This window comes from Fukomys damarensis, unplaced genomic scaffold (genome assembly GCF_012274545.1).
Source record: "Fukomys damarensis isolate Sample0158 unplaced genomic scaffold, DMR_v1.0_HiC HiC_scaffold_4, whole genome shotgun sequence".
Taxonomy (NCBI): Eukaryota; Metazoa; Chordata; class Mammalia; order Rodentia; family Bathyergidae; genus Fukomys; species Fukomys damarensis.
Genome location: NW_022900916.1, coordinates 37,087,556 through 37,159,644, shown reverse-complemented (window position 1 = coordinate 37,159,644; position 72,089 = coordinate 37,087,556). Strand labels below are relative to the sequence as shown.

At 38.9% G+C, this 72,089-nt stretch overlaps 1 protein-coding gene across 2 annotated transcripts; it reads left to right on the top strand.

Annotated features, from left to right (window-relative positions):
• The first annotated feature begins 14,905 nt into the window (after nt 1–14,905).
• Nucleotides 14,906–67,430, top strand: Klhdc10 (kelch domain containing 10). Of its 2 annotated transcripts, XM_010633502.3 has the most exons (10): nt 14,906–15,195; nt 37,032–37,118; nt 52,534–52,755; nt 54,259–54,413; nt 55,892–56,040; nt 57,882–57,966; nt 58,940–59,006; nt 59,608–59,655; nt 61,671–61,810; nt 62,550–67,430. In XM_010633502.3, exons 1-10 carry the CDS (start codon nt 15,030–15,032, stop codon nt 62,757–62,759), a joined length of 1,329 nt encoding a protein of 442 aa, XP_010631804.1. In that variant the 5' UTR covers nt 14,906–15,029; the 3' UTR covers nt 62,760–67,430. The 2 variants fall into 2 exon arrangements, with proteins under 2 accessions (XP_010631804.1, XP_010631805.1); XM_010633503.3 differs by lacking the exon at nt 37,032–37,118 and having other exon boundaries at nt 14,907–15,195.
• The last annotated feature ends 4,659 nt before the right edge of the window (nt 67,431–72,089 follow it).

The window sequence follows — 72,089 nt, the reverse complement described above, 5'->3', positions numbered from 1 at the left end:
AAGGAAATTATCTAAAATGTTGTCAATGGTTAAAATCCATAGCACCATCATTTCTATTTTTTAGTTCTAAAAGTGATAGGTAATCACATTTTAGAACATTCTTAAGGCAAAGATGAAAATTAAAAAATAGTAATTTCACTCTCCACCACAATTAGCATTTTTCATCTTTTCTTTCTTTTAGATTTAGTATTGATTCCATTTAAACAAGGCTATGTGGACTTGTACAGTAGAGTGGGTTCAATAGGGTGCCCAAGTTTTATTTATTTATTTGTCTATCTCTGTTTTTTTGAGACAAGGTCTCACTATGCAGTTCAGGCTGTCCTTGAACTCGCTATGTAGCCCAGGCTGGTCTTGAACTTGAGGCAATCCTCCTGCCTGAAATTACAGGTTTGAGCCTCCACACCCAGCTGCTCCCCAAATTTTATACCTGTGTGGAACTTAATAATGTGACTTTACTTGTGAATGGGGTCTTTGCAGATGCAGTTAAATTAAGATAAGGTTATAGTGGATTAGGATGGGCCCTAAATCCAATATGACTTGTGTCCTTAAAAGAAGAGGTAATTTGAATACAGAGACATGCAGGGAATGCACCTCATTGAGTGTTGAAGCTCCATGCCCCGGAATTCCAGGGATTGCCCACAGCCAGCAAGCCAGGAGAGGGACACAAACAGATTCTCTTTTGGGTCCTTCAAAAGAGCCAGCCCTGCTGACAGACTGATCCTGAATTCTAGCCTCTAGAACTGGGAAAGAGTAAGCTCCTATGATTTCAAGCCACCTAGTTTGCAGTCCTTTGTTACAGGAGCCCTAGTTCTGTGACTGAATTTTGTAACCCCCATTTCACATGTGGACATCCTAACCCCAATTACTTGAGAATGTGACAATATTTGGAGAAACAGGTGGTTCCTGACTTACAAGTTTGTCTTACTACTCTTTGAGTTTATGATGGTGCAGAAATGATAGGCATTCAGTAGCAACAGCCAGTGTTCTACAGTGTGCTGTGTTGCTAAGCTCTGATGGTGGGGGGCGAGGTACATAAGTGCATTTTTGACTGACAGTATCTTCCACTTTTTTTTTTTTTGAACCAGGGATCAAACTCAGGACCTTGCATTTGCCAGGTAGACATAGTGCAACTGAGTTACATCTCTGATTTGGTTGTAGTTTCCACTTATGGTGGATTCATTGAGTCATAGCCCTGTGGGAGGTCAAGGGGCATTCCCGAGGGCTTCTGGGTAAAATGAGGCTATTGGGATGGAACACAGGAGAGGAGGACCCATGAAGTTGGATGTGTTTGTATGGAGGAAGGTCCATGAGAATACAATATGAACATATTCTTCAAGCCAAAGAAACAGAGTTTGGATCAAATCTTCCTGGCTGGAGTCTTGATTTTGGACCTCTGGCTTCCGGAATTGTGAGGAAATATATTTCTGTGCTTAAGCCATGCAGGCTGTGATATTTTGTTGTGGTAGTCCTAGAAAACACACTAATACACTTTGGAAACAAATGAAGTTGGGGAGGATGCCATTATTAGGAGCAGAAAGAAGATGGGGAAAAAAAAGAACTGAAGGGAAGAAAATGAAAATAGAGTTTTTGCAAAAGGGAAGAGGATCAAGAGTTAGAAAGAGCAGGGAGAGGATAGGGGACCAAAAAAAAAAAAAAAAGAATTAACATGTACTGTGTACATGTACCAACTCCCCATGACAAATGTTATCACTATGTATTGCAAATGTGTACTAATAAAAACACACTATTTTCACAATCCTCTAACTGAAATTTAAGCATTTCCATCAGTTATAAGTGTATGCAACAAACCACAGTCGTATTTATTGTGTGGTGACTTTGTCATCAGTAAAAATGCAGATATTTTTATAGTGGCTGCTAATTCCTTGAAATACTTTTTATTCCCTATTTTAAATTGCAATACCTATTAGACTCCCACTTGACTTGTACTTAATGTGTTGATAAAGAGTCATATTAATTACTATTTCAAAAATTCAGCAGCAAGACCTGGCAAGCACGAGGTCCTGAATTTGATTCCTGGTACACACACAAAAAATTCAATTATTTTAGGGCTGGGAATATAACTCAATGGTAGAGCACTTGCCTAGGATGCTTGAGGCCCTGGATTCATCCCCAGCCCTGCAAACATTTTTTTTTTAATATTTTCAAGTCATAAGATGGTTATAACTATTATTATATTGCATATTATATTCTTATACATCATATTTTGTGATATCCATCCAAACAGAGTCATAGAAACTCAATCCTCCCCTACCTTTAACTAAACATAATGAAATTCTCTAATTTACTTGTCTAATAATAGTAGGTCATAAGACCCTTTTCATTCTAGAGGGGCCCTGCCCATACCCAGGACAAGAAGAATCTAAATAGACAGGTTTTTCTGGGCTTCCCCACCTAGGCTATTGGCAGTGAAGTTTCCATAAAAGCCCAAAAGGAACTGGGCTTTGTGGCAGACACTTGTAGTACTCACACTCTGGGAGGCTGAGGCAGTAGGATGTAAGTTTGAGCCCAATTTGGGCAACTTGGTGAGACTCTTATCTTAAAATTTAAAACAACAACAACAAAAAACTAACATGACTAATCACTTTTGCCCCAAACTACGCCTGGATGGGGCTCAGTGTGAAGGCCCTTGGGTCAATCCCCAGTACAAAACAAAACCAAAAATCAAAAGGGTGGAGTGGTGGCCTATGCCTGTAATTTCAGCTACTAGGGACACTGATGTAGGAAGATCACCAGTCCAAACCCAGCCTGGGCGAATGGGTGAGCCCTTGTCTCTAAAATAAAATGAAAAATCTAGGGATATAGCTCAGCCATCTATTTCAATGCCCAGTGCTGGTCTGGGGGGACCCAAAAGGAGAAGCTTCAGAGAGTCAAGCACAGGGAGCCCCTGGAGGGTGATGAACCTAGAGAGGGCACAGAAGCTCTCTTGTGCATCTCTGTGGTATTCTTTAAAATACACTAATAAATGGAAGTAAATGTTTCCCTGCCTTCTGTGAGCCACTAAGCAAATGAATCATGAGGCTGTGGAAACCATTTATAGCCAAAGGTCAGAAACACAGGTAAAGACACCCAGGTCTTGGAGGCTGAGGCAGAAGGATTAAAAGCTCAAGTCAAATCTGGCAACTTAGCAATTTAGCGAGGTCCTGTCTCAACATTTAAAATAATAATAATAATACTTTCAAAAGGCTGGGGGTATAGCTTAGTGTGAAGGCTGTAGGTTTAATTCCCAGGACTAAACAAAAAAGCAAAAAGACCTGAGCTTGCTACTTGCATCTAAAGTGGGGGAGGGCAGATCCCTGTGAGATCTGATGCTGTGCCCAGGCAGACAGTGCAGAACTGGCTTGGCTTAGAGGACACCCAGCTGGAGTCTGCTGCAGCAGAACTGATTGCCTACTTACTGGTGGGGAGAAGTCTGCACAGCTGGTCTTCTATGTTGATGAACCCGAGACAGCAGAAGAGGAAACAGTTTGGTTTTTCTTGATCTGCTGTTAAAAATTGGTGAAACCAGGGGCTGGGGATTTAGCTTAGTGGCACTGTGCCTGCTTCAAAAGCACAAGGTCCTGAGTTTGATCCCCGATACCAGAAAAAAAATTGGTGAAACCAGTACAATTAGTTTCTTGAAATTCCATACATTTTATTTTATGCATCAAAATGTTATTCTGAAAAAGATTTTGTATTTATAGTAAACCCTTGACTTATGAGCTCGATTGGCTGCCAAGGGCTGGTTGTAACTCAAGTTGGTTTTAAGTCAATATGCTGAGATCTGGATGTTTACCTGGGTACACGCGATAGATAACAAGAGGCACATGCACCTTCCATTAACCTAATCCACCCAAGTTGTTTGCATGTCAGGCTGGTCCTAACATGAGGGTCCACTGTATTTTATAGCGATGCATTGGTTAGGCCAGTATAATTGGTTTCATGTTTAATCCTATACATTTTATTGTATGCAATGAAGCATTATTATTAAAAAGTGCTCGTCAAGTTCACCAGGCTGATGCAGGTTGGAAATTCCCAACTGAAGCGATACTATGTTTAGAGAAAAACCCCAGAACACTGCCCTGCCAATAAATCCCCAAGGGAGAGAAAGGCAGTGAGACACGTTAGCTATTGTGCAGTGGCCAACAGAACAGTTGGACCTTGCACTGGAAGTACTTGGACCTTGCCAGGTTATCCCATTTAGAGAAATCCTATCAAACTCCTCCTTTCTCTTTTTTTTTTTTTCCTTTGATGTTGCGGACTGAAAACAGAGCCTCCTACCTGGTATGCACCTGTACTACCACTGAGTAACAGCCCCTGCCCATGTTTTATATGCTGGAGATAACTCCATCTTTGCTTTTATTTATTTGGAATTCCTGTATTTCTTTTCTTTCTTTTACTTTTTATTTTATTTTACTTTATTTTTTTGGAACTGGAGATAGAACTCAGGACCTTGTGCTTGCCAGGCAGGCAGCAGCACCACTGAACTAAATTCCTGGCCCTCTATTTTTAACTGTTTTGAGACAGGGTCTGCCAATGTTGTAGTTCGGGCTAGCCTTGAATTCACTATGTAAAATAAGCTGGTCTTGAACTCATGGTGATCCTCCTGCCTCAGCCTCCCAAGTTGTGGAATTACAGGTGTGCACCATCATGGCTGGCTCCTTACATTTCTTTTTTTTATTTCTGTTTTCTTTTGTGGTTGTTGTTGTTTTGAGACAGAGTCTTGCTATGTAGTTCAGGCTGGCCTTGAACTCACTGTGGAGCCCTGCTGGACCTTGAACTAAAGGTGATTCTCCTGCCTCAGTTTCAAGTGCTGGTTTACAGGCATACACCACTACCTCAAGCTTCCTTGCATTTTAAAAAACACCTTTTTGTTAGATTTTGCTTGTTTTGTTTTAAACTTCCATTCTAAATTTACAGTGTGCTAATTTTGGGTGGAGAAATTTGGAGATACAGCAGAGTTACCCAGTGCTATGATTTGATTGTTCCCTTTCCCTCATGTGCTAGAAATCGAATCCCCAAAATGATATGCTGATGATATTTGGAGGTGGAGCTTTGGGAGGCATTTTGGGCTAAATGAGGGCATGGGAGGCATGATGGCATTAGTGGCTTTGCGAGAATGGAAAGAGAGACCCCGCTGGCCTGCTTGCTCTGTCTGCTCTGTACCCCTGGCCGGGTCATGTTGCAACAAGAAGGCCCTCACCAGATGCCAGTGCCATGGTCTTAGTCTTCTGAGCCTCCACAATGGTGAGATTAAAAAAAATCCAATTCTATTTATTTATGTATTTGACAGAGTCTCATTTTATAGTTCAGGCTGGCTTTGAACTGACTGGGTAGCTCTGGCTGGCCTTGCAATTGAAGCAATACTCCTGCCTCTGCCTTCTGAGTGCTGAGGTTACAAGTGTGCCAACATGCCTGTCAGAAATTTTATTTATCTCATTTCACTTCTCTTAACTTATTAACTAAAAAGCATTTCTTTTTTGGGAGAAGCAGAACATTTTATTGGTACATTTTACTTTTTTAATAAATTTTGTTTTATTTTATCCCACTCCCACCCTCGAGCCCCCTCCCCTCCCTAAGAACAAAAGATTTGTTTCCATTTCTTCCTTGTCGCTTTCTTCCTTTCTCCCTCCCTCCTCCCTGTTCCCCTTCCCATCTGAGCACTGTCTTCCCATATCCCAACATCCATTATACATCTCAGTCCTTATTTCCACATTCAGTTTCTCACACCAGAGAAACAGTGTGGTATTTAAACATGTATGTCTGATTTATTTCACGTCAGAGTGTGGTCTCAAGGTCCATCCATTTAGCTATAAATGTCTGAACTCATCCTTCTTTATGGCAGAGTAGTACTCCAGTGTATCAAAAAAACCCACATCTTTATCCACTCATCAGTTGATGGGCATCTGGGCTGTTTCCAAGATTTAGCTATTATAAACTGTGCTGCTATAAACATCAATATGCATATATCACTGTGATATGATGCTTTTAATTCTTTCAGGAAGATATCAAGAAGAGGAATAGCAGGGTCGAATAGAACCTGTAGTTTTAGTTTTTTGAGAAATCTCCACACTGATTTCTGCACTGGTTGCACAGTCTACACTTCCAACAGCAGTGGAGAAGGGTTCCTTTTCTCCACAGCCCCGCCAGCATTTGTTATTGGTTGATTTCTTGATAGCAACCATTCTTTCTGGAATGAGATGAAATCTCAGCATTTTAAAAATTTGCATCTCTTAAATGACCAGTGATGTTGAACATTTTTTCATATATTTATTTGCCATTTCTAATTCTTTATCTGGGAAGTATCTTTTTATTTCAGATGCCCATTTTTGCAATGGGTCTTTAAATTTGGGCGAATTGATTTTTTTTGAGTTCTTTATATATTCTAGATAACGGTCCTTTAACTGAATAGCTGGTGCAAAATTTTCCCCACTCTGTGGGTCGTCTCTTCACTCTGTTGGTGATTTTTCTGACTGTGCAAAAGCTTTTTAATAAATTGAGGTCCAAGTTGTTGATTCTTTGTAGTATTTTCCATGAGGTCTGGGTTTTGTTCATGAAGTCTTTGCCTATTCCTATGTCCTCAAGCGTTCTATTTTCTCTTCCAGTAGATTTAAAGTTTTTATTTTAATATTTAGATTTTTGATTCATTTCAACTTTAGGTTAGTGTGTGGTGAAAGATACAAGTCTAGTAAAAAGCATTTCTTACTAATCTAGCTGGGTTGGGGAGACAGCTCAGTGCTAGAGTGCTTGCCCGGCATGTATGAGCCTCTGGATTTGACCCTTAGGATTGAAAAAAACAAAAAAAGACTATGCAGTAAATATTTTCATTGTATGCACCTCACAACTCTAGAGGTAGCATATTGTCTACAATCTTATTGGCTTCAGATAACAAACCCAAATGAGTGTGACTTAAGCAAGAAGCAGAGTTTGGTAGAACAGTGTGTCTTAAACTTAGTAATGGTCATTTTAATTTTTAACTTTTTTCACCTTGTTTTAAAGAAGAAAAAGCCCCTTTCTCAATGTTGACAAGTTATTTTTACCAAAATGTAACATATAAATTACTCATAAGCTCTCTATGGTTATGGTGCTTATACAAATATAACAGAATAAATTAAATAGCCACAATTCCAAACAATTTACATTAATGTCATTAATTTACTCTGATGAATGATGTTGTTTTGCTGAACTATAATCCCCTATGTTGGGAAAAAAAGAAGTAGAAAACATATAGCCCCCATTTAGTTTCTTTATTTAATCTGCTTGTGTAATTTAGTTTCAATATAAACACATAGAGGGAGCCCTTGTGCATGTGTTTGTCACACCAAAACCACAAAATAGCACTCACAATTTCAAAGCTTTATTTTTCAGGACAATTGGGCTTAATAGTTCACAAAAACCTTGCCAGAGAGCATTCCTTCAATGTCAGCTTAATGAGTTGTGGCTTGATAGCTTCATAAAACGGTCTTGTTCCCATTGTAGTTAAGTTTGTGTTGCTGAAATCGGCATTAAATAAGTATCTAAACCAATTATTGCTGGAACCGGGAAAGGAAATAATGTCTGTACTTCAAGTTCAATTATTACAGACGTTGAAAAATGGTCTTGTTTTAGTTTGGAACGTTCTTTTGAGACTGTCCAAGGAAATAAGTAAGTAGTCTCCTTCATATAATTTTAAAAGTATCGGCATTAATTGGTTCTTTCCAAATATTCAGGTTTTTAAAAAATTGTACTTGAAACTTAGGACCACTGTGAAACTTGTATTTACATTGTCCACTGTGAGTCGTGTGGGCTTCATTTGGTCTGAGAGCATATTTACTTGCTACTTGCTACCTTTCTCCTATTAGCCTACAAGAGCTAAAGTAATAAACTGACTCATCACATTTTATCATTTTCACGATGCCAGTTAAAAACACAAAACTTACTAAGAAATTTAAAACATATAACTCTGCTTCAGTTTTTTAGTTATGGAACACTACTACAAAAGCATTGTCTTTACTGTGGTGGTTATAAAATCATGTTACTTTTGCCAGAAATACATTGCATTTTTTTATCGATTCAGTACCAGGGATTGAACATGGGTCTTTGTGCTTGTGAGGCAGGCGATGGAACCACTGAGTTAAATCCCTGGCCCTACATTGCATTTAAATCATATCATAGTCTAAATAGGAACACTAACTTTTAGTTATATTGCTCTCAGGCACACATCACAGTACGATAGAGGTTTAGTGTGACAGGCATAAGGTATTTGGGAGCAGAGGTCTTTTCCTTGAAGTTGCTGTCTACAGTAACTTTACATTTGGTGCTGAGTAGGCTCCAATCTAAATCTGTAACCTAATTCATATAGTGAGAGTGATCTCTGAAAACATCAATCTGATCATGCCACCTCTCTGCTTAAAGCTGTCAATGACTCCTCACCCCATTAGGATTCAATAGACGCTCCTTGATGAGGCTTAACTTTCCAATCTTATCTCAAACAGAACTGTTTAACTCCTTCCCCACTTCAGAAAGAAATCTTCATTTTCACATTCGAATAACAAGGCCCAGGTCTTATTTCCCAAACCTCAAAGGCAAATTCAGGGCAGAAGGGACTAGAAGGAGGTTGGATTATGGGCACCAAAATACAGCTAGACAGGAGGAATAAGTTCTAATGTTCCACAGCACTGCAGGGAGACTGTAGTTCAAAAGTTATTATATATGTTATAAATAACTAGAAGAAGGTCAGAGATGTAGCTTAGTGGTAGAGCACTTACTTGCCTAGCATGGCCAAACCTTAGGTTCAGTCCCCATCACCACAAACAAATAAACAAATAAAAACTAGAAGAGGAGAATTACAAGCATCTCAAGAGAAAGAAATGATAAATGTTTAAGGAGAAAAATGCTCATTTCCCTGATTTGATCCTTACATTATTACACTCTAGCCCGTAAATATATAATATACTTATGTGTTGATTAAAAAAGGCAAATTCAGCTCTTTTATTCTGAATTAGGTAGAGAAACACAGAAACTTTTGAATTAGTTTTTTTGCAGTCGGTAAGGGAGGAACAAGGGCTTGCCTTAAAAAAAAAAATCCAGATCTGGGGTACCAATAAATAAATAAATTAGAAAAAAGGAAAAACCATCCAGAGTTCCCACCTATCCTTTCCCCTCTATGCTCCTCACCCTCCTCCAACAGTATCCTACACTCCTGTGTGGTTCATCACTGTTAGCATTAACATCAATCAACTGACAATGACACACCATCATCCGCCAAAGTTCATAGTCTACATTAGTGTAATCTGCAATTGTTCTTTTAAGAGCTATTTTAAAAAACCTTTTTTATGAAAGAAAAACCCAATTGTTTACAGTAGAAGAGAGAATAATACATTAAGGTCTAGGTACCCCTTCTCTTGCTGCATTTAGCTAAATCCATAGCTACATCAAGAATCAACTCATGGCCAGCCTTGATAAATCTGCACCTCACCCTGCTTTCAGTGCTTTCCTCTTGACTCCCACCTCCTGCCCATCTCTCCATTCCCAAGTATTCTGAAGCACATCCTACATATATCACAGTGTTTTACTTATAACTATTTCAGTGTGCTTCTCTGAAAAATAAGGACTCCTTTTTTAAAAAGACAAAATATCCACAATACCTAGACAAAGGATCCCCTAATGTAATCCAATATCCAGTTAAATTTTCACATTAAAAAAACTGTTAGTGGATGAGGATTTAGCTTAGTGGTTCCACCGCCTGCCTCGAAAGGGCAAGAACCTGAGTTCGATCCCTGGTACCAAACAAAACAAAACAAAACAAAACAAAACACAACTGGTAGATTATTCTAATCAATATACAAACAAGGTCCAGTCATTGCCTTTGGTTCATAAGTTTATTAATCTGCAGGTTCTCATTGCTTCTTTCTTTTCCTTGCAAAGTAATATTAAGGGTTGTTATGGTTTGGGTCTACACATTCCCCCAAAGTCTCATGTGGTGGCTGAAGCTAGAGTCTGTGATGTGTGGATTAAGTGTGTGTGATTACTAAACCAGTACACTGATTGGTTTGGCACCACCCTAATCCCAGTAGTCTGAATAAAATAAAAGGGGCAGAAAGACATAGTTAAATTCCCTTGTTGCTTTTGCTACCATGTGGGTGCCATGAACTGTTTCTCCTCTGTGACGCCCCTCTGCTATTTGCCACCCTGTCACGGAGCCAGCCAATTATGGACTGAAACCTCTGTGAACTGCGAGCTAAAACACCTTTTCCCTTTTAACTTTGGATGTCAGGTATTTCTGTCTCAGCAATGAGAGAAAAGTAACTAACACAAAGGCTGTTTTTCCTAGTTTTCTACATTGTGTTTTTATGCTAAGCATATGCTCTACCACTAAGTCACACCTCCAACCTCTCTCGATCCCTTTTTTTACTGTAAACTGGCAGTCACAGTGAAAGGTCTGATTTTATTCAGATTGGTAAAACTGTATAAACAACTGGGTTACTTTTGTCAGCAGGTGGTAATGTCTAGTTTTTGCTTTTTGTTATGGTAGCATTCATTGATTATCACTGCCTAAATATATTATTTTGTTAGCGGTTTCCCTTTTGCCTCCTGTTTTATTTTTTGTTTTTTGTGGATTTTTTGGGGGGCAACACTGGGGATTAAACCTAGTTGCACTGAGCTACATACCCAGCTTTTAAAATTTTTTTTTTAATTTTTATTTTTGAGACAGGGTATCTCTAAATCACTGCACTGCCGAGGCTGGGCTGGAACTGGTGATCCTTCTGCTTCAGTCTCCCAGAGTGCTGGGATCACAGGTGTGTGCCACCACAGCGGATTTGTATTACTTTATTTTTGTTTTTTACGACATTGCCTTATTGATGAAACCAGGCCATATATTTTGTCCCTCTGGATTTGTTTGTTGTCATTTAACTTCTTCCTTTGTTCCCTGAAATTCCTATAAACTGGATATTAGAGCTTAAATCCTGATCAGATTCAAGGTAACGTTGTTGGCAAGATAATTTGATGGGTGATACCAAGTACTTCTTATTGCAACACGCTGGAGGGCTCATATTACTTGTGTACCCCCCTTTTTTAATCCTGGGGATTGAAAATGCTTGGCAAATGCTCTACCACTGGGCTACATTTTAAAAAATCTACATTTATTTTATTTTATTTTGAGACAGTCTTGCTAAGTTACGTAAGCTGGCCTTAAATTTGTGATCCTCCTGACTCAGTCTACCAAGTAGCTAGAATTACAGTTGTGTACTACCAAGTCCAATTTGTATGCATTAATTTGAAAATCTTTCTATAAATAATTTCAATGGCACTCAAGATGTAACCCAATTAAAAATGCATGCCCATAACCTTGTCAAAGGCTTATAAAATAATAATTTCACATCTTGTTAAGGATAACAAAACTTGGGGGCTGGGGTTGTAGCTCAGGGGTGCTGTGCCTGCCTGGTAAGCACAAGGTCCTGATTTCTGTCCCTGGTACTGAAAAAAAAATTGCAGGGCTAGGGATTTGGCTCAGTGGTGCCGCCACCTGCCTCAGAAGCCCAAGGTCCTGAGTTCGAGCCCTGTTACAAAAAAAGAATAATGAAACTTGTTATTCAATTTGTTTCTAGAATCTAAAATTGATTTCATATATATTAATATATAGGAGATAATTTACAGTTACCTGGTCTTATTTTTTAGTTTTTTTTTTTTGGTTTACTCATTTTTATAGTACTAGGGACTGACTACACTCAAGACTTGTTTACACTAGGCAAGCATGAGCCTTTCTTTAGACAGCTTTTTGTTTTGTTTTGTTCTGTTTTTTATGAGACAGGATCTTGCTAGGTAGTGCAAGCTATCCTTGAACTTGCTATGCAGCCCAGGCTGGCCTCCAGCTCTAGATGATCCTCCTGCCTCAGCCTCTTGAGTGCTGGGATTACAAGCATGTGCCACCATGCCCAGCCCTCCGTAGAGTTTTTATTCTCAAACATTATTCCATTGTATGGACATGTTGCATTTTGTTCATTCATTCATAAGTTCATGAATATTTACACTGTTTCCACTTTCTGGCTATTATGAATAATATTATGTTAATGTACTCATTTTTGTGTGGAAATATATTTAAATGTGTATATATCTATGTATGTGGAATTGCTGGATCCTATTTTATTTGGGAAGTCCTATATTACTTTAAAACAAATAACTTTTTTTTTTTGTACTGGGGATAGAACCCAGGACACTCTACCACTGAGCTACATCCTCAGTATCCCCTTTTTAAATTTTTTTGGTTTTTTGAGACAGGGTCTCACTATGTAGCTGATACTGACCTGGAGCTCACTATGTAGTGCAGGCTGGTCTCGAACTCACGGTGATCCTCCTGCCTCAGCCTCTTGAGTGCTGGGATTACAGGCGTGTGCCACTACGACCAGCCTGAGCCCTTTTTATTTTTCACCTTGAGACACAGTCTCACTACATTGCCCAGGCTGACTTTGAATTTTTTATCTTTTTGCTTCAGACTCCTGTGTAGCTGGGATTATAGGCATGTGCCACCATGCCCGGCTCTGGTGTGCACAATTTTACCCATGTATATTTTAGTATGTATCTCTAAAAGAGAAGGATTCTCTTGTTAACCACTCTAATGTCATACCTAAAGAGTAACAATAATTCTTTACTGTCATAAAATATTCAGTGCTGGAATTTCCAATATTCTCATTAATGTTCTCTCAGTTGGTGTGCTTGCAATTGGTTAAATTTTTTAAGTCGTTGTATTTTTTAACAACTAGATTGAAATTTAATTTACTGATTTTAAGTGAAGCCAGTGTTGTTTCATCTATCTCCCCATCCATTCTTCCTTTCCCATATTATTTAAAATTTATTTACTGAGATATAACTTACTGTACACAACCCCTGTAAAGTACACAACTGAGTGGCTTTTAATTATTTGCAAAATTGTGTCATTATTATTCAATAATTTTTAGTATATTTATTATAATTGTATAACCACAAATTTGTATAATTTGTAGATTTTCCTGTCCAAATCTTTTTCTCCTTTCAATTTATTTTTTGAAGAATTGTTTTTGGGAAAAAAAAAAAGACTGTCAGATGTGGTGCATATACCTGTAATCCTAGCACTCTGGATGTGAAGCTGGAGGATCACATCTTGGAAGCCAGCCTGGCTACAAAGAGCGTTCTAGGCCAACCTGGACTACATAGAAAGACCCTGTCTCGATAAAAGAAAAGAAAACAAAAACAAAGTTGTTTATTTGTCCTGTAGAATTTCTACAGTCAGTGTAGCATCTTTTAACATGTTTCTCTTCCTCTGTATTTCCTATAAATTGCTAGTCGGATATAGATGTCTGATGAGACTCAGGTTTAATCCCCCCCACAGACTACTTCATGGTCCCGTTTATGTTCTGGAGGTGCATACTGTATCATTGTTCATGATGTGATGCTAGCAGTGATTGATACTCAGTGGGCAGTCAGCTCTCCTAATTCATTAGGGGCTGCAAAATGGTGGCATTCCATTATTTCTTGTTTGTTTATTACTTGGAATCCTCTTACAAAGATAATTTTCTATTCAGTTAACTATTTGGTTATCCAGTGATACCGTTTCTTTAGAAAATGACATACATTTATTTCATTTTTCATATTTTAAAGCCCCGAATTTTAAGGTCTCAGACATTTACATAATCAGTGTGTTATAATGCTTAACGGCTAAAGTACCGCTCTTCCTACAGAAACTGGACGTAGGAAAGAAAACAAGGTGGAGATAGTGGCGACCTGAAACTTGGCACGCCAAGATTAAAGGATATTTGTCCCCGCATTTGGCAGTTTCTTTTTTCTCCCTCTTCAACACATAAGGTTCTCCTATATGAAACACCACAGGGGGAAAAAACACACCAGATCTAAGAGCCCGAAAAGTTCCGCTTGCTTGCAGAATTTCTGTGGATTTTTTTTTCCCTACCATGCAACCGCATCAGTGAGAACTATACGGTTTCCCATTTCTCACCGAGTCCCCCAATTTAAAACCACTTTTTTGGTGTGTGCTTAATTTTGGAACAAAGGGAATTTCTGATCAGCACATCAGTATTTTTTAACTTTGATTTTCTATACTTGTTTCTGACACTTCCCTTTCTATACTTGTTTTTTACACTTCCCTTTCATCGTATATTAAGCCCATTAAAATTTTCTACGAGCAAAAAGGGATCGATTGAACAAAAACACTTACATAGCCACCCGTCATCTGCTAGAGAATGTTTTTCTTGGCACTCTACACAGTGCCGGGTGTGTGAAGTAAAATCCTCACGGATATAAGCCAGAAACGGTTTCTCATCGGGAGTTTAGTTTGCATTTCTGTCATTACTGCTATTTTCCATATGTGTTAACCAGGTTTAAAACTGCTCGCTTGGGACACGTCTTATCTGGGGAGAGGTCCTGCCAGTCACACCGAAAGACAAGACAAATGATAAAATCCAGAAATAATCTCGTTTTCACAGAGGCTTTGACTCCGCCTCTGGGTCCCACCCCCACCCTCGTAAGCAAGTCCTTTGTGTCAACAGGGAATGGGGATCTCAGTCAGCAAAGGTAGCAGAAAACAGAACTGCCCCCAGATATGTGCATTATGTACATATCCTGCTTCTGACTGCCACGTTTATGGGGAACAGTTCTTGAGTTCCGACCATGCTTGGAGTACAAACCGTCCCGGGAGTCTTTGGGCAGGCGTGGCCTCTCTCACTCGGGGTTCGATAGGCTCACCTGACTCCCGCAGGAGTCGCTGCGTCGCGGGCTCGCTAAGAGCGATTGATGATCGGCTGCTTCTGTCTTTCTCACCCCCTACTTTTTTTTAGCCATAGCTATGGTTACCACGTCTCTCTCCGCCTCCCTCAACCTACCAAGAAGACGTCTGCTCATTGGTTGTCTCTCACCAAGACGCTTAGTTATTGGTTCCTGGTGAGACCCGGCGCTCCCCCTTTTTCCTGTCTCCCTGGTCTCTTGAGGAGCCCAGGAAGGAGGCTCAGCTGGTGCCGCCGGGTCAGGGTCTGCCAGGATCGGGCTTCGGCAGTCATTAGCGGGTCATGTCGGCCGCCCAGGGCTGGGACAGGAACCGCCGGAGGGGAGGAGGCGCGGCCGGCGGTGGTGGAGGAGGTAGCGGGGCCAGCGGGGGTAGTGGGGGCAGCGGGGGTCGGGGGACTGGCCAACTCAACCGCTTCGTGCAACTCTCCGGGCGGCCGCACCTGCCAGGTGAGTCTTGGGACGGGGTCCTGACAGCTCCTGGGCGCGGCGGGAAGGTGACTGCTCACTTGTCTTTTCTCCGGTTTTCTTGGGAGGAGACGAGGCAAGCCCGCGTATACCAGAGGGACCGGGAATATGAGAAAAGGGAAGGTGTCTTCGAGGTCAGGGAAGGAGTCAGAGCACAACGAGGAAAAAGTATTTTGGATTTGTTGAAAGCACTGTGCAAGAGTGGTGTTTTCCTTTCAAAAGAGAGGCTGCTGTCTCACTGACATTCCCAAATGTTTCGCTCACTTGGTTTTCAGTTCTCTCCCCCTTTCGCAGTTTGATCTTGTGAAAGAAAGACATTGATGCCTAGCTGTGGAAAATTATTTCGAAAAGAGAGCTAAATTAAGGAGAGAAGGCGGAGAAGCATTCCAAAGAGTGATTTTGTAAAAAGCCACCCGAGTGTGTAAGAGGCATCCTGAAAGGAAAGAAAGGAGTAGTGGTGATGTTGGGGGTTGTTAGAGAAAGACCAAGGGGATTAGGGAAAACTCGTTGAATTCTTAATATTTTGGAATGTCCAGCGACAGAATGGATAAAATGGTGTCTATATCTTGGGGCGGGGGAGTGGAGAAATGAAAATCGAGAATATACTTAGTGACAAAATCATGTAGTGTCTACAGAATAAAAACAACTGTGTGAGAACTGGAAAATGTACTCAGGTGCGATAATTTCACGTTTTGACCTACAGTGCCGTATCTTTGAGTCCAGACGCCTTAAAAACAAAACAAAACAAAATTTAGTTGTTGCATGTGTGTAGACAGTTTTAAAGAAGTACAATGTAAGTGAATATTCAGTATAGAAGAAAGGCAGGAATTAATGTACAGAATGCTACATGAAGCAAGCTTATTTTTAGCACGAAGAGAACTGTCAGGAATGACATGTCAGTCGTTTACCATCTTTTTTGTGAATGATGTTGAGGTTGATTAAATCAATGATGTATTTGTTTAGTTGATGAATTTTGAGGACGGGGTTTTATAATTGTGTTTACTACCGTGCTTTGTATACTTCTAAGTGGTCAAAATTTTTTTTATTAATTTGAGGATAACAAAAGGAAAATTTACACCTTCAGGGTAACTTTAATGTTTTGTGATAAGCTTATTGATGTGTGCTAGAAATGTATGCTAATTTATTTATATGTGCCATTAAAACTGAGGAATTTGTAAATTTATATTTATATATAACATATAATATGCCAAATGTATAATCTGCCAGGGTTTGGGTTTGAAATGATATCAGGCTGGGTATCCTAGACTTGCTAAATGTGTGATTATTAACAAAGAAAAAAATGATAAATCTTTTTTCTTATTCCAATTTAATAAGAAAAACATATATTTTGCGTGTTGGCTTAGAAGATAAATCTTTTGTCAAGGACTATTGCCAGTTTGTTGTCTGCTACTCTGATCTTTAGATCTTTGATCATGGATTAATGATTATACCATGGTTCTAATATGGGCATTCCCAGGCTCCTGGAACTGTGTAGTGCACTACCTCACTGCCACCACACGAGGGCAGTGGAAGCCATGATTTCAGTTAAAAGCCTTAGGTGTGGAGCTATTTCTGTATTCCCTTAGCACACAAGGCCAAGAACAGCCATTTGTTGAGAGGTAGATAAAACGTGTCTAAACTGTAAAAATTCGCGAAGTGGGGTCATTTGTCTCCTCTTTCTTCTTCCTTTTTCCCTGGCTGACACTTCATTCCTCCTTCCCCATGTTGGCATTTACTATCCTTTCTCTTATTCTCAAATTGGGAAATATTTGTTATCTTAATATATACTTTTCTTTCATACTAATTCCTTATATAGAGTCTTTATTCCCCCAGTGACTTCATTTTAAGTCTTCTCCCCTTATCTATACATTCTGTTTTGAGAGCTACAAAATGTCTAAGCCTGTTTTATGACTGATCCTGGAGGCACAAGATTTTTTTTAAAGTGAGGCAGGCGGTGGAACCACTGAGCTAGATCCCCGGCCCCCTGCAAGATTTTTTAAATTAAGATGTACTGTAACTGACTGCTTCCGTTTTTTTTCTGTTTCCTTTGATCTCCTGTTTTTTTCATCTTTCGTTCTCCTCTACCAAGATTTTCACACGTCTAGAGAACCCTTTGTCTTCCCTTTTGCATCTGTAGCCTGCGGCAGGCTTCCCATGAAACAGAACAGTCTGGTCCTCTTGGAGTGTTCTTCATTCAGTGAGAGCGTCTTTATCCAGTTGTGCAAACCTGAAATGCTGTTATCTGCCTTATGCTTTTCCTTTCCTTCGCATCTTTGGTGTAATCGATCACCTCGTCCTGTCTCACTTTTGCCGTAACTCCAGCCTGTGCAGGCGTCACCCTTCACTTAGCTGGCTAAGCAGTTTTCCTGCTTCTCCTGATGCCTTCCGGTTCACATAGCACTCTGATCTTTGTGAGCAGAAGTCTCTTCTCACCCCTGCTTATAACCCTTGCCTGACTTGCCATTGCTTCTAGAATAAGGAAAAAAATCCTTAACACGGGCTAAAAAGCACCATGCAGTCTGGCTTCCCTGACTTCCAGTCAGTCCTCCATTACGTACTCTTACACTTGGATCTTGCTCTGCCTCTTTGTATGTGTCATGTGCTCCCTTGCCCTTGGGCCACTGCACATGTTATTCCATCATCCAGAATTCTTACTTACCCCTCATTTCATTCCCTTAACTTCCCTTCCACCATCTCCCAGCTCAGTTACGTTGTTTTTGTCTGTTTCCAAGGAAGACTTGGCTGACTTTTCTGACTTGATCTCTTCTTCCTTTTTACATTATCATAGCATCATGTGATTCTCCAAATATATATTTGGCAAGGCTACTGTATATGTGCATATATACTTACATATGTACACATGTACCACATGCATATACATGGACTTTTTTCAGTTCAGGCTAGACTTGGATTCACTATGTAGCCCAGGCTGGCTTCGAACTCACAGTGATCTTCCTGCGTCTGCTTCCTGAGTGCTGGGATTACAGGCGTGTGCCACCAAGCCCAGCTTATATATACATTTTAACATTCTAAATTAATACATTGAATTATGTGTAAGACATTAATGTCTAGTAAATTTGATTTATCATGATTCACTTTCCTGTAGTCCCAGTGACAAAGGGATAAAATCAATTCTTGTGAAGTAGTGGACTAGACTCTGAATCTGTTTTGATAGCACAAGTGATATTTTATGAAACTTCGAGCACCTTCTTGCCTTTCTGCTCTTTCTAAAAAACAGTCATGATTAAGTGTTTGCCACATAGGTGGCACATAGCATTGTAGTCCTAGGTAATTTATAATTTCTCTACACCCAGAACAGAGAATATGATCAAAGCACATTGTGTATATGAAACCCCAGTTGAGACTAGGAGGGAGGGGGGATGAAGGGAATGATGGGGAGATGGTTAAAGTACGTTATGTACACGTGCAGATCTGCCAAAATGAAACCTATTCATCACCAATATGCACTAATAAAAATGGGGACAAAAAGAAGAGGGAGCAGTGCTTTTTGTAGAATAATGTGCAGAGAAAGCTCCTGGGGTATGGGATCCAAGTTACTGTTGTAACCTTTACTGTTTGAGTGTGATGAAATGAAATGTGTTGGTTGGGAAAACAGTCAATAACATAGGAACTGGAATACTGACAAAACAGAGTAACTGGTGAAGCTAGGTAAAAATAATACTGAAACATAAGTTAACGTGTAAAATTCAAATGATACAGAAGAATTTGTGGTAAAGGCAAGTTTTCCTTTCACCCTTGACCCTAGCTAATTGACTTACTTCCTGGAAGCCATCAAAGGTAGTTTTTTTGTATATTTTCCAGAAGGGATGTGCATGTGTTTGTGTGTATAGAGAGACAGATGCTGAGATCTCTTTGTTTGGATGGGCATTTACAGTGTGTGCAGCGTTGCTAACACAGACTGATACAGTGACTATCCCAGCACCTACAGAATTTTGCACATGAGAGTGAGTCTGTCTTTAGGATAAATTAGTGGAAGTGCTAGGTCAGAACACACATACTATTTGAATTTTGAAAGCTATCAAGTTACACTTTATTGAGGTTATGCCTGTTTGTATTCTGTGGAAGATGGCTGGTAGCTTCCTTGTTTCCTCTTCCTTTGGTAATGGAGTGAATTAGTAAAGCTTTATTTAAATTGCCAGTTTAATTGGAATATTTTTCTTAAGCACCTTTTAAAATATGAGAGCTGTATTTGTTTCCTTTATAGTATTTTGTTCATTTTTCTACTGAGATTTTATATTGTTTATAAAAACTCTTGTGTTGTAAAGGAAATTTGTTTTTAGTCTTTGACATACATTGCAGATATTTTGCACACTTTTTATGTCCTTTGACACGCTCATATACAGTTTATTTTTTCAGAGGAAATTTTAAAAATGCTTTGCAGTTAAAATGACCAGATTCTACAGTTCTGTGTGATAAGAAAGGCCTTCCCTGGCCAATATTATTTCTAGTTAAAATTGAAATGAATATTCTTATGTTTTTTTCTTGGTACTTAAATAACTTTATTTTTAATTTAGATATACTTATCTATATAAATGTAAGTTGAATAAAATATTGGAATAGAAGTACAACATTATTTTTCTTGTGGGTAGCTACTCAGTTACCTCAGTATCCTTTATTAACTAGTCTTTTTTTCTACTGATTTGAAATCTTATCTATAGATGTGCCTAGTTCCTACATATAATTTTGGGTTATTATTGTGTTTTTATTGTTTCATTGATCAGCTTACCTAATGATCCTATTCTTTGGTTATCATCTTCCTTCATTTTACTTATCAGAGAAGTTTTCCTTATTTTTCCATAAACTTAGAATACCCACTCCCATTCTGTTTTTTAATTTTATTTTTTGAGACAAGGTCTTTACTATGTTGCCTAGATCACCTAGGCTGGTCTAATTTTGTTGGATTCAAGTAATCTCCTGCCTCAGCCTTCTGAGTGTGAGGACTACAGGCATGTGCCACCATGCCTGACGTCCCTGCTCATCCCCACACCCTCACTGGGGACTGAGCTCAGGGACCTCTGCCACGGAGTTCCATCACCAGCTCTTATTTTTTATTTTAGGGCAAGGTCACACCAAGTTGCCCATACTGGGCTCAAACTTGTGATCCTCCCAGTTAGCTGGGGTGACAGGTGTGGACCACTGTGCCTGGCTCCTGTTGTTACTGGCAATGCATCATATTTATAGACTGATTTAGAAGTGGTTGAGATCTTTTTGAGATTCAAGAATAAGGTACAGAGGGGTGGGGATTTAGCTCAGTGGTTGGTGCCACGCCTGCCTCATAAGCACAAGGTCCTGAGTTCGATCCCTGGTACCAAGAGGAAAAGCGAATAGGGTATAGATTAATTTTTTTCTGTTCAAGGATATAGAGGCCAAGGGTCTAGCTAAGTGGTAGAGTACTTGCCTAGTGTGTGTGAGGCCCTGGATTCAATCCCCAGCAGCAAAGGGGGAAAACAAACAGGATATAAATTAATTTCTTGCCATCCAAGTCTTCTGAATTCTTGTTTGTTTGTTTGTTTTTGAGACAGGGTCTCACTATATAGTTGAGACTGACCTGGAACTCACTATGTAGCCCAGGCTGGTCTCGAACTCACAGTGATCCTCCTGCCTCAGCCTCCCAGAGCTGGGATTACAGGCATGCGCCAACATGACTGGTGTCTTCTGCATTCTTAACAAATTTTTTTTTTTTTTTGTACCTGGGATCAAACTCAGGACCTTATGCTTGCAAGGCAGGTCACAGCATCACTGACCTAAATCCCTGGCCCCTCCTTGCTATTTTTCTAGGAAAAAATGGCAGTTAATTATTTTATTACCAAATATCATAATTTTTTCTTCTTTTCCAGTTATTGTATTTCTTTTGTTAAAATTGACTTAGTACTTTTCTAATGTATTTATACAGATAACAGTAGATCTAGGTCTTATTCCTGACTTCAGAGGGATTTTTTTTTTTGAGACAGGGTCTCACTATGTAGTTGAGACTCACCTGGAACTCACTATGTAGCCCAGGCTGGTCTCGAACTCACAGCGATCTTCTGCCTCAGCCTCCCGAGTGCTGGGATTACAGGCGTGCACCACCATGCCCCGCCAGAGGGATGTTTTGAGTGTTTTCTTTTTAAGGTCAGATCCAGAATTGATGCCATGGCACATTCCTATAATTCCCAACTACGTGGAGGAGGCAGGATTGCCAGTTTGAAGTCAACCTGAGCAATTGAATGAGACCCTGTCTTGAAATAAAAAAGGGCTGAGGATGTAGCTCAGTGGTAGAGTCCTGCCTAACACATGCAAGGACCTGCGTTCAATGCCCAGTACTGCAAAAAAAAAAAAAAAAAGGCTTTCTTGATTGAAAATTTATTTACTGTTATTACTGTTTTAATACTTTTTTAATAAATGGAAGTAATTTTGCCAGTGTCTTTTACTATCTGTGAGAATCATTGTGTATTTTTCTCCTTTGCTCTACTTTTTTGTCTGGTTTTGTTTTTGTTATTTATTTATTTATTTATTTGGTTTTTGGTACTGGGGATCGAACTTGGGCCCTTGAGCTTGTGAAGCAGGCAGTAGAATCATTGAGCCAAATCCCTGGCCCTCTTGCTTTGTTTTTTTGAGGTTAGGTCTTGCTCTGTAGTCCAGGCTGGTCTTGAACCCTCCTGCCTCAGCCTCCCAAGCACTGGGATTACAGTCATTTACCAGCACATCTAGCTCCTTTTTGCTCTACTTGTGTGATGAATTATACTAATAGATTTACTATTACTGAGCTATCCTTGCATTCCTCAATCAACCACAGACTCATGTGTAATACTATTTCAATTGTGCCTGTGGGTTCTATTTTTCTAGGAAATTTATATCACACCCCTCTTTCCCCACCGGGAATTGAACCCAGGGCCTTGTTCTTGCCAGGCATGTGCTATACCACTAAGCTACATACTCGGCTCCATCACTCTTAGTAAGCTAAAATGTCTATTTTTAGTTTTAATCTTGTTGGAGAGTGCTATTTCCCCCTTTTTTTTTGTTTTGTTTTTTTGAATCAGGGTTTGCTATATAGTTCAGGCTGGCCTTGAACTCATGGAGAATCTTCTGCCTTAGCCTCTAGTTAAATGGCATTGAAATGAAAGGTTTGGTTGAAATCTTATGAACTCTTTTGGGCCTTTTTTTTTTTTAAAGGGGTTAGATGAGTAGCACTTGGACAATTTATATCTATGATAATTTGGCAGCTTACAATTTGTCTTTTTATTGTTGTAAGAGTTCTTTATATAGCCTACATACAAGTCCCTTGTTCCATACATGCTTTGCAAATGTTGTCTCCATTCTGTGGTTGTCTTTTTTTTTTTCTTTCTTTGAAGCTATTAAGTCACTTTCCTATTGCTGGGACAAAATGCCCTTCACTCACAGTTTTTTAGTTAATTGGCTCATATTTGGGGGATTTTAGGCCGTGGTTAGCTGGCTCCAAGGCGTAAATGGCATGGCGGAAGAACACAGCAGAGGACAGCTGCTGGGCACATCAGAGCCAGGAAGCAGAGGGGGAGGGGCTCCCTCCAAGGGCACGACCCCCCCACCTCCCAGGCCACAGCAGCTAGGCTGTGAACTCCCCAGTGGATCAGTCACTATGGTTAGAGCTTCCCCCTGATCAGTTACCTTCCAGAAACCCTGCCTCTGAACACATGAGATTTGATGGTCATTCTAAAAAAGCATAAAGCTTTAAATTTTTGATGAAGTCCAATTTATTCTTTTTTCTTTCTCTGCTAAGAGTTCTCTGCCAAATACAAAATCATGCAGACTTCTGGTCCATTTTGACTTAGCTTTACAGTTGTTCCTATATGTAAGGATCATCTCAGCTGCCAGGTGATCCATTTATCACAGCACAGTTGTTTAAAAGACCTTTCTTTCTGATGCTGTTAGTACCCGCCTGTCATCCTAGCAATCAGGAGACTGAGGCAGGAAGATCACTGCTAGTTGGAGGCCAGCCTGGGCTGTGTAGTAAGACCCTGTCTCAAAAATAAAAAAATTAGGGCTGGGATATAGCTCAGTGGCACCGCGCCTGCCTAATAAAGGCGAGGTCCCGAGTTCAATCTACGCCCCCCACAAAGGCCTTAGTTATTTTTTTAGCTCTTGAAGTTCACATTAGTTTTCCTTTACCTGCCCCTTTGTTATGGTATCCAGAAGTCTTTTTCATTTCTTTTCTTCTTAAATTTTTGTTTTTCCTAAGTGATATTTTTTATAACCTGATAATACCCAATTATTTCCCTAGTCTACACTCTCTTTCCTGATCTGTTTGCCTGTGGCTACTAGGCATTTCCAGAAAGTGACTGATAAGTACTTTTTTTTTGGTGTCAGGAATCGAACTCTGGACTTTGTGCTTGCTAATCAGGCAGTGGAACCACTGAGCTGAATCCCTGGTCCCATACTGATAAATACTTTAATGTGTCCAGAAAACAATTTCATCATCTTTCTTGTCAAACCTGTTCTTCCTCATGTGTTCTTTATCCTAATTAATGTTTTAATGGCCACATCACATCGTTAGTTTATTGAGTCAAGCCAGAAAGCTAGAAACACATTTGATTCATTCTTTTAACTCAGCCTTTATCCAATTGGTCATAAAATTTATCAATTTTTCTTCCTTTTTTTTTTTTTTGACGGGGTCTTGCTGTGTAGTTCAGGCTTTCCTTGAGCTTACTAGGTAGCCTAGACTGGCCTTCAACTTGGGGTGATCCTCTTGCCTCAGCCTCCTGAGTACTGGGATTACAGGTGTGTGCTATCGTGCCCAGCATCTATAGTTATTTTTGCAAGAGCATGGAATTTAGGTTATTTTACATCACATAAATATAAGTACATTTTTTTAAACCCAGGAATTTAGCACATAGTTTTTTGTGATGACTTTTTTTTTTAACCCCTATACCAGGGATTGAACTCAGGACCTTGTCCTTGTGAGGCAGGTACAGCACCACTGAGCTAAATTCCCAGCTAGCACATACAGGTTTTTGTTGTTGTTGTTGTTGTTGGTGGTGGTGATGGTGGTTTTTTTTTGGAGGGGCATTTGAAACAGGGTCTTGCTGTATAATTCAGGATGGCCTTGAACTTACTACATAGCCCAGGCTGGCCTTGAACTCAAGGTGATGCTCCTGTCTCAGCCTCCTGAGTGCTGGGCTAACAGGTGTGCACCACCATGCCTGGCAGCACTTAAATTTTTTTAATGGCTTTTCCAAATACTCATTTTTTTAAGTAGGGTACAATTTTAGGGGCTGGAGGCATGCTCAGTTTTACAATTCATGCTTATCATGAGCAAAGCCCTGGGTTCAATCCCTAGCACCATGAAAAAATAAAAGAGAATTTTAAGTTGCATATTATCAGAAATAGTTGTGTGAACTTGCTTCGATCCTCCTGCCTCAGCCTCCCAAGTGCTGGGATTACAGGCATTCATCACCATATCTGGCTCTCTGGACTTTTTTTTTTTTTTTTTCTTTTTTTGGTACTAGGGATCGAACTCGGGCCCTTGTGCTTGCAAGGCAGGCGGCAGAACCACTGAGCCAAATCCCTGGCCCTCTCTGGACTATTTTTAAAGCCACTTCTCTCCTTTTTTTTTTAAATGACTTTAGTGATTTTGAACCCTCACTATCATTAAACTTTTACCTTTATACTTGGCAAGCTTCATGTATAAATATGATTTTCTAAGTATGTAAATATGATTTCCTACTATTGAGCTCATCTTCTTCCTCAAAAAAGTTTTTTTAATTTATTTTTTTAACAGAAAATATTATATAACTATGGTGAAATTGGATAATATGCAAGGGAGGATGTCTTCATTCGACCTGAGATTCCTTATTTTCTGGTCTCTCTCCCTGGAAGTATCATCTATAGATGATTTAAGGCAAGAAGAACTATTTTAACTTTCACTAACCTATTAATATCCATATCATTGAGGGATGAGAAGATGACCCTGGAGGCCTCAGAAAGTGGAAAATTCTTGCCCTGGTTACTACATCTAGCAGAAACTTGCAGAATAATGAACAAAAAGCTATTATTCCATGTCTGGATTGTTTTCTTTGAGGAGGCAAACACAAGTTATAGAACTTTAAAACTCATATTTATTCCTTTATTTTACTCAGCATTTCCATCTAACTAGTCTTTTAAGTCCCTATTTTTTTTAATGTTATTAGTACATGGTTACTGAACATACTGATTATATTCATCATGGGATACATGTCCAAAACATGTCTTACTGTTTTTTACTTCCCTGTTCCTATTCTTCCTCTCTTTCTCTCCATCCTTAGATCCCCTTCCCATTTGCAAAGGATTTATCTCCCTATTTTGTATTATCTATCTTTTATTTTTCTCTTTAAATTATTTATAATTTGTCTCATATATGAGGAACCTTGTGATATTTAAGCTGTGTGTCTGATATACTTCATTTAACATTATGGTCTCAAGGTGCATCCATTTTCCTACAGGTGACTCAAATTTATTATTCTTTGTGGCTGAGTCATACTCCGTTTTACACAAGTACCACATTTTCTTCATCTATTTGTGGATGGACATTCAGGCTACTTTCAAGATTTAGCTATAATGAGTTGTGCTCTACATGGATGTGCATATAGCACTGTAATATGATGTCTGTGACTCTTTGGGAAGATACCTAGAAGGGGAATAGCTGGGTCAAATGCAGTTTCTAGTTTTAGTTCTTTGAGGAATCTCCATACTGGTTTCCACAGTGGTTGTAGTTTATACTCCCACCAGCACTGTAGAAGAGCCCCCTTCCCCCAGCTTCTCCAGCATAGTCATTATTTGATTTCTTGATGATAGCCATCTTTTCTGGAGTAAGATGGAATCTCAGAGTTAATTTGCATTTCTCTATTGGCCAACGATGTTGAACAGTTTTCCATGTATTTATTGGCCATTTATATATATTTTTTGAGAAGTGTGTATTCATTTCTGTTGTCCATTTTTTGATTGGAAAGTCTTTGTGTTTTATTCCCATAATAAAATTAGCTAGGCACTTTTATGAGCATTTAATTATCCTGTGATGGGTAGATACTATTTTTGTCCCCTTTTTTATAGGTAAGAAACTGAGACAGGAAGATAGACACACAACACTATGTCCAAGGACTAGCACTAAGGGAAAGGATCAGGATGGGGTCCTGAGATGGTGGTCCCAAAGGTCTTGCTCTTAACCACTCTCCTGATGTCTTCTTTGCTCCCTGTTTTTCCCACTTCTTTCTGTTATTGCCATATGTGGGTTTTTTTTTCTTTTCTAATCTTCCTTCTTAATTTGTCCTGTGTATTGAAACAAAATTAATTTTCCTAAAGCACATCTATGGTTGTATTGCTTCCCAGGGACTTCCTGCTACATTTAGAATGCAGCCCAACGTATGCTTTTCACATTTATATTTTCTTTATTTCTGGAAATTTGCTCCAAGATTTGTCTAAGATGTGCTTATTGAGTTGTCTGTATGACTAGATAGTGAAATGAGAACTAGGATTATGAGCAAGAAAACGAGATGAAAATCTTCAGAGTTGAGTAATGCTTTTTCTTTGAGTTGTTATTTTCCTTTTTATCCACAGTAGCTCCTTGCCAGATGGTTTCATCAAAACTGTTAACTCAATTAATTCAAATCAGATATGTAATTGATCAACCGCTAACCACAAGTATTTTGATGTCACATAAAACAAATTCCTGAAGAAAGCATTCATACAGACCTGATGCAGGAATGTGAAATATGCATTGTATGTTCTGAACCTTAAGAAGTAAAATATATTTATTAAAATGTATTTCTGAATACATGTACATAGCCAGGTGTACTAGTGTGTGCCTTAACCCTGGTTACTTGAGTGTCTGAGGGCAGGAAAATCTCAAGTTTGAGGCCAGCCTGGGCACTACAAATAAAAATAAAAATAAAAACAAAATAAAAGTGCTAGGAATGTAGCTCAGTGCTTCCTGGGTCAATGTGGGGGAAAATGCATGTACTCTAAAAAACTTTGAAAACCATTCAGGGAGATAACTTCTTAAAGCTATGTCAAATTTTTCTTAAATTTAAATTATGATTTCTTTTTTTTTTTGGTTTTTTGAGACAGGGTCTCACTATGTAGTTGAGACTGAACTGGAACTCACTATGTAGCCCAGGCTGGTCTTGAACTCACAGCGATCCTCCTGCCTCAGCTTCCCAAGTGCTGGGATTACAGGCGTGTGCCACCACGCCCAGCTAAATTATGATTTTTAAGTCTTCAGTGTGTCTGTGCTTTTATAAAAAATAATGCAGATATTCTTGTGAAAATTTGTCTTTTACAATTCTTATTTCAAAGAAAGAATGGACAGTTCTTTTATTCTTTTTTGATATAATGTTTTGCTAATGTTGCCCAGGCAACTTGAAGTTGTGATCCTCCTGCTTCAGCTTCCTGAGGAGCTTGGGAATATACACACATATTACCGTGCTGAGCTCAAGAATAAATATTTCTGAAGAGCATAATAAAAGATAGATATCCTGTGCATGCCTGGCAAGTACAAGGCCCTGAGTTCCACTCCTGGTACCTAAAAGAACAGAAAAGATAGATCGTTTTGAGGTGGGAAGGGGGATCGAGAAATGGAGGCGCCTGCCTGGCAAGTTTTAAGTTCCTGAATTTGATCCCCAGTACCAAGAAAAAAAAAAGATAATAGGAAGAAGGAAAATCGTGGGAGCGGGGAGGAAGGAGAGGAGAAATGGCTGAAAACAGAATTCGGATGTCTTATGTACATGTACTATCTCCCCACAAGGAATGTAAGCGTTACGTACTAATTAAAAAAAACCATCAAGATTTATTTGTGGAATAAAATGTAGATATTTTACTTTGGCTTTACATTTAAGATATTCTTACTGGATTTCTGCTTTTTCCATAATAGAATTCTTCAAGTAACATTTAAAAATAATGCCATTTAAATCAGTTTTTAAACAATTAGATTAAAATTTTTTGTTTTTGTTTTTTTGAGACAAGGTCTTGCTGTGTAGTTCAGGCTATTCTTGAAATCACTATGTAGCCCAGGTTGGCCTCAAACTCCAGGAATACTCCTGCTTCAGCCTCCTAAGTGTTGGGATTAAAGGGATATGCTACTATACCTAGTTTAAGTATTTTTTAAAATAAGCTCACAAGTCAAGTAGTCTAGTGTCCAGTATCATGGGAACCATTATAATGGGTAATTATGAAGATCTTGAAGTATTTGTGATTCTTTTTGAGAACTGTAGAATTTTTAGAGCTTTAGAGACCATATTGTGTGTGTGGGGTGTGTGTGTGTGTGTATTTGGCAAAGTATTTGTAGTTAGTTCTTCTCCTAAAAGATTAAACTGAGCCAAAAGGGTAGAGTTTTTATATCAAGGTTTATTTGAAAGCCTTGGCAGCCATTCATAAATATTAAGAATGTGGTGACGCTATTTTAAATCAGAGGGTTCCCAGGAATGTTATGTTTATTGGATTCAGATTTAATATTGCAATCTAGCATAGGTTTATGAATTATGATACTTTTGACTAATATATGTAAATATGTAAAAATTCCTAGCCTATTTCTAAAAATGAGAGTCTATTCAAGAGTTCAGTCATTTATGAAGATGAGTAGTTTCAGTATCACATCTGTTTGAGGTGCTTCTCCTCCCCCCGACAAAAACTCCTCAACTAAAGATCCCATTTTTTCCATAAAAGGATATCAAATATTACAGATCAAGATGACAAAAGCATAAGATTTGAAAATGTTTTTCTGTGTGTTATAATTGCTTCATTTTTATAGAAAGAAAGTAGTTCAATGATGGGCTTACTTTTTTGTGCAAAAACTGAGTAGTGTTGGAGGAGATAAGCAAATGAAGTGAAGAAGATAAAATTGCAGCAAGGCAGGGGAAAGAAGTGTAAATCAGCCACAACCACGAGACTTTTCACGAGCAGTAGAAATATCAAGCAACAGAGATGACAAGAACCAGCAATTTCCATTCGTTTTTCCATTTACCTGTCTCTTGGTGTCAAACCTCTATGAAGTGGTTTATAAACATATATATGAAAAAATGTTTAGAATAAATTCTGTATGGTGCAGGGGGAGTTGGTTTACCTCAGTATCTCCCCAAAGATTCATTTCCTGTGTTATGTATTAGGGCAGCATCACAGGAGGCAGTGTGTAGTCAGCAGCTCTTCTTAAATACTATTCTATATCAATAATTTTTTGTTTGTTTGAGATAAGGTTTCTCTATGTAGTTGAGGGTGGCCTTGAACTCGCTGGTGCACCTCCTGTGTTAGCCTCCCAGATGCTGGAATTACAGACATGTGCCACCACGCCAAGTTACATGAGGTTTTAAAAAATAATACTGAGGACCAGGGATTTAGCTCAGTGGTGTCACGGCCTGCCTCGCAAGATCCTGAGTTTGATCTCAGTACAAAAAAAAAAGGCCAAGTAGAAACTGGAAAATGAAATAGGTGCTATTGTCATTGTCTGAACTTGGGCATTCTTATCTGACAACCCCAAACATTGTGCAGGTGGAAATGTACAATAACATAGCAAAATAACATTGGTACAGTCCATTGACCTTAGATTTCATCGGTTTTATGTGTACCCATTGATATATGTGTATTGAGTTCTATATAATTTTATCATGTGTAGAGTGTGTAAGCACTACTCTCAATTTACAGAGCAGTTTCATCAGAAGGCTCCCTCATGTTATCCTTTTATAACCAGAACCACTTCTCTTGGCAAACTGCTGGTGACAACTGATCTGTTCACTCTCTGTAATTTTGTCATTTTCATCATGTTATGTAAATAAAATCACATCATATGTTACCTTTTCACACTGGCTTTTTTTATTCAGCATTAGTCCCTTAAGAGCCATCAAATGTTACATATAAAGTAGTTCATAGATGTAACACAGTTTAATCATTCATTCACTGCAGGACATTAGGATTGCTTTAATCTTTTAGCTGTTGTGAATAAAACATATGAACATTTGTGTAGAGATTTTTGTGTGAGCAACATAAATTTTTATTTCTTTGGGATAAATGCCCAAGAATATAATTGCTGAGTTGTATGGTAAGCACATTTAGTTTTGTAGGAAACTGTTATTCCCTTTCTCAGAGTAGCTATACCATTTTATATTTCTACCAGAAATGTTTTGAGACAGGTGATCCAGTTTCTGTGCCTATTTGCCAATATTTAGTCTTAACACTTTTTAAATTTTATGCATGCTCATGGTTGTATGGTGTATGATGACTTTTGATAAAACCCAGGGTATTTTAGCAAAAAGTGTAACGAGTCTTCCTAGTTTTAAGGAACTCAGAACTGACTTCTTTCATGCATATGCCTTCAGGTTCCTATTATAGAATGAGGCTTTTGGTGACTCACATCAGTTGACTTAATAATTGGCCCCAAGTAGCATCAGTACCTTTTAATTATTAGTATCAGTGCCATCCAAAACCAGAGCCAATTTTATTTTATTTATTTATTTTTGGTACCAGGGATTGAACTTGGGATTTTGCACTTGTGAGGCAGGCAGTGGAACCATTGAGCTAAATCCCCAGCCCCAGAAATAATTTTATGTTGTATTTTCAAAGGCACTGTTATACATATGCTTTGCATATAATACTCAGTATGTATTTGTAAAACAAAAGTAAATTGAGCAATACATAGGCTCATCTGTGAAAATAATGATTGCTATAAGGATATCAAAGTTCAGAGATGTAGGAAAGATGGTTGCAAAGTCAACAAGTTATAGAATTTTAGAGAGAAGATCTTATAAGGCAAAAGGAAGTAAGTTTGAGGCTCCATTTATTTAAGTCTTCAATATCTCTGAATAGGTTTTGTAATTTTCAATGTAGAACTCTTGTATGTTAGGCTGGGGATTTAGCTCAGTGGTTCTGCTGCCTGCTTTGTAAGCACAAGGTCCTGAGTTCAATCCCCAGTACCAAAAAAAAAAAACCCAACCCAAAAAACTTGTATGTTATTTGTTAAATTTGTTGCTAGAAATTATATAACACTTTTTACTGTTTGATGGTTTTTTATATGTTTTAAGTTTCAATTTCAATTAAAATTTTCATTTTATAATTACTCATTGATAGCTTTGAAAAATATGCATTTTTTGGTATATTTATATCCAATAAATTCAATTGTTCTAATTATAGATTGTTTTAGATTTTTTTTACTTAATGCAGTTATGTCATCTATAAATAGTTTTACTTTTTCCTTTCTAATCTTTAGTCCTTTTATTTTCCTTTTCTTGTCTTACTCCCTTATCTTGGACATCCATTAAACTTGTGGGTAGAATTTTACTTAACAGTTATGTCATCTATAAATAGTTTTACTTTTTCCTTTCTAATCTTTAGTCCTTTTATTTTCCTTTTCTTGTCTTACTCCCTTATCTTGGACATCCATTAAACTTGTGGGTAGAAGTACAGATAGTGTACATCCTTGTCTGACACCAGCCCCAGCTCCAGCCGTGCTCAGGATGAACCTAAGGACTTGGGTGTGCTGTGCAAGTGTGTTACTTGAGTTACATCCTTTTCCCCTGGGCTGGTTTCTGATCTTTAGTGAAAAGTAATTAGTATTTTCCTTTAAGTGTTGTCAGGTGTAGGCTTATTTAGGTTGTCATTTATCAAATTTACTTTGTATTGAATTTTATCAAATTTGGTTTGTATTGAATTTTATCAAATGCTCTGTCTACATTTGTTAAGATTATCATATGATTTTTCTACTTATTCTGTTAATGTGATTAATTAATTAATTTTTGAATGTCAAATCAGCCTTACATTCTCAGAATATATTTTACTTGATCCTGACTTATCCTTTTTATGTTACTTTGGTTTGACTTATTGTTTGCTGAGGATTTTTGAGCCTATGTTTAGAAAGAATATTGGCCTATCATTTTTAATGTTCTTATTTGGTTTTGATATCAGTTGTACTGGTCTCATAAATCAATTTCTTTATTCTCTGAAGGTATTTGTGTAGAACAGCTAATAAATCTTCATTAAATGCTTGGAGAAGTTCACCATTGCAACCATCTAGTATTCTTAATTTTTTTCATAATATCTAAATTTATATTTTCAATGACTATCTATATTTTCGCTTTCTGTATACTTTGTGTTCTGAACAATACAAAGGCTACCACATTCTTCTGCTTTCCCTTCTCCCAGCTTCCTTCTCACCCTGCAGTTAATTTTGCTGATACCATCTGAGATTGTTTTGAATGTTACTAAGAATTTGTGTTTCATTCCTACGTTTACCCGACAGTGCTTATTTAAACTTAAAGGTTTTTTCTGCTTACTCTTCTTGTGCTTTGTTATTCTTGGGTTATTTTTTTATTCCAGATACGTATCTTTTTTGTTTGTTTGTTTTTGTTTTGTACTGGGGATCGAACTCAGGACCTTGTGCTTGGGAGGCAGGTAGTGGAACCACTGAGCTAAATTCCTGACCCTCCAGAGTAATTCTTTCATCAGAAATCTGAGAGCAGGGGATTTAGCTCAGTGGTGTCACACCTGCTTCGCAAGAGCAAGGACCTGAGATCGATCCTTGGTAGTGGGTGGGGTGGGGAAGAAATCTGAGGGAAGCAAACTTAGTGTCTTCATACATCCAACAATGTATATTTTCACTCTCATACATGAATTATTAAGAATTTGAATGGGTATAGAGTTCTAGGTTTAAAAGTATGTCCTGTTGTCCCAGGACCACTTGTTGAAAAGATGACTCATTCATTTCTCACTGAGTAGTCTTGTCACACTGTCAAACATTGATGGGTCATAGATTTTGGGGATTACTTCCCAACCCTCATTTCTATTCCATTGATCTCGATGTCCATCCTTACTCCATTACACAGTATTTTGAATATTGTATCTATCTTGGTAGTAAGCTTTGAAATCAGGAAGTGATTTCAGTCTTCCTGTTTAGTTTTTTTTCAGGAGTGTTATAGAATCCTGAGTTCCTTGCATTTCCATGTGAAGTTTAGGGTTAGTTTGTTCATTTCTGCAAAGAAAAAAATAGCATTTGGAATTTTGATGGAGAGAATGGTTAATTCTCTCTGGTACTTAACATTCATGTAGTTTATGCTTTTTCATATTTGAGTCTTGGTTTTATGCTCATTCATCCTTGCTTGAGAGTCCTTGTTAGCTTTCCTGTGAAGCTGCATCTGTTTATTGTAGCAGGTCCTCACTGATTGTGGGTGGAGATAAGAGGACAGTGAACATGTGATGAGCTATCCCAGTTGCCGGTCTTCTTTAGTGTAGTTGTCATTTATTTGGCCTGAATATTAATGTCCGCACTGGGCTCTGTTTTGCCTCTCCGATCAAAGTGTTCATAATCATTGTTCCTACCTGGGAATACAACCTTGGGTAATTTCTGTGCTAGCCCCACTCAGTCATGCTGTAAATTTTGTTTCAGTTCTTCTGCAGTCTTCCAAGTCTGTACTTAGTTTACCTTGAGAACTTCTCCCCAACCTCTTGGCCTAGCCTATTACTCTGGAAGTATAGGACTGTGATTTTGTGCTTTAGCCTGATTTTACCAGCTTTTCATCTTTTAGTGATTCCTCATAGCTAGTCCGCTTGGAGCATTTCTATTTTGATTAGGGAAGGTGAGTTTGCTTGTAGTATGCTCAGCCACCATCTTCATTCAGTCAGTGATTTTGTTGTGTTTACAGGGAAGTAAGCTTAGTAAGAAGGAAAAAAAATTTTAAATAACAAAAATTTGATGAAATCATTGAAGAAACTATGTTTTTCATTTTTAAGATTGCTTTTTAAGCAATCACTATTGAGGATTGGCAGTTTGAATATATGAGAATGAAAGAACAAAAACCTTAAGTTTTAAGTTCGAATCAGGAGTACACTTATGTGTGGGCCGGGGATTCAGCTTAGTGGTTCCGCTGCCTGACTCGCAAGCTCAAGTTCCCGAGTGCGATCCCTGGTACTGAAAAAATAAAAAATAAAAATAAAGGAGTATACTTATGTGAAGTTGAAGAGGCATATGTTTCTTTAAAAATAAAAAGTAAATAAATATATATTTGTTAGTGTTACACTGCTGTGTTGCTGGTTTCCGTTCTTCTTGCTCTTTGGGTGAGGAAAGAACACATGGGGTTCTCAAGTGCCCACTTTGTCTGAATAACCTCCACAGAGTCACTGTTAACCTGTGCTCTGACAGAGTTCTGCTGGTTACTGAGAGAGCTACATGCCAAAGATATTTGACAGAAGCTCTGAGAAGACACAAAAAGGATCTTATTTTTCTCATGTGGTGCTAGAGATCAAACTTGGGCCTTGTACATGCTGGGCAACACCCAGTCCACAAAAGGATTTTTAATTACAGCTTTGGTTCAGTAGTTTTCAAAGTTACTCCTTCAGTGTTATTCTAAAGTAGTTTTAGATTCCATATGGGTTCCTAAATGGTATAGAAGGGCTAATTACCACAATCCAAATCATAACTACGGTTAACACTTTGGCATCACTTTGAAATACTTTGGTTTCTTTCTAGTACTTTTAAAAAAATCATACTATAACAAATTTAAGTCACAGGGTATTATTTTTCTTCTAGTCCAAAATTAATATCTACTCAATGAGGAATCTTGGAATTAAAAAAACCGTAACAACAGAAAAAACAACACCCAAAGATAACCACAATTAAAACCTGATGTATGTCTTTCATGTATTTTTTATGAAAATATACTTTTTGTTTAAAATGATATCATACTCTAATACTACTTTGTAACTTGTTCATTTGCAATATATGTGAATATTTTGTTATATTAACAGTCCTAATATACTTTTTAAGAAGTGTATGGAAATGAACATGTTTAAGTATGTCTATTTAACATACTTAGTCATCTCTATTGGATATTGAAAGTGTTTCTAAATTTTTACCATATAAATAATACCATAGTTAATATCTTTGTCCATACAATTTTCCATGCCTCTATGATTGTTTCTTTAGGAATAGATTCCTAGAAGTGGAATAGCTGGGTCAAAGGGTATGTACATTTTAACGCTTTTGATCATCAAAATGTCAAGTTTTGAGCTAATCACTTGTTATATTCTGTCTTATATTGCAATATAATTGTTTTATGTGTCTGTCTTGTCTTCCTAATTGGAATATAAGCTTCTCGAGGGTGAGGGAAGTCTTTGTACATCGTAGGTACCCCTCTGACAGTACGGCTTCCTGTGCTGGACTCAGTAGACATCAACACATATCACACTACTTCAAAGCAGCGGTTCTCCAGGTTTTTGGATGTCATAAACCTGACCAAAAAAAAAAAAAAAAAGAAGGTTGCAGATTTTCTATTTTTCCAAGAAAGGATGTTAAAAAAACCCAGTTACCATTTTCTGTCATCATCTCCTAAAGACTATTTAACAATAAAAAGTTTCTAATCTGTGAGAAAAAGGATAGGCCTTTGAAGAGAAAATTTTAGATTTTTGAAAAACTCACTACTCATATTTTTTTTCATTTTATACTGGTGTAAAAATCTTCATCTTAGCCCAAAAGTGGACTGTAGATCCATATTTGGGATCCACTGATTTAAAGGATTTAGAGGATTAAAGCATAAATCCTTTGCAAGATTAATAATTCTCCTTCTTACGAGTCTCTCCCATGGTATTAACTGCACATGTATAGGTGTGTCATTTCATTATGAAGAATTTGTGTATCTCCAGGTACAAGTTCTACAGTAAGCAAACTAGACCTTGTTGTTTAAGATCTGAATATATTTCCAAAGGCCACCATTAAAAACTATTCTCTTTGCAGGCAATTTAAGACAGGGTGTTTTAGAGTCAGAATGCCTAGGCTTGAATCCTGGCTCTGACATTTAGTCACTTAATTTTCCTTTACTTTCCTTATAAAATGATGATGATGATAATATCTTCTTCAGGGTGGTTTTGTAGCCTTTGTTGCAGCAGTTGCATCAATATAATGTGATTGTTTACACATCTGCCTGCCTTATCAGAGGATGAGCTCTTAAGGTTAGGAGTCATTACCTTCTTTTGCAACCCTAGGTCCTAGCATAGGAGCTCATGCATAGCAGGTGCTTAATAAAATGACTTGGATCAATACAGGATTGTTATTAGAATTATATGAGGTAATATATGTGGAAGCTCTTAGTAAACATAATGCTATACAAACATGTTTTTATGGTCCATAAGATCTATATTTGGGAGCTATCAGTACTTTGGAAGAGAGAAAATTTACTCCATTTAATAGTTCCATAAATACATTGCACTTCTGTTTTATAAGAAAACAAGTTTTAATTTTTGGGTTAATGTGGAGTTAATTTGCTTCCTGGGAAGGCAGATGAACTCCCCCTCTCCACCCCATGGAAGTACCAAGATAGTAAGTAAATGTTTGTTTTATTTGGATACTGTAATATAATTTTAATAAGATCAGCTTATTTCATGTTTAAAGATTGGTACCCATTGCTTTATAGCTAATAAAAGAAGAATACCAAGCTTTGAAGAGAACAGGAGCCTATGTTATACCCAATTAGTTTTGGGTAGAGCTCCTTGACATGTGCTGACTTAACATGTCATTGTTTCTTATGTTCATAACGCTCTTGGTGACTTTTTGCCACAAGATGGCATTGGTGATTATTGAGTACACATACTTTTGAATCACAGTCATGAGAAAATGGTGCACATAATTGTATTCTTTTGGGGAAAGAGATGAACACCTTCATCACTGCTTATATATTAATTTAAATTTAACCTCCAAAACAGAATTAAATGCTACATTATTTCCTTTCTGTATTCAAGTATTGTTTTGTTTCCTGTTTTTCTGTCTTAATAACTACAATAACTATGTATTATTTGCCATGTGCTATATGTGTCTGACTTATTGCTGATAATTGTGGTAACAGGTAAGAAGAAAATACGATGGGACCCAGTTAGGAGGCGCTTCATTCAGTCCTGTCCCATCATAAGGATCCCTAACAGGTTTTTGAGAGGTGGGTGATAACTAGCAAGAGATCTGTGCTTCGTATGGGTTAAAGAGAACTTTGAATGAATTTCTAAACTCAAAACTCTGTTATTTAAAAATCTGTCTTAATAGCTAAAATTGGTTTAAGAAAAGTCTAGAACTTAGTTTCATAATGACCATTGTTGGAATTATAATTTTAAGTTTGGGAAAGTTAGAATCTCTTAATGTATATTAGTTGGTAGAAATAAATTATCTCACTGATCCAGTGGTATTCCACTGTAACCACATTAGAAAAAACTTTGAGGTGTTATTTTAAAAAGAAAATATTAAATTATGTCATCATATAAAATAAATTTTTCTTATGTTAAATACTATAAATAAAAAGAAGGAAATACTTGTACAAATGATTAATGCCATGAACTTACAAAGAGCTCTTATAAATCAATAGTTTTAAAGTAAATGGCTGCTAGGAAAAATAAGTAAAAGGACATGAATAATCAATTCACGAAGAAGTACCACCAAAAAATGTAAACATTTATTTTTGCTATTGTTATAAACATAACAATCAAAACAATACAATATTTTCCCCTATTAGAGTTACAAAGACTAAAAATAATACCACTGAGGGCAAGAGTTTTGAAAAATAAAGCTTAAATACTGAAGAAAGTATGGGCCAGGCATGGTAGTGCACGCCTGTAATCCCAGCACTCGGGAGGCTGAGGCAGGAGGATCCCTGTGAGTTCGAGACCAGCCTGGGCCACATAGTGAGTTCCAGGTCAGTCTCAAATACATAGTGAGACCCTGTCTCAAAAAAAACAAAAGAAAGTGTGAATTTTATGTACCCTTTCTGGATCCAATTTGGCAAAATATATCAAAACCTTAAAATGTTTATATCCTTTGACCTAGCAGTTCTTACTTTTTAAAATGTCACATTCTTCCCTACTTTTTGTTTTTCTTATTTATTTATTTAGATACCAGAGATCAAACGCTGGACCTCGTGCTTGTAAGGCAGGCGGAGGAACCGCTGAGCTAAATCCCTGGCCCTACTTTTTGTTTTTTTACCAAAACATACTCCACGTTGAGAAAAAAGAAAATCGCTGAATATTGAAAACTCTGGTTTATACTATTTTTCTAGATCTGCCAAGGGCTGGGGATTTGTCTGAGTGGCACCATGCCTGCCTCAAAAGCACAAAGCCCTGAGTTCGATCCCTAGTGTGTGGGGAGGTGCGGGGAGAAAAAGAAAGACCTTGTCTCTAGATCTTCCAAACCTCATTAAGAATGTTTAGTGTTGTAACTTAGATTTTATTAAATTATGTACAAGCCACTTTGTCTAATTTTAACTGAAGAAATTAAAACCAAAGCTAGGAAAAAGTCCTATAGCTGCTATATACATTCCTGTATTTAGTGTCTGACCTATTTTTAGTAGCCAAGTTCCAGAACATGCAAAGAATAAAACCTAGCCTAAATTAATCAAAATAAGATACTTAGGGTTGTATGCCATCTTTTATAAATAATATTATAATTTATAAATAATATTATTGCTAAAAATTAAGGGGTAATTTTAGTAGTATGTGACAGGACGTACATTGTACACATGTAGACAATTCTATAACATTTTTCTTTTTTCTGTTTATAAATTAAAATGCTAATTTATTGATCCCCCCCCCAAATCTAGCGGACTACATGAAGAAAAAATTAAGCTTTATAATTTATTGTTAATGGTATTTAATTATTTAAATTATAGTTCTGCTTACTAAATATAAGCATGATGAAATAGTTTAATTAGGATATAGAATTGAGCATCATAACATTAAAATATAAACATAGGACCCCAAATCTCGGACTACATGAAGAAAAAATTAAGCTTTATAATTTATTGTTAATGGTATTTAATTATTTAAATTATAGTTCTGCTTACTAAATATAAGCATGATGAAATAGTTTAATTAGGATATAGAATTGAGCATCATAACATTAAAATATAAACATAGGAACAAAGGAAATAGTGACATAACTGATTATATCTGGATGAGGAATTTTATTTTCTTTTTTATATTCTGTGTTTTTCAATGTTTTAATTATTGGAAAAAAGAGATTGCACAGGTAAGTTTCATACCCTTGGTTACTTGTAAGCCTTAAATTCAAACTGTGGCTGAGAAAGCTGGTCTTAGTTCTGCAGTTCTGCAAAGAAGAGCAAGGGAGGAGCACACTCAGGATTAGCAATGTCAAATCCAAGCCCCTGAGGACATCCTTTAAATCAGAAGTCTTATCTTAGTTCTCACCTTCTTTGACCTATTTGTAGTGTCCGATGCTGTTGACCCCCTTCTTAAATTTTTTCTCTTCTTTTGGGTTGCATTACTGCATGGTTCTAGGTGTTTTCTTCAACCTCTTTGGTTGTTCATTCTGTTTGCTTCACTAGCTTCTTCCTACCCACTAAAGATGGGTACTTATCTGGCATTCTTTTGTCCTCTCCATGATTTCCTTTAGTTGTCTCATCAACTTTCTCAGGTTTAACTATCTTTGTTTGTTCATGTGTTCATTCATTCTTTCAGTATTTCTTGATTGCTTCCTATATATCAGGTACTATGTTAGCTGATGATGTAGATTACAGAGAATTGGGTAAACCGAGGACTACAGAACAATGTGAGCATAATTCTTTGTGACAGGTGCCCTGATGAGGTAATGTGGCACAGGAGCACACAGAACAGGTTCCTGGCTCAGCTTGCAGGGATGAGGATGAAAGAGAAGTGGCCCTTGGGATGAGTTTTCAGAAATGACGTGCCTCAGAGTGGGTGTTATCAAGGGAGGGCTGGAACCTGTCAAACCAGGGGGACCAAGTAGCTTAAGAAAGGCATTTAGGCAGAATTGGGCTTGGTGCTTCCAAAGATCTTATTAAGTTCAGCACTGTGGGACAGAGGTGGCTGAAAGCTAGTAAGGGTCAAATCAAGTGTGTATCTCTCGAGGGGAGTTTTCAGGACCTGCTTTTTGTTCCTTAGCTTGTAAAGAGATTTAATTGAATGAACAAGTACAAAATCATTGTAGCTATCAAGGTGAAAAATGATGGAGCCTGCAAATAAGGTGTCATAGTAGGAAGGGAGAGTAGGGAATCACTTTAAAGTATGGAGATGTTCAATCAGATGAGACTTGATGACTGAAGAGGAGGAGGGAAGGGTCAGAAATGGCTTCAAGCTTTCTGTATGGACAACAGTGCTCTTTACTGGGTATTGCGTAGCTGGACAGGGGAACGGGTTGTAGGAAATACGATAAATTCAGTTTGATCTTTGCAAATCATTGATAGCTTACTTACCCTTTAATGCTTAGTCTAAAAGTTATTTCTGGAAAACCTCTTTAGCAGGCCTATTTCCTCTTTGATTCTAGTATTTATTTCCTGGGAAATTGCCTTGGTAGGCCTGTCCCCTGTGTTCTGATGGTGCCCTCTGTGTGCCTACCTGTACCAACACTTAATGCACAGAATTACATGTGTTCTTTATTTTCTGTGCTTACTGTTAGACTGTAAGCTCTGAAAGGGCAGGGACAGTGGGATCGTGCCTCTTACTTATCTCCAGTTTGTAGCACAGTGCTTATAATAAGTTTATCAGAGGTGTTTGAGTCAAATTGGGTTATTAAGAAAGCCACTGTCAGGAAATAGGATGGGTCTAAGATTTTAGATGTTCTTAGCTTCTTTTTTGGTGATGGTAATAGTTAACTAGAGAATTGTTGAGAAGATGAAAATGCTGTTAATTTTTCTTTTTCTTTTTAATTTATCTATACTTTTGAAATAGATACTTCTAAGCCTCTCATTTTGGGAATCCTTTATATTACCTCTGCTGATGGTTAAAGACAGTTTCATAGGACCTTTTTTTCTGTCAGTAGATTCCTCTATAGACCCTGCATCTTTTCTACATGGCATTTCAGTCAATTAAAAGTGTGGTATAGTGCAAAGAATTCTGGTGTAGTGGAAAGTGTTTCCATCATGAAATGAAGGACTGAAAGTACTCATTTACTTTTCTCTGCTTCTCAGATATCATTAAAAATGATAAAACAGATGTAAGACAACAAATAAATCATAATTGTATTTTAAAAACAGAAAGGGGAGGCTTTAAAGGTGGATTACCTGTGTCTGAATACAAGCTCTTCCATTTGCCAGTTATGTGACCTTGAGCAAGTTGCTCATTCTTTTTTTTCTCGGTTTCCTTATCTGTAAAATTAGGATGATGGTAATAGTACCTGTCTCACAGAACAGTGGTGGTGAACCTATGACATGCATATTGTTTTTCTTTTAAGACAGAAGATGGTAACATTTGAGTAGTTTTTTCTAAACTAAAACCTCAGTATTCAGGTTTAATTGCAGTGTTGGAACTTTGTGAAAATCAGTGTGTTTTGGGATGCAGTTTGGGTACTTGTCTCTGAAGAGTTCGCCATCACTGTCATAGAGTTATTGTGAAGATCCAGAGAGACATACAGAGCATTTAGGAGAGTCTTTTACATTGAGAAAATGTTGAGCCAATTTTAGCTGCTATTATTATTTGTATTGTTAAAATTTCAGGAATTTTGAGGAATTTCAGCGTGCTCAAAAGCAATTTGAATTCCATTGATTTTTTTTTTTTTTTTTTTTTTTGATACAAGGTCTAACTATACAGTTTAGGCCAGCCCTGAACTCACTGTGTAGCCCAGGCTGGCCTTGAACTCTCTGAAATCCTCCTGCCTCAGCCTCTCCCAAGTGCTGGGATTACAGGCGTGCACCACCACGCCCAGCTTTTGGTATAACTATTTTGAAAACATTTTTGTGTGTCCTAGTATGGTACAAATTCACTTTAAGACCCAGAAATTCAATATTTTGAAAACATTTTTGTGTGTCCTAGTATGGTACAAATTCACTTTAAGACCCAGAAATTCAATTTCTAGATTTACAGCCAACAGAAGTATGGACCTGTGCACCTGAAAAAATGTACAAAATGTTTATAGTAACATTACCAGCCATAAATTTTAAAGTACCCAAATATCCATGCACAACTTAGAATGGACAAATAAATTGTGATACGTATTCATATAAAGGCATACTATTTGGTGATGGAAATAAACCACTTCTGCCACCCTCAGCAGCATGCATGACTTTCAGAAACATTACTATGAATGAAAGAGCCCAGAAAGACTTTGTACTATATCGGTCTAACATGTATTTCAAAACTAGGCTAAAATAAAAAGTATTATTTGGGGGTGCATACTTAGGTATAATAAAGCTTTTATAGCCAAAGTCAAGTGTGCTGGTACATTACTGTAATACTAGCATTCTAGGAGGCTGAGGCAGGAGAATTGCAAATTCAAGCCTAGCTCCAGCAATTTAGCAACTTAGTGATATCCTGTCTCAAAATTTAAAAATTTTAAAAACATCTGAGTTCGTAACTCAGTGCAAAGGTCCTCGGTTCAGTTACCATAATGCCCCCTCCAAAGGTATTTTATGATTAACATAAAATTACTAACCTCTAGAAATGAAGAGGGTGGTCTGGTGGTTTCTGAATGCTGGCAGTATTGTTTCTTGACCTGGAAGATCATTACATATTCCCTTTTTAATATACAATTGTGTTTATGTACTATTCTCCCTACTTCCCTTCTCCCTCTCTCCCTCCCTCCCTCCCTCCCTCCCTTCTTCCTTCCCTCTCCCCTTTCCTCCCTCTCCCTTCCTTTTTCTTCATACTGGGAATTGAACCCAGAGCCTTCCCATTGAGGCACAACTTCAGAGCATTTTGAATTTTTTAAATTTCAAGACAAGGTCTTGAGGGCTGGGGATTTAGCTCAGTGGTTCTGCTGCCTGCCTTGAAAGCACAAGGACCTGAGTTACATCTCTGGTACCAAAAACAAAACAAAACAAGGTCTTGAGCCAGGTGTGGTGCTACAGGCTTGTAATCTCAACACTCAGGAGGCTGAGGCAGAAGGATTACCACAAATTTGAGGCCAACCTGGGCTACATAGTTGACTTCAAGGCCAGCCTGAACTACCTAGTGAGACCCTGTCTCAAAATGAATGAAAAGGTTATAGTTGTGTCACTAACTTGCCTAGGCTGGGCTTAAATTTGTGATCTTCTTACCTTGGCCTCCCAGAGTGCTGGGATTATAGGCATATGCTCATGCCCAGCTCTTATATTATTTAATTTTGAAACAGAGTCTTGCTAAATTGCCCAGGCAACTTGAGATACTCTAATCTCAGCCTTCTCAGTAGCTAGGATTATGGGTAAGTGCCATGGTGACCAGCTTTTTTTTTTAAATTGAGTTTATTGGTACATTTTAGGTATACAGTACAGTTACATTCATTATTGGGCTCTTGTACCTTTACATGACAGGGCTTGGTTCTCATTTTTTCCCTTGTCCCTGCACTCCCTTCCCCCCCCTCCTCCTTTTTTTTTTTTTTGATAGGGTCTCACTGTGTAGTTCAGACTGACCTGGAACTCACTATGTAGCCCAGGCTGGTATCGAATTCACAGTCATCCTCCTGCCTCAGCCTCCTGAGTGCTGGGATTACAGACATGCACTACCATGTCCGGCTGACCAGCTTTAATGTTCTCTTTCTTGACTTTCATGATGGTTATATGTACTTTTTAAAATAATTTAAATTCTACGCTTATAGTTATGTTCATTCCTAGAATAAAAATTTTTTAAATGAGGTCTTTTTTGGGCCGGGGATTTAGCTCAGTGGTTCTGCCACCTGCCTCACAAGCACAAGGACCAGTGTTTGATCCCCAGAACAAAAACAAAAAATAAACAAAAAAATGAGGTCTTTTTCATTTTCAGAGGTAACCATTATTAATAAATAGATGTTTTTTTCTACATGCAACTTATTATTATTAATTATTATTATTATTATTATTGCAGCTCCAACAGTTTATTCTTGTTTTTGTTTTTTGAGACAGGGTCTCACTATGTAGTTGAGACTGATCTGGAACTCACTATATAGCCCAGGCTGGTCTCGAACTCATAGCGATCCTCCTGCCTCAGCCTCCTGAGTGCTGGGACTACAGGCGTGTGCCACCACACCCGGCTTCCAACAGTTTATTCTTAATGTTGATAGAAAAATAAAATTCATGGGCTGGGGATTTAGCTCACCGGTTCGGTGGCTTGCCTTGCAAGCACAAGGACCTGAGTTCAATCCCCGGTACCAAAAAAAAAAAGAAAAAGAAAAAGAAAATTCATTTTTTTTGGAAATTATTAGGTGCAATAGAATGTAGAGTGTCTTAGGAGAAGAGAAAAAAATGATTATTTCAGTAAAATTGGAGAAGTAAGTTGAGACAGTATTATATATATTATATAGTCATATAAATATACATTATAAATGTTATATATTATATAACTACATATGGCAGGAATATATCTAAATAAAACAAATCAAGGCCAAATGGAGTTTATCTGTGGAATGTACTTAATTTGCCATAGGATTTTACTAGGCCAAAGGAAAAATGGTAAGAGCACTTCACACTTGAGTGTGTTCATTTTGTTAAGGGCATCGATTCATGCCCTTATGATCCATGTACTTTTCTATATATTTCAATACATTTTTTAAAAAAATCACATCCTTTTCTGGTAATGAAAAGTGTTCTTAAGTATCTAGGAATAAAAGAAAATTTATTTGTGGAATATTTATAAGAAACTAATACTATATATAATAGGAGAAGCAGACCGAAGTCTTCATCTAAAAGATGAGATGAAGGTCCCCACTGTCATCTCCACTGTGCATCCTTGTTCTGGAGGTTTCAGCCATAACAACAGGAAAAACAAAAAACAAAACAAGAAAAAAAGGAAGGAGGGAAGGGAAATAGAGGGAAGGGAACATAGAAAAAGCTGAAAGTTCTTATAACAAAATTATTTGTTTATAAAATTCAATATAATTAATTAACTGATAACTACTAGTGGAATTCAGAAAACAAAAAAGATAGCTACATGATTGGAAATTATAAAGTATTATACTTAGAAATGAAAAAAACAGTGAAACTATACTGAAGCCTATTTTAAAAAGCAATAATAAGTGGGTAGAGATTATGTTCTTCATGAATTGTCCCAAATAAAATTCTCAAATGATTTTTTTAGAGATTTAATTTTTACTTTGCTATAATTTCAGACTTAAAATAAAATTGTAAGAAAGGGTTAAAAAAAAATTCCCCGTATCCTTCAGGGAGCCAAATGTTAGCATTGCAGTATCTCATTTACTTTACCCTGCTGCCTCTTCTTGTCCTCCCCTCTTACAGTGCATTGTGTGTATGTGTGTAAGTAAACGTATGCATACATACATTACTTTTTTCTGTCTCAACCATATGAGAGTAAATTGCTGATGTGATGCCCCTTGACATCTAAGTACTTTAATGTCCCTGAAAAAGAAAGGCATCATCTTACTTAACTATAGAGCATGTACCAAAATCAGGACATTAATGTTATGAATAATAGATAAAATTAAAATTGGTGTCTAAGTTGCAGAGCTTATTCCTGATATTGCCAGCTATTACTGTCATTTATAGCAAAAGAAAATCTTGAATTGTGTGTTGAATTGTCCTTTATCTTTAGCCTCCTTCAAGTCTTGCACAGTTTCCCAGATTGTCTTTGTCTTTTCTGACATTTAAATGTTTGCAGTATATACTAGTTATAGAAAGAACCTTAGTTTGGGTTTTTCCCATGTTTCTCATGATGACACTCAGCTTGGGCATTTTAGGCAGGACACGACACCACTGCTGTATATTGTGCTTATCTTATTGCTCATAATGTCAATCAACTTGTCTCATTACTAGTGAAGTTAACTGTGATCACCAGGATAAAATTCTGTCTGCCCAAGGGACATTTTTATAGATTTAACTAATTAGAAAATTCACTGCAAGAGTAAATGGAGAAGAATAGCCAGGATGTTTTCATAAGAAAATAACACAAGGGAGACTTTGTCCTAACAAACTCTAATAATTGTTTCAAAACTCTAATAATGGAAACAATGGATAATGCTATAGGAATAGGTAAGTGGACAGTGAAACTGAATAGAGTCCGGAAGTCAGGCATATGTGCAATATTTTCATAAGGATGCATAATTATATTGTGACAACTATCTCAATTATGCTTTGATCAGCACTTGAAACTAATTCACAGTGGTAACACTACAGTGTGTAAAAGCAAATCTCATTGCTGCTCTTATAGACACTAAAGTGACTATGCCCTGCAAAGCCAGTGAGTCTTTACGTAGACATCTCATGTAGGATATGAAATCCCTTACATAACCAAGTAATATCCTGGGTTATCATGAACGGATTGCTTTTGGGCTGAGTGGTTTGGGCTCTGGGAGGAGTACAAAGTTCTGCCTACTGATCAAAGGTGAGAAAAAGCTGAACTAGAAACTCCTTGGCTTTTTTGTCTGGGTTTCCAGGTGTATATCAGAAGACCTGTCTTTTCAAAAGGGGGTAATATTTGGAAAGAAGTGACCACTTAAATGATTAGTCTTTTAGGCTGTTTGGTATCTTTCTATTAATATTTCTATTAATATTTTTAGGACTAAAGAAAAAAATTTTTTTTGGTACGAGGGATTGAACTTGGGACCTTGCACTTGCAAGGCAGGTAGCAGCACTACTGAGCTAAATCCCTGGCCCAAGACTTATTTATTTTTTAAAAGGTCTCATCACAAATGTTCATTGGTGTGTCTGGAGGTTGCTATATCTTGTGAGTAATAAACTTATTAAGCAATGAACATTATGTGCTACTTTATTTTTAAGCTGCTACATTTAAGATTGTGATGTTGCTTTATATTTATATATAACATTTATATCTATCTATCAGATAGATAGACAGATAGATAGATAGATAGATTTTTTTTTGTACTCAGGACCTCAAGCTTACCAGGCAGGTGCAGTGTCACTGAGCTAAATCCCAGCCCAATATATTTTTAAAAAGAAATACACTTTGATCCAGGTGTGGTGGTGCATGTCTGTAATCCCAGCACTCTGGAGGCTGAGGCAGAAGGATCACTGTGAGTTCAGACCAGCCTGGGCTACATAGTGAGTTCCAGGTCAGTCTCAACTACATAGTGAGACCCTGTCTCAAAAACAAAGCAATAAATTTTATATCCAAGGTGATTAGCCTTGAATTTCGGGATCTTCCTAATTCTACTCTACAGTGTGTCAGTTTAGTATGTGACAGAAGTAGCATTTCAAATAAGTAGAGTAGAAGCAGATTTCTGTAAGTGGCTTGGGAACAGCAGTCTGTCCCTTGGGTGGGAGGTGGGTAGTCCCCTACTTCATATAATACACAAAAGCGAGTTTTGGGTATATTTAAATGCTGAACATAAAAATCAAAGCTATATTATTAGAAGTGATAATTTTATAATGATGTTGAAATAAATTACATATAAAGCAAAGAAGAAAAAAGCAAATGTGCCATAAAAGAAAAAAAATGACATCCAATTGCACAAAAATTCCTATGTTAAAAGATACTATAAATAAAATTAAAAGACAAAAAGCAGGCTAGAAGAAAAATATAGTAAATAATTTCCTCAAATCTGTGAGAATACAAAATAATAGAAAAAGGGACAAAGAATGGGTTAAAAATGTTAAGACAGTTCCTAAAATGTAAGTACCAATGGACAATAAACTTGTGAACTAGTAAAATTGGAGAAATGTAAATTAACCTGGCACCAATTTGTACACCTCAGATTGGTACAAATGAAAAGGTTAAAAAAAGGACATGAACTAGATGCTTCTGAATACAAAGCTGAGAATATAAATTGGTTGTCTTTTTAGAGAGCAATATGGCTCTATAATAATATTGTAACCCTAATGATTTTAAATGTACATTTCTTTGACCCAGAAATTCTATTTCAAAAATATACTCATACATTTGCTTATGAATATGTACAGGAAACTTTTAATAAAATTATTTGTAACAACGAACACATTGGGAATAATCTAATAATCTGTCACAGTATCTCAGCTAGCTTCTTTCTGCCTTTGAGATAGAAATTTAAAACCTGTTTCCCTGGTTCCTGAAAGTTCCTGCTTACTCCCTGTATTTAAGAGCAAGTGCTTCCCAGTAGCCTGAATAAGATAAAAGAGCAGAAAGACTGTGAAGGTCCCTGTTGCTTTTGCTATCTTCCTCCGCCAGGAACTGTTGCCCCTTTGCCATCCCTTCCTTGGAGCCAGCCGATTGTGGACTGAAACCTCTACAAACTGTAAGCCAAATAAACCTTTTCCCCTCTAAAACAAACAAACAAACAAAAAAAAAAGCAAGTGCTTGTGACATGAAAGAGAAGATGGCTCTGACATCCCAGGTACCCAATCTCTCAGCGACATGGTTTCTTCTGGATACCTGTTTACTTCTGCCTATAGTGTACTTCTCATTTTTCACTTCTATATTTTTTAATGGGAATTTCTGAGGCTGGTAACCCAATTCTGTTGGTGATTTTTATTAGCAGCAAGTAATTTTTAGGGGAGTTTGCATATAGAAAATTTGGCGGAGCATTAAGAGAGCTACTTTAGAATAAAACAAAATTTCATTTTTGGCAAGTTTAAAGAGCCCATACTACATTGCATATAATGAAAATTAATGCTTCATTTCCATGGCATTTGCCCTGACAAATTCCCTTGATTTATTCAAAATGAAATGACTAATGTGTTAGTCATTCTTGGGCTGTAAATATGAGAAAGAAATCTGTATTTCCTGACTAGAGATAAAGAAGAGTTAGTTACCTCTGTACTCCAGCTATAAAACTCCCTGACAGGATATTTATCAAACATTGATCAGATGTTCTTTATCCAGTAGTTTTGATTTGCATAGATCCCAAAATTATTAACAGAAGCCAGCAATTGAGTTAGACCAGCAATGACTGATATTATGTGAGCCACAAAATTTAAAGTTTGTTATTAGCCACATTAAAAAAGTAAGTTGGATTTGGTGGTGTATACCTATAATCCTAGCACTCTGGGAGGCTGAGGTAGGTGGATCTCAAGTTTGATTCCAGCCTGGTCAACTTGGCAACTTACTGAGACCCTGTCTCAAAATAAAAAGGGGTAGGGATGTAGCTCCACGCAAAGGCCATGGGTTCAATCCTCAGTACCTTTAAAAAAGAGAGAGACAAAAGTGACAGAACTTTTAATATTTTTACCCAGCACATTAAAACTATTTCAACATGTAACCAACATAAAACTGTAATTTTACATTTTTCTGAAGGCACTAAGTCAGTGGACATTTTGTATTTTTAATGGACATGTCAGTTTGGACTAGCCATATTTCAGTGGCTGTTGCATTGGACAGAACAAGGCTAGATTGCAAGCTCCAGAGGACAAAGATATGATTATTTTATCATTGTATCCCCAGCCCCTGGCCCAGTAACAGTACATAGCTGGTGTTCAGTAATACTTTTGATTTAATGAGTGAATGAGAGGATAACTTTTGTAAAGAACCATCTTTTCATTGAGTCTCAACATATAATCAATGCGAGTAAGTTATATTTGTCACACAAATAGTTGGCTATTTTAGTCCTTATGGACTGAAAACCTCTACAAACTGTAAGCCAAATAAACTCTTTCCTCTCTAAAAATCCAAAAAAGTACAAGTGCTTGTGACATGAAAGAGAAGATGACTCTGACATCACAGGTACACAGTCTCTCAGCTACATGGTTTCTTCTGGATACCTAGAGTTTACTTCTGCCTATAGTGTACTTCTCATTTTTTACTTCTGTATTTTCTAATGGGAATTTCTGAGGCTGGTAACCCAGTCTAAATTTCTTGTTTTTTCTTTGGTACTGAGGATTGAACCCAGGCTTTCACACATGCTAACCACATGCTGTACCACTGAACTATATACCCTGAGTTATATACCCCTAGTCACATCTGTCCCGTAAGCATAATACTATAATCTCAGAGTTCACAGAGAATTGGATACTATTTTGGTCATCCTGTCACTGTTTTCTTTGACCTGCACTTAAAGTCAACAAAACTCTTTGACCTATTGTGTATCTTCAACTGTTTGGGCATTGTGGGTAATACTGTGGAGCTGTGACTTACAAACTCAGTTCATTCACAAGGGCTTATTGTAACTCAGGTTGGTCAGTTGAAGGCTCAAGCTCCTCTATATAGCCTTCAAAGTCTCTCTCCTGTATAATTTTAGGCCACACTTTATTCCAGGCATGTCTCAGCCCAGGATTTCCTAGTTAATCCCACACCGAAAAGGATGTTGTAATGTTCCTTCCAGAACTTTTTAAGGGTTAAATGTATCTGAGGCCATCTGGAACCACAAGCAGCTGCCATTCAGGCCATAACTCAAGACTTTGGCTGTAAGTTAAAACTAAAATTCTGGTCATACCCAAGTTATTTGTATGTCAGGTTGGTTGTAACTCGAGGGTCCACTGTACAGGGTAATTGTTATACATTATTTTTGCCGTGGGAGTTTATAATTATTTAGAGAAGAAAAACTGATGAAATGGGAAAAATTAAATGAAAATTAGTTAACTCCTTGTTCTGTGTTTTTGTGTGCTCTAGGTTTGATTATAGAAAGGTGAGTACAGGTTGGATGAGTTGCATGCCTGTTAATCCTAGCACTTGGGAGGTAGGGACAAGAAGATCTTGAGTTCAGGGCTACCTGTGTACCATAGCAAGAGTAGTTAGTGGATATCTTGTCTGAAAAAAACTAAAAGGGAAGGAAGGGAGAGAGAGAAGGGGAGGAAAGATAAGCACGTCCCTCTTCTTTCAGATACCTTACAACCTCCTATATAGACCAGTACGCATTTTAACTTAATCAGTATTTAAAATCTGTGAGGTACAGTAATAATGCCCCACATACAGATGCAGATGAGAAAGCTAACTTAGTGAAAGTCACTGACTTGCTCAAGATAGCACTTAGAAAGACCCTGGATTCAAACAGATATTATGGGAGCTCTTCCTCCTTCTTCCTCACTGTTCTCTGTGTTTCCAAAGTCCTAGAAAGATAAATTGAGTTCTTCCTTTAAGGTAAATCGTAGCTCATTAGTAAATATGCCGATTGTAGTTTATCTGATATATTATTATTTATATAATTTTGGTATAATCTTGTTAATTGTACATGTTTACCCCACTTTATGGTTCAGACAGTCCTGCACCAGAAAGGCCCTAAGGTCTTGTTAGGGATAAATACCAGCATGGACCAGACTTGCAGGAATCTACACCACTAGGAACTGAGGAGCAGGGAGGCTAGGCTAAGGTGTGAGGCAAGGACTCTTTCCAGACAGGGGCTGACTGATTGTGGTGGTAGTGGTGTGGGAGACTGATAGGTTAGTAGGGGAAAAACTCTGAAGTGCTGGGCTGTGGACTTAGTCCTTGAGCAGTACTGAACGATTGAAGACAGGACTGATGTGGACCAGTGACTCAGTAGTTCACTGGGTGTTTAGTTGCTCTAAATTATGCAAAATTTCTTTTCAGTTCTTGTTTAGAAGTAAATCCTAGAGAGTGGGATTTTAATTTGAAAAAATATTTAAAGCCTGTTAGGTTGGTTATACATTTTTATTGGTATAATAGATGTTTATTAGGTAGATCTAGTGTTACCCTAAATATTAATTAACATTATACTAGTATCTGTTACATATGAAAGTAGATTGATCTTTTGGGTAACAAACAATAGCTTCTTATTCCATCCTTTATACAGTATATTTAAGCATCTTTGGTTCTGTAGCCATACAAGGGTTTCTGTAGACTGGTATAAAAGATTATAATGATAACAAATAATATAAAGTTTTGAGTTTTTTAACCTCAAAAATAATCTTGAAGTAATTTTTAGTGAAATAGTTGCTATTTAACCATCAGAAATTTTTATCGTTAAATGATAGAGATAGCTTTTCTTAGTAATGCTTATAATAGACTAAAAGATGTTCTTTGAGATAAATATATTTTTTGTTAAATGCCTGGAATGGTATTTAAATTCTAAATTTTGCTATGACCTCTTAAGAGCTAGTTTTCTTTATAAGTATATAATTATGTATTGTGGAAAAGCCATAGATTTTATGTGTGTATATTTTTATTTATACATGACTCATTCATATTTTTTATCATTTATGTAGTTTTCTAATGTTCATAGTTCAGTTTCCCTAATATTCCATAGTTCAGTTTTTTCTTCTTGAAGGAAATAAGAAAATTTGTCCTGTTAGCTTTTGGATTTCTAAACCTCTTCTCTTTCTTTTCTTGAAAATTCCAAGTTGTCAGCCATTTTCTTGGATATATTATGCTGTTATCTCCCTTTGTAAAATCTTTTTACAGTTATCAAAATTTAAAAGTAGCCATATGAAGTAAAAGTGGAGATTAGCTCCTTAAAATCTTAAGTAGTATATGTGAATATATAAAATAACCTATGCAAATTAAAAAATACATCCATTATAAATCTTCCCTGATTTCCTTTTGAAGCTCAAATGTTTGTGCTTTTAATCTGGTTGGCCACTTGTGGAAAACTGTTGTCTTCTCTCCTAGGCCACAGACCTCCACCAGCACGCAGTGGACATCGCTGTGTGGCAGATAATACCAACCTCTATGTGTTTGGAGGGTATAATCCAGACTATGATGAATCAGGAGGGCCTGATAACGAAGACTATCCTCTCTTCAGGGAGCTGTGGAGGTATCATTTTGCAACAGGAGTGTGGCACCAGATGGGCACCGATGGCTACATGCCCCGGGAATTGGCATCTATGTCACGTGAGTGCTAGGATTATGAACTTTTGACTTCCAGAAACGTCGAGAGGCCAGGTTCAATTGTCACATGTTCCTTGTTTAATTTTATAGTACTGTAATATGACCAAACCCAATTAATAGGCATTTTATTGCAGTAAAATGTACAAAATATAATAATACAGCATGGTGATTCAGAATCACTTAGATCCCGAGTTTGAATCCAGCAGTATACCATTTGCTTGCTGGATAAATTTAAGATTTATTCTTAACTTGTAAGTGGAATTAATAGTATCTCACAGGGTTTAAGATAAAGCATCATATATATGCTAGGCAAAGTGCAGTCCATCAATAAATAAGGTTGCAGTGGTAATAGTTATTGAATAGAGTACTTCACACATATTATCTATATTATTTGTATAACATTCCTGTGATGCAGGCACTGTAGTGATTGCCATTGTACAATTGAAGAAACAGGCTTTAGAGAAACCCTGAGGGCAACAGCTTAGGGTGCAGGCTCTGGAGCCAATGCTTAGAAGTGAATACTTCTTTGGCAAGGCTCCTTTAGGATGCCACGGCAAGTTGTTTAAACCACTGTTAAGCTCTGTTTCATCTTATATAAAAAGGGCGAAGATAATGATTCCTTCCTCATAGAAATGTTATGAAGATTAAGTCAGGCAAATTAAATAGCTTTCTTGAGGTCACAGTGGAATTTAAACACAACTCTTGCTGGCTCTGGAGCCCAGACTATTGACCACTACATTGTATCAATTAGAAAATTGCTTTTAAAAAAAAAAGCCACTGAAAAGATAGGGCGGCACTATTTTGAGTGAGAAAGTGTGCATGAGAGAAAGTACGTGTGCTGTGGCAAGAAAAGAAGAAATAGAGGAAGAGCCCCAAATTTACCTTTAGGATATTGGTATGTTTGTTTTTATATAGTAAAGGATTAAAATGTCAGAAATCATAATTGAAAATGTAGAGATCGTCCACCTAACAAATACAGAATTATTCTTTTATCTCTTCATCCTGAGACCCACAGGGTTTTTGCTAAGGCAAAGATGATGCTTTATTTTCCTTTGCTTGTGGTGTACTTAAACTGTTTTGAGCAGGAGTGGTCTACCCTAGTTAACTCAGCATTGCTATACACTAATGAATTCCGCAAACATACCTCACAGTGAGCTGTATGATTCAGTCCTGCCAGTAATAGCGAACCTTTTAGAGATGAATGCCTGTACCGCAACCCAAATCTCACTTACTTATTGCAAAATGCCAACAGTGCAGTTAAACCTGAATATCGAGGTTTTAGTTTAGAAACTAAAACTTATACATTAACATCTTTTGTCTTAAAAGGAAAAACAAACAAACCACGTATGTGCCTTAGGTTTGTCACCACTGGTCTACAAAGTGTGAATGATACACCATCTACTTTGATGCCAGTGTTTGTAGGAATTTTTGAGCTTTTCAGGTATTCCGGGTTTGTGTGGGAATACAGTGCAGTACATAAATGTAATATGTGCTTCTTCTCCCCAGTCGTGCTACATGGAAACAACCTGTTAGTGTTTGGAGGTACGGGCATCCCATTTGGTGAGAGCAACGGCAATGACGTCCACGTCTGTAACGTGAAGTATAAGAGATGGGCTTTACTCAGCTGTCGGGGGAAGAAACCCAGTCGTATATATGGACAGGTACCAATTTATGACCAATTTGTGAATATATGTGCTCACATTTTTCTAATCTGGAGGCAATGTCAGAATATTTATATTAGTACCAAGATTTTTTTAAAACAAAGAATGAATTTAGTGTGGTTGGTTTTTGATTTTTCAATTCTGATGTAAAATTATAATTTGCCATCCCCCTTGCCTTGTTTCTAATACCTGTAGGGTCATGGCCAGACCTGTTTGGAAGTTTCTTTAAATGTTTTAAACTTACCTGCACCACCATCCCCACGTGGGGATGGGACTCTGTCTAGTGTGATCTGGGTTCTGTCATTAGAGTGCTAGAGGTCTATGAAAAGCTTTCTTTCTGAAGTAGTAGACTAGATGATCCCTATACTTGGTTAAGAGACATTTATATGAACTAAAACATTATGTAGAGATTACTTTAAGTTCCAGGACTTAGGTTTGCAAAATTATATCCAGAAAGATATGGCAATACCTACCATACAGCCTCTGATCCATCCTTTTACAGTAGAGGGCCAGACTTAACTATGCTTTGTGATCTTTCTCAACTAGCTGGCTTTGCACTGATAAACAGTTTCTGAGCTTTCACTTTGAAAGGGGACATAGTGTATCACTCTGGATCCTACCACATGAGGCACTTGAATGCTAAGAAGTAAGCCCAAGGCCTGGATTAAGCTCAGCGATTTCACCACCTGCCTCGCACGCACAAGGTCCTCAGTTCGATCCCTGGTACTATAAAAAAAAGGAAGCCCAACAAGTAGCTGAACTCACATTGAAGAATATTCAGATAGAAAATGTCAAGATACTGCACCACCAACTTGACTTCCTGCCTATAGAATTCTGGTGATTTATTTCCATATCTGTTGCTGGTTCTTGAGAGTTTTTTTTTTCGGTCTTTTGAGACAGGGTCTCACTGTGTAATTGAGATTGACCTGGATGGAACTCACTATGTAGCCCAAGCTGGTCTCGAACTCACAGCAATCCTCCTGCCTCAGCCTCCTGAGTGCTGGGATTACAGGCTTGCGCCACCACGCCCGCCAAGAGCATTTTTCTTTAGACTGCTTAGGGAAAAAAGCAACTTTCAGTGGATATACTAATGTCTGTGAGCTATGTTCTTGGCTAGCACTACTAAGAATCATCTAACCCCTTGCATGTAGGTAAAATTTATAAAGCTGTACAAGCTTACTCTAAGTTCTCTAAAGTCTTATTCCTCGAGGTGTCTGGTATTTTTGTCTTTTTTTTTTTTTTTTTTTTTTTTTTTTTTTTTTCTTTTTTTAGGACTCAAGTGATCCTCTCACCTCAGCCTCCTGAATAGTTGGGACTACAGATGCATACCCTGACACCCAACTTTACAATTTGATATTTTAAGAGGTTAAAAAGAACAAGAGAATTTCATGAAACCTAATTTGAGGGTATTTATCAGGTTTACATGTTTAATCAAAAGTGTTAATGAGTCGTTCTTGTTTGCCTTCCCTTGTTACCAGGCCATGGCCATCATCAATGGGTCCCTTTATGTCTTTGGAGGGACAACTGGCTACATTTACAGCACAGACTTGCACAAGTTAGATCTCAATACCAGAGAGTGGACACAGCTGAAACCCAACAACCTGTCCTGTGACCTGCCAGAGGAAAGGTGAGCTCCTAGTGTGAAAGTGTAGTCTGTCTTTCTTGTTGAGATTTGACTATTTTCAGAATATTGGCAATATGAAGAAAACCCTTTGGCCTCAGTTAAAATAGCTAACAGGCTGTTAGATTCTGGTTAGTAGTAAAGAAAGATTTTCTGGTGAAAAAATTGTATATTCTCTTAAACTATGGAATTTTTTCATGTTATTTTTCTCTTATACTTTTGAAGAAGAAACAAGTGGTAGCAGTTACAACTAAAGTTTATACTGGTGATCAGTGAATGTTGATTGGTTAGAAGGAAAGATAGACGGGTGTGTGAGTGGAAAGAAAGGTCATTTCTTTTAAGTGCTCTGTTAGACACTCCAGCATCATGTGGTGTTTCAACTTTTCATTGTTATGACAAAAATATTTGATATAAACAGCTTAAAGGAAGAAAGTTTTATTTTAGCTCGTGGTTTCATGGTTGGCTGCCTCAGTTGCTTTAGGCCTGTGGTGAGGAAGAACATCATGGCAGAAGGACATGGGGAGGAAAGCTACTTACCTTATGGCAGCCAGGAAGTAAGGGGGCCAGAGAGGAAGAGGTTGGGAGAGCTGTATTTCCCAGGCTCATGCCCCCATGCTGCACTTGCTTCAGTTAGGCCCCTCCTAAATCTTCATCACCTTCCAGCAATGCCATCAAGTTATAAATCCTATCAGTGGATGAATCTGCTTATCAAGTTAGAGCCCTAATGATTCAATCACTTTCAAAAACTCATGTGTTTAGAGATAGGCCTTTTGAAAGGGATTGATCCAAATCACAGCATATGATTCTCTCTAGTTGCCTTCTGTAGGAGTCCTAGACCTTTCTGTTATATACAGAGCACATGAATCCACTTGTCAAAAAATAGGCGTTTGAAAGGAAAGTTTATTCCAGTGAACAGGGACTAAAATCGGGAGATTCTAGCAGCTAGCTGGAAAAGATTTCATCTGTGGGTGGATGGGCACAGTAGGAGAGAGATATTAGCAGCTAGCTAGGAAAGGAATTAGGCTTATATAGGCATTAAAGGGGCTAAGGAAAGTGGGAACAAACAAACAAAAATTGCAGAACTCCTATGAGAAGACCTGGAAAGGGGGAAGCTGTTACTAGAATGATTGTTATGTAATTTATGTTATCAGCACTGGGACCTTCAGGGCAAAAAAGGAAACAGATTAAATTTTTAAAGCATTTTCTCATAGTTACATTCTTAAAGTCATTTTATGGACATATTATAAATTTTCTCAGATTCTAGCTAGACTGCCTGGATAAGAGTTCTGATAGGTGTTTCATATTATAGTCATAATTTCCTGCCAAATAAGTATTTTTATTTGGAAACGCATAGTTTAGGGTCTCTGACTAACTATAGCTATATCACTTTTTAAAACTCTTAAATAACTTCTCCCTTACACAGAGTTATTGCAAAAAGATTATTAAAAATATAGAAAACCCAAATAAGCCAAATGAAGAAAAATTTTTAAAACTGTAAACTCAGAAAGATAATCAGGGTTAACATTTAGATTATATCCTTATGGTCATTTTCTGTGCATATTTGTATATCTGTAAGTTTTTAATATTATAGTCTGTTTTGTGTGTAACTGATTTTTTGGTTGATGACATAAAAAATTCTCATTAACCATCCTCCATGGCTGAATTCTTATTGTTTGTGTATTAATACATTTTATGTATATTATATAATACATTGAAGTAATTTACCATTGCTAAACAGCTTATTTCTAATAATTTATTATTATAAAGTGACATAAAATATTATAGCTAAGTCTTAGGTAGATCATTTTTCACTTAATTATAAGCATTATCTTATTACACATTTTCAGATACAGACATGAAATCGCTCATGACGGGCAGAGGATTTATATCTTGGGAGGTGGTACTTCCTGGACAGCGTATTCCTTAAACAAGGTATATTAAAAAGAAGAAGAAAAAAAGGAAGAGTGAGGATAGATAGAGGTGTATATCTTACTAAGCAGGATAAGTCTGCTGTTTTGGGTATTTTAATTTTTGAGCAGCTCCCCGTCAATAACTTTTGTGTAGTTGTTCTTCATACTATGAAGTTGAACTCTGCACCCCTAACAGCTGCATTTATCACATGCTGAAAATACTGCATGAAAATTATGTCCTGATGCTGGGTGAAGAAAGGAAGGTGTAGTAGCTTGAATGGAGCAACAGACTAAAATTGTAACTGCAGTTCCTAGAATGTCACATTTATCTCATCATCAATGCTGTGTATCTAAAAAAAATCGGCATGTTTAGGGCTGCATGTCACTAACTTTAGAAAGCTGAGCTCTGAAAGGCTTTTATTCATGTATCCCTGTGGCATTTCTAAAATGTCATGGTTACACATCCCAGGGCAAATCTAGATTAGGCTGCGAAGCTCCTGGTTTGCCTTGGAACCTTAATGGTCTCTTGAAGTTTTGTCAAAACTGCATTCCAGCATTTCCTTATCAGCGCTTGCTTTTCCTGTTATAAAATGATACACATTCACTGTAGAAAATGTAGAAATCTTTAGAGCAGCACACAGAAGAAAACCAACAATAACATGTACTTCTCATTCCAACCTTTTCTTCATTTTTTGATGAATTTAAAAAATTGCTATCATATGTGCGGTTAATATTCAACTACTCATTTAATGTTTGGTTTACATTAGTATTAAGATCAGAGAAAAGCAAAAGATAACCAAAAGGGCTTTTTCACCAAGAATATATATTTGCAAAGTTGATGTTAAAAGTCCAGTTTTCTGTATGGGAAATCTGTGTACCTTCTGCTCAGTTTTTCTGAAACTGCTCCAAAAAATAGTCCATTTTAAAAAATTCATTTTCAGGCTAAAGGGATGGATTTTTAAAAAATCTTTGTATATGTTCTTTTTTTCTTCCAGATCCATGCATACAACCTTGAAACAAATGCCTGGGAGGAAATTGCAACAAAACCCCATGAAAAAATAGGTAAATTAAGAGTATTGATTCATTTGTCTTTAGCAAATGTATTTTATACTTTTGTTAGGGGAGGAAAAAAAGTAATTTTCTTTAATTATATGGCAAATAAATTACCTGTTGAACTGGTAAATTATATGGCAAATAAAGTATCTGTTGAACTGGTATTAGAAATCACTTGTTAAAAAAAAAAAATTACTTGTAGTCTTTATTCCAATTATTATTATTCTTTAGCAAAGAGAATTCTCAGCAAAGAGAATTTGAATAGGGATTACTGTATTCTGTGACAGAAGTGGGGAAATACGGGTAGGATGAGAGACGAGTTTCAGCTCTCCCTAGGCTTTTGTGGTTAAAAGGGCTTGGGAAAGCGACTGGTAGGCCCTGTACCCCCCACCACATTTTGTTTTTCTGGCACCTTAGCATTGTACTGCTGTGATGCAATGATTTGTAGTAGTTTTTAAAATAAGGAAGGATTGGCAGGATTAGTCAAGTTTTGCTTAATGCAACAAAAGGATTACTTTGAGTTACTTGTAATATATCATACACTGTGTCATATCAAGGTCATTAATCATGTTTCTGTAAATAATGGAATTTCTGTTTATGTGTTTGGCAGGTTTTCCTGCGGCCCGAAGATGTCACAGTTGTGTTCAAATAAAAAATGGTAAGGATTCTAAATGACATTTTGATTCCACTTCTGTAATTGTATCTGCTGAGAATGATTTATTATCTAATGATAGTGTCTCAAAAGAGATGTATAACTTTGGGGGAAATCTTGAAGGTTAACCTTAAAGGAAAAGTTACAAGTTATGCATCTCTTGGCAGTTTCCATAATGTAAACTAGTTCAGTGTGTGGATTCCCTCAGATATAAAAGAATTAAAAAATTGCTAATAAATAAGCTTGTATTAAACCTCCTGATCTTTTAGCAGCTGACCTCAAGAGATGTCTGTGGTTATGTTGTAATACTATAATGGTGACTGCTTATTTGATACATACCTCAGTGGACATTGCATTAAAATTTAATAATACTCTTTCACAAAGTTGATTCTATTCTCTGATGTCAAATAGAACTCTGAGCCGGGGATTTAGCTCAGTGGTTCTGCCACCTGCCTCACAAGTGCAAGGTCCCAAGTTCAATCCCCGGTACCCCCAAAAAATAGAACTCTGAGCTTATTCTTTGGCCATATTACAACAAAGGCATTGCATGGCATCAGAAAGCAGGAGCAGTTACTATTTATCTAAGTGTGTTGAATGACTCTTCTTTGAATAACCAGCTTCTTTTATAGTTTGATACATCTCCTTACATTTTTTTTTTCTAGGAGGAAGGTATATATAAATGAGTCTGATAAACTATTCCTTTGGCAGCATAGTTGAGATTTAACTTGGATTATTTAAGTATCTCTACTATACACGGGCTTTTCATTGTACTTCTGGTTTTGGATAAGATTTATAGATAGTGGCATTGTTCAGCTTTGCCCCTCTGAGAATGGAGCTGTGTTTTCAAGGTTTTTTTTTTTAATAGTTTAATTAAACATTGGCTTAAACTGGATCTAGACCTGAATTAAGAGATTTATTCACTTGATTCTTTCAGGCCAAGCACTATACAAATGGAATTTAGCCTTAGTTCTGGGCATTTAGTCTGAAGGTTCACATAGCCTTTGTTATAAGTTGACTAGTTAGAACTGATTTTACAAAAACAAAAACATCTATTTTTCCTTTTGGGAAAATTGTGTCCCTGATAAAGAGTTGTGCAGGTCAAATGGAACTTCAGAAAGCCACCTTCCTGCTAAAGAAAGCCTGGGAAAACCTTTCTTGTCACCCTGAACTACACACTGCAGTGAGTTTCTCATTAGGTTAAATGTCCACATGGAGGACAGTTGTCTCTGTGGGCACATAAATGCTCTTTCTAGGACACTGTTTAGAGGAAGAGTTTGAAAACTGGTGGTCTGTAGGTGTGTTATGTTTGCATCCTGTGTGCATAATTCTTTTTTGTATTAGTAATTTCAAAAATGAAAATATTTTTAAAAAATCAAAATGTTTGCTAAACATGGTGGCACACATGTATAATCCCAGCTACTTGGTAGGCTGAGGCAGTAGGATCACAAGTTCAAGGATAACTTGGCAAGACGCTATCTGAAAATAAAAAGGACTGGGGATGTGGCTCAGTGGTTGAGTATTCAATACACAATAACACACACACACACACACACACACACACACACACACACACACATACATACACGTATTCATACAAATCCAGATTTTCAACTTTCTTGAAAAAATGAAAGATCCGGCAGTTGTTCACTTCCCTGACGCTGGAGCTACATAACCACCCCCTCTTTCAGAGCTTGTTTGTTTCCCTTGGGCCTCCTGTTTATTTTCCTTAGGCCCCCTTGACTTTGCCTTTCTGTGCCTGGAATCTAGAGGTATTTGAATTTGAAAAGCCTGGCGTGGAACTTCTTAGAGGCTTGCATCCTTAGCCCCAGTAGGCTCTGACATAGTGTCCCAGTTCTATTGAGAGACAAGCCAGCAGCACGAAAGACCACACAGCTGAAGTTCTTTCTCTCACAGTACAATCCACTGAACTGTCAGCCGGCTCTGTGATCTACTACTATAAAGCATGCTGTAGCTTTGGCTGTTTTCCGTTGTGTAATTTTGGCTTTCTCTTTTCTTGGCAGATGTATTTATTTGTGGGGGATATAATGGAGAAGTGATCCTGGGAGATATCTGGAAGTTGAATCTGCAGTCTTTTCAGTGGGTGAAACTCCCCGCTACCATGCCAGAGCCAGTTTATTTTCACTGTGCAGCTGTTACACCAGTAAGTTTTTATTTTCATATCTTCCTTTCATAGTTGTAGATGATAAGCAAATATTTTTAGAGATACTAGCAAGAAAGAAGATGCTGATATTGGCAAACCTTGGATTAAGAATGTTTTTTTAATTTCCTATTGAAGCTAGCTCTTCCTCAGAGAAAAGGCAAGGAAAATACCATTGTATCCAAATTAGAACACCATAAATATAAAAGAAACACTACATGTGACAGTTTAGGTCCTGACAGTTATATTAAACATGTGTCCTGGAAGAATAGAATAGCTTTATCTCTGACATGTGTTACTGAAGTATGATACCACTGTAAAGACCTTTATTTCCATCCTCGATCCTAGATTTGACTTTGGATACTTAATATAATCGAAGTTTAATGTTAGCGAATAGAAAGTAAAGTTGTTGAAGTAAAAAACACACACACACACACAAACTAGTTTTTTTCCTTAGTAACCTATTATTATTTAAACTGTGTTGATCTCTGCCTATGTTGGCTTCAGTGACAAATTCTTCTGAAGCTGGAAATTGAACCCAAGGCCATATGCACGCTGGACAAGCACTTTACCACTAAGCTATATCCCCAGCCTGAGAAACTTTTTGTTTCATGTCATCTTGATTCAATCTACTATCTACTAGGCTTTTTTTTTTCTTTCCTTTTCTTGCTGAGCCTTCAGCCTTGGTATCTACTTCTGTCCTGTTAGAATGTGTCCTGTTTTGACTGCTGTTTGTTCTTAGGCTGGTTGCATGTACATTCATGGAGGAGTGGTGAACATCCATGAAAACAAACGGACTGGGTCATTGTTTAAGATCTGGCTGGTGGTGCCTAGCCTGCTGGAACTGGCATGGGAAAAGCTGCTCGCGGCCTTCCCCAACCTAGCAAACCTCTCCCGAACACAGCTTCTGCACCTTGGACTAACACAGGGACTCATCGAGCGCTTGAAATGAAGATTTTTGGAGTGTTCATTGATACTGGAAATGTTAATTTAAGAGACTCCTTTATTTATGGGCAGTGTAGAATGTGCTACAAAAAGGATTGGTTACCCTGATCAAGGCCTTATTCAGAAAATACATCAGATGCCTTTCCGTAAATTGGTTTTTAAGTTTATGGACACATCACTTTCCATGAGCTTTTTACTTTGTTTCTTTCCCTTCTGCCCCAGCACACACTCATTCACTCATTCACATATTCCCTCTTTCTTGATAGAGTTGAGGGAAAGCCTGAAAGTACCTTACTAATTTTATGAATCAGGAGAAGATAAAGGAATTTTTAAAAAGGAATTCTGAACAAACTGACCATGTCAGCCAATGCTCTATAAACAATAAAGATAAAATTTTAAAATCCAGCAACAGCTACAAGAAGTAGTTTGGAGGATAGAATGACAAGACTGACCTTTACAATCTTGCAGATTATCCTTAACCTAGGTGTTTAACCTGCTGGTTTCAAAATCTGTCAGAGTAGCGGGCTCTAATGACAGCAGTGGTTGACGTCTTGCTGCATGAGTACCTGAACCTATCCTTTGGCTTTGGAGTAAGGTGAAGTAGCCCAGCGACTCTTGGTTAGTGATTTTTTTCCCCCTCATCCTTATAGTACCAGCAGTGGATAGAGTTGGCTCGTCAAAAGACTTGTATGTGTCATGGTCAGTCAGTCTTGTGTGTTATGATTGTCAGAGTTCTTCTTTCTCAGCAGTTTTAAAATTCTCTGATGCTTAGTAATGGCTTTAAATTCTTCATGGGGAATTGTAGACCCTAAATATGCAGTGTGAAGGCCATGGAGGGGAGAGCAGGACAGCAAGCACCTGTGCCCCTCAGACTTGCTAACTTGGCTTCTGCTTTGACTGTCCTATTGGCCACTTCCTTCTCAGAACTTGTTTCTGTCCTAATCTCTGGACCATGTCCCTGCCATTTTGTGAGGCAGTTGGCCCAAAATTACGCCTTAGCTTGTTGCCTCTTTTGCTGTCTGCTTCAGTGTGCATGGTGCTGTATTTGTCTATTAAGTGGACAAAAGTTCTTGAGAGAAAAGCCACAGGTCCTTTCTGAAGAGTTAAGAATCATTTAAAAACTAGCACAAGGAAGGAATGAAACTGAGTATCATTTACTTTTTTTTGTGCAAAAATTTAGTTCTGTTATGTTTTGTTAAATGAACCTGTGTTTTTACTTGTTTTGCCATCATGCTGCTAGAGGGGTTGAGCAAGATGCTTGCCATGAGCATCTGGGCGTCTGCAGGTGTTCTCAAGGTGCTGAAGGGGTGGGGAGGCACAGTGCTGACTCTCCCAAGGTCCCTTCATGACAGGACACCCACATGGGACATTTGGGATGCATTTTTCCTTTAAGTGCCTCTTTTTCACCCAGCTTTTAAAATTCTTCTTTTTTCTTTTACTCCAGAAGGGATCTCTTTGGCTTATGTATGGATTTAAAATACCTTTGAGTTACGGCTAACAAATTCCCATCTGGTCTTCAGTTCTGGGGAAGAGAAAACTGTGGCCTCTAGACTTGGACCCCTAACTTCTAGGTCTTATTCTGTCCCATTCGTGTTGGGTTGAGTTCATAGAGCATGTATTCTGCAGAGCCTTGTAAGAACTCATCTGTGAGTTCGGGTCCTTTCTCTTGGGAGTGTGAGGGAGATGCAGAAAAAAGAGCGGCTCCCCTAAGGGTTGCATCCCCTATAGTTTGTCATTCCCAATCCTGTGGTTTAATCTCTTACCACCTGCTGCTAGGCAAGTCAGTCAGAACAGCTCCACTAGTACAGAACAGAGCCTTGATACGTGATTTCAGCCTAGTCTCTGGCTATTTGGCGGAATTATACCCCAAACTAAACACATGATGCTAATTAGGGCGGCAGAAGGATTGTTGCCATTGGAATACATAAGGACCAAAGACTGAATGCTCAGCCTCTACATTAGGCTTCTGTGGTCCTTAGGACACGAGCAGGTCTCTGGCTGTGCTGCACAGAAAGCTGGAGACATGCGCTGACCCATGTTTGCTGGCATCTTTTGAAATCCTTCTGAGGGCAGTCTGCTTTGAGGTAGATGTTGGAGGCCTGGCATCGAAGACCTTGTGTGTGACATTTTCAGAAAAGAACGTGTCCTTGGTCTAAAGTGTCTTATCACACTAGTGAAAATGGTACAGCCAGCTTGGGAGTATGGTAGAGCCCCTCCTATGCACGTTTGTCAGTACCAAATGAGATTGTGTATGAGGTTAAATAAGGGTGACTAGACTTTTATAGAAGGGTCACCAGGCACTTTAGTGTATCTCTAGCCAGCACTTGGAAGCAAGTGATGCTATTACTTGGTGTAGGAAAGGTTACACCTACTGCTCCTCCACCTCTCCGCGGTGCTCCCCTCTTCCTGCAGTCCTGGAAGCTGAAGTGCAATATATAGAAATACATATAGATATATACAGATTATATAGAGGGTGTGGCTATATAACAGCTATCTTTTTTTGTATCTGTCTTGGGGAGGCCAGCTCACTACTTTAGATAAAATTATGACAAGAATTCTTAGTGTGATCACCTGGCTTAAGCCAGCTCTTGATAAAGCTGGATTTTCAAGTTCATGTTCTCTTACTCCAGTTCATAGAGACTTACAGTTCCTTGGTTTTGTTAGAGTTCAGATTTTTTCCCCCCAATTACCTTTGTACTATGTTGTGTGTGTACGTCCTTCCCGGGAACAAGGAAGTCTACTTGTAAGACATTTCCCAAGTGGAGAATTAAAACCTAATATTTAGTGCTGTCATTTCTCCCATATATACACTAACTTATCTGGGACTGTAATACTTTTATCAAATAATGAAAATGATGCTTTCCTCATTTCATAAAGTATTTTCCACACCCTGAACATAGTATAAACTGATATAGAATAGATTTTAATCATTCTTTAGGGGCCAAACAAAATCCTTTCCACTGGCAGAATCTTCTTTTTTCAGGGCCCCGATGACACAGTGAACAACTTTGCTCTGCACCATTTATGTCCATCATATAGATAGATTTTAAAGTATGAAACTATATATATTAACATTTCCAAGCAAAATGTATGTTGATATTGGCCTTTGGGTACCCAGAGTAGTAAGAGTAAAGCACAGATAACTGAAATCCATGGCTAATCAGTGTTTCCGATTTTCTGCCAACAGTTGATTCATTTACATTTCTTTTTCTATCCTGTCGCTTTCCCACAAGCACCTCCTTTTCAGTGGGATAAGTAGTTGGAAAAGGGGGTGTCACAGAGGGGCTAGCAACCAGCAAACATTCAGCCCTCTTCGCTGTACTCGGTCCGTGCAGTGACCATTGGTGCTGCCGTGAGGAGCTCCAGGTGGTGGCTCTGAGTGGAGGTGTCTCTTGGGCACTGTCTCCTGCCAAGTCCTAGGCTGGCTCCCTTAAACCACCAGAGAACTTTTGGTGCCTGTGGGAAGAACAAGCTGCATGCGACAGGCACAGGGATCCCATCATTTAAACAGATTTCTTTGGCTTTTTGACAGATCTTTGCTGTTCCGTTTCTTCCTTTGGTGATACCTTCTCCAGTTGTTTAGCCTGGTATATAGGAAAGCTTGGATTATCCTGAGTGTGTTGGTCTGTATACCCTAAAAGCCCAGCTTGTTTTTTTATGTTCTTAGAGATGTTTAGAGTGGCACTGTCTACCTGCCAGCAATTTGATGTAGCACAAAAAACCATTTTCTTTTTTCTTTTTCCTTCATTTTTCTGGCATTCGGCTCCAGGGTAGATGAGGGTTTATGGCCTTATAAGTTCCCAAAACTGGTCACATTAGTTGAAATGGTGTTGGTTCCCTGGATACCTTGGACCTCTTGACTGCTGGCAGGGCCTGAGGAAGGCTCTGTGGAGTTCTGCAGCCTTGATGTGCCACCACCAGAGCATGACCAGCAGTGGCATTTCCCTTCTAAGGTTGTGAAACTTAGTGGACAGTGACCTTCCCTTGTCTGGTGTTATAAACAGAAGTTCTAAGTCGTGCTTCAAAAGTGATACCATCTTTTTGGTGTAAATTTCATGTTTTTAATTTTTTACAACTCGTGAGAAGTTCTTTCCTGGCCCTGTTTACTGTACAGGGTGAGTCAGAGGCAGGTTTCAGAGAGAAAGCCAATTTCACGAAGTGACTGCTGTTTTCCTAGTTACACATCTGGAATATAAAGGAGGCATCGGAAAACACACTGACTCTCCTAAGGCCACTGCCTTGCATAGAGCTGCACCTGGAAACACAGGCATCTCCCAGTACCTGTGCTTACAGTGGCGAGCTGCTGGGAGAACCAGGCAAGAAAGAGGGACCTCTCTCTCTAAAACGCAGTCTCTGAGGGGTGAGCCCAGGCTTTGCTCTTTCTGCAGGGTATACTGAGGCCACACACAATGCTTGCCGTATTTTAAAGCTATTTGCCACAGTCCTCTTCAATAGTGTGGAAGTCCTTTTGCAGTCTGGTGTGCATGCCATATGATCAGGACAGCTTTTCCACCTTCCCTGGTTTCCTACAAGCAAGTAGGAAATATAGTGAATTTACTCTGAAACATCCAATCTGTATTTATGTACTTTGTCAGTGTTTTGCTGTTGGTTTTCTAAAACAATCTGATCAATAAATCTTATTCAAATCTATTTGGTTCAAGGCCACCTTGCTTGTCTGACAATAATTTGTGTGTATTGCGCTTTCTTATTTGACATAAGCATCTGTGCCACCCCCTTCACTGTCCCTGCCAGGGTCAGCTTTTCTCTAGTATTTTGAGTCATCCACCTTCTACCCGCTCCCCTGCTGCAGGTTCTTCAGTCTGCTCACCATCTGGAGCTTAGGGAGATGTGGTTGTTCCCTCCATCAGGCCATCAGCAAGGGAGCAACTGTGGGGCAGGCCACACTCTGCTGGACAAGTTTGTATGGGCTCACCTGCACTTTCCTTATGGGTTAGAGGAGCTACAGGGAATTCAAAAGTAGGGACAGAGTCATAGGACTTCACTATCCCAGGGAAAAGGCACGGTGGGAGCTGAGCCCTGTGCAGAGGTTGTTTGGGGATAAGAGCACAGTTCCTGCCACTGGCCTTGGTCTTCCAAATGCTTCCCTCTCCAAAACCTCCACTTTGTGTGGATTCCCATCCAACCACCCTCCCAGCAGTACACCTCCCCACATCTGGGAAATCCAGAGTAGACAAGGGCACCCCAAGTCTACTCACCTCTAAGGTCCCCCTTCCAGAATGGCACATATACTTTTTACTTCCTGTTGTTTCCTTTGGGTGACCATTGGGCCAAACATCCCTTCCAAGGACAAATAATCTTAGATATCACAATGTAAATCTGTAAGGACAAAGAGAAACAGTTTCTGCCTTTCATACAGAGGATTAATAGCTGACACATGTTATCCAGAGCAGTCTTCTTTTCTTTGGTTTATTTCTCTTACCTCTTCTAAAGTGTATGTCCCTCACTTTCAGTGGCTTAGTTGTTTCAGGTGGTTTGTTCTTCCTGTTACATTTATAAAATTCTTTTTTGTCAAAACTCAGGTACTGAGCTATTGTAACTGAACAGCACAAGCGCGCTCTCCTGCAGTTAATCTGCAGTTACTGCTTGAGGCGAGAGGTCACTGGTTAAGCCATCCAGCTTCCATCTTAACTTCAGATGCAAGGCCCACGTCCTTGACCAGCAGAGCTCTCTGCACTGATACACATGGCCTGTACCTGCACTGTGGCAGTCACTGTCCACATGTGGCTACTGACCACTTGAGTGGTGGCCAGTGTGTCTTAGGAACTGAACTGTGAACTGACTGACTTAATTATAATTACTAGAGTGTGAATAGCCTTACATGGCTAGTGGCCACCTATTAGTGTAGTTCTAGAAGGAGATGATAACCTGAGGGCTTGGGAGAGCAGAGGTCTGTTCTCAGCTCAGTCCATGATAGTCTGTCCCGCGGCTGGTGGAGAAGCTGTTTTGGAGCACTTGCTGTTTTGAAGCCCCAAGTATTTCCTAGCATCATAAAATAATTTTTTTTTCCTCTAAGTCCAGCTGTAAAGGGTTGGGTGTTTAAAAGGCCATAGTGAGAGTATTAATGAAGTTCCTCCTAGATTCAGATGCAGCCTGACTGGCATTTGGGAATCTGACCTAAAGGCTGATGGTAGGAAAAAATGGAAGGGAAGCCAAGCTTTTAAAAAAAAATACTATTCACCAAGTTTTAAGTGTGCTTTTATCCAGTTGCCCAAAGCCTATTCTTTGCCATCCTTTCCATTTCTAAAATCCCGCACACAACAAGGAAACCCCACAGCAAACCCTGGGCTTGTCCTACACGGGCCCAGGGTCTGCCAAGCGAGCTGCTTCTCTCAGCGCCTCTGGTGGGTAGCTGTGTAGGAAGGAAGGTCACTCGGCCCTCCAGGGCCTGGGGGAAAGGCCAGAGATAGCTGGGAGCTCTGGGTGCGTTTTGGGACCCCCGCACCAGGCCAGGAGCTTTAGAGCAGTACTGGAAATGGCCAAGAGGAGAAAGCTGCCAAGACGAAAACTGGTCAGTTTATCCTTTTTGAACCTTCCACCTAAAGCTGCCTGGCTTCAGGGGCTCAGGAAGTGCAGGGATGAGTCCAAAATCTCCCCGGACCCCTCTAAAAGAGCACACACTTACTTTAAACCTCAAAGAAGTGCACCCAGGCCATCCAGGCTTTTATTCCAGGCTCTCATTACCAGAACCTTATCCTGAGACAGCCACACTCAGGTTATGGCTCAGGTGTCAGCATCTGCCTGTGCTCACCCTGAACAGTACACAAAGATGTGGTCCCCAAGAATCACAGGCACAGAGGGTGCTCAGAGCTGCTTGCACACGAGGGAGCCCAGGACTAGACTGCCAGCTTTCGCTCTGACCCGAACCCATCACACTGGAGAGGCCAGCCTTTGTCCTATGATGTAGCCCAGCGTTTTCTCCTCAGCAAACCTCTACTGGAACCTAAGCCTGGAGATCTTAGCCCCTTCTCATAGATTGGTAGGCCAAAGCCAGCCAAGGTAAGTGCTTGCCAAGGGAGTTTCCAGATCCCCTAAGCCAGAGGAAGGTGCCCACCCGTGACATGATCCTGTGAGGTCTGGCTTAAAAGGACGCTCTTCCCCTGCACGTGCTCAGCTGCCTAGCTGAGAACCCTTAAAGGGGAACCAGGGGTTGGGGTGGTGGGGACAGGGCTTGGGTGTGCGGTGAATCCTTGGGCTGGGTGGGGAGGCTGTTCTAGAAGCAGGTGATGCCCGCTGACCCAGGAGCAGGCTATAGCAAGATGGCCTAGCTAAGGTGCTCCAGCAAAGGCATCACCAAGAAGTTGCCCTGCACGGTTTCTCCGCCGCCCCCTAGGGGTGTCGGAGCCCTGCTAACAGCACCTAGTAACTCCAGGGCTGGGGTGCGGGTGGGGCTTCCACCTGGAAGGGGCGAGGGGTCACTCAGCAACTGAGGAAGAGGACAATAACGTTACCAGGAGCCTCCAAGAACTGAGCCAGTTTGCTTGGGGGAGGGTTAGGAAGGTGAGAAAGCGTGCTGCACCCCTTTCCCGGGACAACACCTGTCTTCTGACTCCTTCGGAGGGGACCCCTGGGGATCCCAGGAAGAGGCGTGGGAAGCAAGGACAGAAGGTAGCGTGCGGCTTGCAGAAAGCTGGGGGAACGCTGGGCTTACAGCCTAAGCACGGCGGGCAGCACCGAACGTCCTTGTGGGGTCGCAGGACGTCACCAGACCTGGCAGTGGCGCAGGCACTAAGCGAGGGCGAGCTTTCAGCTCCCTCATCCTGGCCTGGCCCACGCAGGGCTCGTGACATAGTGACACCTACAGGTCACAGTAGCTGTCCAGCACCCTCGTGTAGCACCCCAGAAGGTGTCCCAGTGCTACCCGGCCCTCTGTTCTAGCCAAGGCTCTCCCGGCTGCAGGACCTGAGACCCAGTCCAGTCACTGAGAGCAGGCCCGCATGCTCGGACCTTCCCCACTATCCGCTCAGGCCCAGGACCCCCTCCTTCCTCCCTCCACAGCCCCACAAAGTGCTGCAGGGCCAAGGAATGTGGGGGGGGTCACACATAGAGCCGGAATGATCTGGTTTAGGGCGGGCTCCCTCCCTCCTGCTCGCCCCGCCCACCTCTCCTTCTGCGACAGGCTGGTTTCTGCCGCAGTCCCTGACCAAGGTAAACAGAGCGGGGAGGGGGAAAGAATGCTCCGTTTCCATGGAAACCCAGGGGGTAGTGGAGGCGACTCTACTGTGTATGACTTCCTGGGGATGAAAGGGCTGAGAAGCCTTTGGGAGGAAGGTGGGGTCATTTTGGAACCTGGGTGGGGGGACTTGGGCTCCCTCCACAAAGTGAGGATGAACCCTGGGAACAGGAGGCACTCCTGTGGCTGGGGTCGTACCAAAAATGCAACCATGGGCTGGGGATTTAGCTCAGTGGTTCTGCTGCCTGCCTCGAAAGCACAAGGAACCGAGTTCAATCCCCAGTACCCCTCCCCCAAAACATGCAATCATCAACCCAGGGAAGAGAAAGTAGTCGCCAAATCTCTCAGGAGCCCCCAAACACTAGCCTAGCTGTCTTTTTCCAGAAAACTTCCATGGTAGCTTAGCTAAGGGGCAGCCTCAGGGGTGAGACTGACAGCCCCAGGGACCGAGGCCCAGGGACAGGTTGTTTCTGAAACAGGCTTCTATTCCCCCCCCACCCCGGGTGGCCCGCTTGTTCTGTCCCTTAGCCCTCACAGGAGTGTACCCAGGCCTGGGAGAGAACCAGGGAGAGGGGTGGTGGGCGGCTAAGAACCTGGGTGGTTTGAGCATGCAGCGGCAAGGACCATCTCCGGAAGCAGGCTGGGAACGCTCTGTAGCTGAGCTCCGCTCCTGGGGCTGCGCTGCTTCTCAGATGCTTGCAGGGTACCTGTGAGACCCTTGGGATCACAACGGAGGAGGCCAACAGAACAATTTCCCCTGCAGCTCTTTCTGCAGCCTGCAGACTCCACAGTTGCCTGACCTAAAGCCTGCCTCTCCGTGCTTGGCAGCCCTGGGCCTCAGCACTGGCACCAATCTCTGCCCTGAATGGGCCTCTTGTGTCCACATGGCGCCCCTCACCTTTGGTGCTTTATTCACTGTCATCTCAGTGAAGTGAGGTTGAGCCAGGGCCAGAGTGTCAACTATGAGGCCACCCAGCCCTCCTTGACACCGTGATTTTAAATGGTTAACACCTCCCCACACACACTAACACTGTTTCTTCCCTTCTCACTTCATGTTCATCTTATTATTGGACTCTCAGAATGGCAGTGCACGAGGGCAGGAGGCATCTCTCCCTTGTTCTTGTGTTCTCGGTACTCTCCAGAGCC

Coding starts and splice junctions, on each gene's coding strand:
- Klhdc10 (XM_010633502.3), top strand. CDS start 15,030: ATGTCGGCCGCCCAGGGCTGGGACAGGAACCGCCGGAGGGGAGGAGGC. Junction 52,756..54,258: donor GGAATTGGCATCTATGTCAC/GTGAGTGCTAGG, acceptor TCTTCTCCCCAG/TCGTGCTACATGGAAACAAC. Junction 54,414..55,891: donor CCAGTCGTATATATGGACAG/GTACCAATTTAT, acceptor CCTTGTTACCAG/GCCATGGCCATCATCAATGG.